Raw genomic sequence first — 72,089 nt, 5'->3', positions numbered from 1 at the left:
TAGCTTTTCAAAGCACTTCATCACGACTGATGTGAGGGCGACAGGGCGGTAGTCATTGAGGTCGGAGGGTCGAGGTTTCTTCGGGACGGGGACGATGGTGGACCGCTTGAAGCTGGACGGGACAATACCGAGCGTCAGGGAGAGATTGAAGATGTCGGTGAATACCGGGGCTAGCTGATCTGCGCAGGCTTTGAGGACCCTCCCGCAGATACCGTCTGGTCCCATCGCCTTCCTGGTATTCACCCTTTTAAACACTCTCCTCACGTCACTCTCCGTGATGATGAGAGGGCGCTGCTCTATGGTGGGCCCCGCGCATGTGCCACCGGCTGCGCCGATAGTGCCACTTGCACCAGCACCGTTAGCATTGGCGCTGTTAGCACTAGCGCCGTTAGCATTTGTGCTGCTAGATGTAGCCTCGAAGCGAGCAAAGAATGTATTCAGCTCGTTCGCCAGAGACTCATCCGCACTCATCAGCCCAGAGGGTGGGCTCCTGTAGTCCGTGATCATCCGTAGTCCCTGCCACAGGGATCTAGAGCCACTCTGCTGGAACTGTGTCTCTAGTTTCTTCCCGTAGCGCCGCTTCGCCTCCCTCACCGCCCTGCGCACTCCGTATGCCGCAGACTTGTACTCGTCCATGTTCCCGCTGATGATCCCCGCATTGTAGGCAGCAGTTCGAGAGTTCAGAGCCTCGCGGATGGTTCTGTCCACCCAGGGCTTCTGGTTGGAAAACTTCTTGATGGTGATTCTTGGGATCGTGTCGTCCACCAGTTTCCCAATAAATCCTACTACTGCCTCCGTAAACTCGCTGACATCATCAGTGCTGCGCTGGAACATGTCCCAGTCCGCGTCATCCAGAGCGTCCTGCAGATCGTCCACCGATTGATCTGTCCAGCGCGCGACCTCCCTCTGAACCGGAGCTTCCCGTTTCAGCCGTTGTTTATATTTTGGTATGAGGGAGATGGCGGCGTGGTCCGACTTACCAAACGGTGGATGAGCTAGTGCCTTGTAGCTGTCCTTGTATGGGGTGTAGCAGTGGTCGAGTATTTCCCCTGGTGGGGAAGGTTACGTGCTGGTAAAGGTTGGGCACTGCACGCTTGAGGTTAGCGCTGTTGAAATCCCCAACCACAATAAGTGCAGCGTCCCGGTGCTGTGCCTGAAACTGTGTGAGAGCCTCATGAAGTTCCCACAGTGCAGTGTCCATGTTAGCCTGAGGTGGGATGTACACGGTGTTGATGATGACCGAAGTGAACTCCCGAGGAAGGTAGAAAGGACGAAGTTTGAGGGCGAGCAGCTCCAGGTTGGGTGAGCAGGAGCGGGTGAGAGTAACAACGTTGGCATTGTTGCACCAGCTGTTGTTTACCATCACACACACTCCGCCGCCTCTCGACTTCCCCGAATCTGCCGTCCTGTCCATGCGGTGAACTGAGAAGAACTCGGCCGGCTGGATAGCGTGGTTTGGTACCGCTGGGTTCAGCCACGACTCGGTGAAGCAGAGGAGATTGCAGTCCCGAATGTCCCTCTGGAACTTTGTCCTGGCCCGGAGGTCGTCTAGCTTGTTGTCCAGAGACTGGACGTTGGCTAGCAGGATGCTGGGTAAGGGAGCTCGGTGTGCGCGAGCCCTCAGCCTGTTCCTGACGCCGGCTCGCTTCCCTCGAGGCCTTTTCCTCGCGCCGCGCCCTTTGTTCTCCCTCAGGATCTCCGTCGGCCATCTTGGGTCCGGGGTTACAGACGGCTTGAGGTGAGTGCTATGTAGATTAAGAGAAATAAGGGCGTCTCTGCTGTACGAGATACGTGCCGTGGTGTGTAGAGAAGGGCTGCGGAGAAGTCAGGGGTAGCGGGAAGAGCGAAAAGAGCGAAAAAAGTGCCAGGTGTGGACGGAGCAGTCGTGACGGCAGCCGACCTCACCGGCGCCATCTGATATTATCAATCGCCATCTGATATTATCAATCGTCTTCAACCTTTTTAACTCACACATGATCTGTTTAAACACTGTTTCTGGTATTATACATTGCTCAATAATCATCTTACATCGTGTTTTCCAAATCTTCGAATTTATCACACAAACAATCATCCAACAGAAGTCCTTCACATTCTCAAATTCTCATTAAACACTCCATACATAATACTTTCCTGTTACGACCCCATTTAAGCCCAATACCAATACCAAACCCAAAACCCAATACTCCTCAAAAGTCCTCACCCTGTCATGCAGTAAAAACGTTCTGACAAAATTTGATAAATAGCCTCTCACCCATCCCACTCCCTCCCATTGTCTGATTCTCTAAGAAGTCACCCCCCCCCCCCCCGGGAATCTCGGGAGAGATTCATGAGCTTTTGATGTATCAACTGGTTTATGCTGCAAAACTATTTCAGCCTGATCGATATGTTATTTAACAAAACATGTTTCAAGTGTTTAAATGATTCTTTAAAAGTGAGGCTCTCTAAGTTTGAAGTGGATATTCGATACCCATGCAAAGAAGGTAGTGTCACGTGTCAAAGGGAAACCGAGCCCGGTGTTGCTGCCGTGAGCAATAACCCCACCCCCACCCCGCCCATCTAATATAAATAGGGGGGGGGGCGGGGCATTACAGCCTGAAACGATGAGTATAGAAACAGGAACGATATTCTGTACTCCAACAATGAACTCATATGATGATGAAGTGGCTCTTGCAGGTGTGAATGACAGTGAGAGTGGACCCTCTGAAACAAGCTTTTGTGAAAACATGAACAACAATAAAACCAATGGGTGCATCAACGCATCGGTGCTGGCGGTCGTTCGAGCTATGATTGGGAATCTGATGTATAGAATTATTGATGAATATATGAGAGAAAACTGGTACGGTTGTGCTATTGACCATCCTAGTCAGCACACATGCCTGTACGATCCGGATGAATCCTATTTCAGCCTCAACGCACCTAAGCTGAGCAAGCCGTGGTTCATACACACTCTAGCCAGAGCTTTGAAGCTGTGCGGCATTCAGATACCTCCATCCTCTAGCAAGATCCAGGCAATCGCTGAGGTAGTGGTAACCGACCTGCAGGAAGAAAAGAATATCAAATCCACTCTCAAAGAGTTCGTAGAAAAAAACGATAGCGTGTGCGAGGAGCAGGTACACGACGACGTCGTGGACTACTGGAAGCTGCACGAAAACCTGAACCCTGGTACTCGGGCCAAATGGGAATCCGCCTGGACACCAGAGCCGGTCCTTCACCCGAGAAAAAAAGAGTGCTGAGGACGGAGTTGATCACGCTGTTCTGTAAAACCCATGAAAACTGAGTCAGAACCGATAAGACCAAATCCTTATTTAATTTGGAAATGCTGATGTGTGTAGTACCTGAGTCTAACAGTCAGTGGAGTTCTCTAGTATCAGAAGCCAATAATACATGTTGTCCTTTATATATATATATATATATATATATATATATATATATATATATATATATATATATATATATATATATATATATATATATATATATATATAATATTTATATATATATATATATATATATATATATATATATATATATATATATTTATATATATATTTATATATATATTTATATATATATATATATATATAAAAGTCTTGTTATTTCTCATATCATTGAAAACCCAAATGAATGTAAAAACAGGCATATATTATGTATATTCACCTATGTAATAGATGTATGTGTTTTGAAACTAAGTAACGATGAAAAGGTTGATGTATATAAAACCTTTGATTGCATGCTTTCATTTTTAATTGAACGTAACGTAAACATAACCTCTTTTGCTGAAAAGATGTTTATAAAACCATAATCCATTCTAGCACTCTCTTCATTGTGTTTCAATCATTTCACCATGACTGAACGTCTGCTGAAAAATATTTATTTCACTCCTTCAAACCCGGGATCCTATGGAGGGGTCGAGAGTCTGCAAAGGTCCGTGGTGGATGAAATCGGTAAAAGGGTTGGTGATGAGGAAATCAAAATGAAGTGAACGAAGCAAATTCCTTCATGGTGTTTAAAACCCTGTATGGGATGTTTCAAACGAAAAAGGTGGAAAAACTAAGATTGAAGTTTAGAGTCGGCGATACCTTCAGAATTTCATGATTAAAAAGACATTTTGAGAAAGGGTACGAGCAGAACTTTACAGATGAGTATTTTACCCTTTCTGAATGTTTGCAATATACAATATATGTATACAAATTACGGGATTCTGATGGGGAAAATATAGATGGGACCTTTTGTGAACAGGAGCTGCAAACGATTTTAGTGGGAAAAGACAAAGCCTTTAAAATAGAAAAAAAAATCTATATGAAAAAACTAGGAACTGAAAAAAGATGTGCTTGATCAAGTGGGTTGGGTGGCACGATAAATTTCACTCCTGGATTCCGTCCGAGGACGTCTTTCAAATTGTGAAAGGTTAAAAGGGTGCTAAATCAAAATGAAATTATAATACGATCACCATGGAAAAGAACGGATTCTACGTGACTCTACCGAGCAACGCCTCCAAAGACATTTACCCCGATAATAAGATTTCGTGCTACACAAACACATTTCTGAAACCTATAGAGTTGGTAGGCGGATGGGAGGACACACTCACCGAGGTGCAATACCCGTACACATGGTACTCGATGAAGGAGCAGGACACTGAAAGTGTCTTTTTTGTTCAACTCTCTGCAGAAGGAGAAAATGGTATGGTATTTACATTTCTTTTGAACCATGGGTATTATAAGAGTATAGAACATCTGGTTAAGGAAATTAATAAGCAGAAAAAAGTTTAGCTCTTGATCTAAAAATAGATTACCAACCCGTGAAAAACAAAATTCGTCTGATGACTAACAAACCCTATTCGCTATGGACTCAAGGAAACCTTTCACACATTCTGGGCTGGATTATAAACCTCTCACACGTGACGAGCTAGAAGCACCGTTCCCCGCCTACATTCAAGCGGGGTTTTAGACCATGTTTATATATACGGATATTATACAATATCAGAGAGTAGGGGACAGTTTTGTTCCTTTGCTGAGATGTGTACATATATCTTATTATCGGGATGGTTGACAATGAGGCTTACAGCGGAGCCTGCCATAAAAATCCTTTTAATTTTATACACTATGACACAGAGTTTATCGCTCTCAATATCGACGGAACGCAGCATCCAGCAAAACCGTATCAACCAAATTTCAGTCCGGGGACGTGGTCTGTGAATATTATTCATTAATTCAAGCTTCATGAAAACAGCTTAAAGATCAGGCTATGTCCATCAATCGGCAAGAATACGCTGCTGTATATAGCCTTATAGCTTTAAATCTATCCCCAGATGATGATTGCGGGCAGCATTTGTCGTTAATAAAGTCGGGTAATATGAGACGGGAACTCAGATTTAAAGACCCGCTCCCGAGGACCATAAATCTCGTTGTCTACCCCAATTTTGACAGTATTTTGGAAAGTAACAATCGCCGCAACACACTCATTGATTATCAATAAAATAAATAACATGGACACCAGAGAGCTCACGAATGTAATGAGAAGCTGTCGTGATCTGGAGAGGATCTTTTGCGATATGGTTCCGTGCGACCAGCTGCCCAGGTTTAAGCTGAGACGATTCCCGGCTTATACATAGTGAACACTCACCCCAGTGACATGCTTGGAGAACCCTGGTTAGCTCTGCATCTCAACGACAAAACCTCAGGAGAATTTTTTGATTCATTAGGAAACTCACCAAGCTACGAACTTTTCCCTCATTTGACTTTAGTCGTGTAGACATTTTAAATTATTTTATTTTATTTTTTTTCAATATTTTAAAGCTTTTTTCTTAGGAATGTACACCGCAGGGGTCACCCAGGAAAACACGCTTGACCTAAGGCGAAGCTCTTCTGGCGTCTGAGCTTTCAAGTCAACAAATAAATACTCGTAAGGTCTAGAGTTGGCGTCTTGAAAACATTCCACAAAATATTTGGCATTTCCCGGATACATCTGAAAAGCCAATACGCTGATCTGTGACTTTTCTCTGGCGTTCTTAAATAAAATCATGTAGTTTAGGTTCCTGTGATGAGTATATTTTGTAAAAGCCTTTTCTACTTCTTCGTTATTACTGGCGTTATTCATCAAATCGTCTAGAATTAGAAGGTTAGTCTTGCTGAAGGGAAACAGTTCATCATCACACAAAGATTCTAGTATTCAAAATTAATGTTTATTTTGTTCATCAGCTCATCATACAGAGGTGCCAACACGTATAACACCATACAATGTTATAAAGAACGTTAGACAATGTCTCATTCAAGTAATGTTTTGATGAAAAAAATATTTTCTGCTATTGCTAGGAATGCAAACGATACATGAAAATAGTACTTGCATTCTAGCATCAAAACAATGAGTTACAGACATTTTACAATTACACACACACACACACACACACACACACACACACACACACACACACACAAAAATCCTATATACAATCAGATTCTTAATACCCGTACAGCAGAGTCCTGAAATCGGGCAACAAAACAAATTTGTCATAAACAATCCTGAATCTTTTCATTTGTGATTTGTTTTTCAAGAGAAAGCCTTTTTTTAAAATCTCTCACGATTTAATTTTGGGTGGACGTAAGCACTCTAGTCTGATGTGTGTTTTTCACACATTTCTCAACCAGATCTGTCAGAGATTTCAGGTTTACGAGTTTGAATAGTTTAAAGTGATACCTTTGGCTTTCATTGTTGTTTTACCTTTGAGTGTGTGTGTGTGTGTGTGTGTGTGTGTGTGTGTGTATATATGTTTGTGTGTGTGTGTGTGCTAATCAGACCTTCTCTCATCACTGTAAGTAGTTACATTGCCATATATGGACACTGTTTGCTTCTGTACTCCAGCACACTAAATGTAAAATGAATCCACCATAACTGTTACCGTGCAGAACCTCGAGCGTATTTGCATCTACACTGAGTGAACCATACAGGAACCACACACCCTGTTTTCTCGAGTTTTTCTAATCAGAATGGTGTGGCTGTCTGGCTGCTTGTACAGTAGTCTACACCATGTACCCGTGTAATATGTGTGTGGAGGACATTAGGAAATAAAATGATCTCTAGACACATTAACTCTTATTTACCATCACCTGTCTTGCTGCTGACAGGACAGACATCTCTCGACTGCAACATAACAGGGTTTTCTAACTCTGCAGGAATTATATAGTGACTGCTGTCCCTTTGAGGAACTTGGACTCAGTAGTGGACCAAAAGTCCATCGCACAGACAACTTCATTTAAAAGCTTTTGATTGGTCACTTGTATTGTTTGTAATCAGGGTAATAAGTGCCAATACTATCAAAGCCACTGCTACATGATGGAATATGATTTCTATATAACAAACATATCTTTTCACAGCATTTAGCAACACACAATTTTAACTGAGTACAGTTAACTGAGTATAAGTTGAGCGTTAAGGGTCTTGCTCAGGGGCCCAACAATGGTAACTTGGCAATGAATGTTGAACCAGCAACCTTCCAATTACAAGTCTACCTTAACCCCTGAGCTAGATTTTCTCTTCCTTTTGTTTGATGTTCCAGAGAGCTGAAGACTGAGCTGAAGTTAAGGGGAAACAGTCAGCCATTTAAAATCTACCACATTAATAAGACTTAGAAAATCTAGCACACATTAACATTAACAACGATTATTATAAGAGAACCGAACACTGAGCGGTAAGCCGTCACTTCAACAGCATTTCGTACTTTTCTTGAGGTAAATCAGGATGTTATTTGGGTCGTGTAGCGCTAAAACGCTGTAAATGACGTTAGAGACGCCTGTTCATCCCCACGAGTTTGACTGAACTGATATAATCTGTATGGCGCACTGTCTCCCTCTAGTGGTAAGAACAGGGTATTACAGGCGAGACGAGACAAGGCGTCAGTGGACAAGAGGGATGTTTTTTTTTTTTTCTTTTTAATAAGCTAAAGCTACTGTGTGTCTACGGTGTGCCAGCGTTACATGCGTATTTAACTAAACAATATTTTCAAAAGATAATGAATAATATTATTAATATTATAATATGATTGCTGGTGCATAACCTGCTGGATGGAACTGGCTGAGAAAGACGCTTTACTGTTAACATTACTGTTAATAAAAGTCCCCATTAAAATTACTGTTAATAAAAGTACCCAATAACTACAATGTTAAGAAAAAAGTCCCCATTACCTTCACCATTAATGAAAGTCCAGATTAATTACTATAATGGTAATATAAAAGCCCCCATTAACCATAATGTTAATAAAAGTCCCCATTACATTTACAAATAAAATACTCCATTATCTAAAAGTCCCCATTAACTATTTACTCTATTATCTTTACTATTAATTAAAAAAACCCATTAACTATACCGTGTCCCCCAATTATCTATTTTGTAAATTAAAGTCTTGATTAACGATACTGTTAATAAAAGTCCCCAATTAACTATAATGTAAATAAAAGTGCCCATAAACATATACTGTTAATAAAAGTCCCCAATTAACTATAATGTAAATAAAAGTCCCCATAAACATATACTGTTAATAAAAGTCCCCATTAACTATATTATTAATAAAAGCCCATTATAAGGAGCTTCTCTTGTGTTTCTATCAGCACTGGATCTGTGTTTGCTGAAGGTTCTCAGACTGTAACAGAGACTGGAGGAGAAGGAGGAAGAACCAGGACCTGTACACATGTTAACTGTTAATAAAAGTCCCCATTAACCTTACTGGTAATAAAAGTCCCTAGTAACCTTACTGGTAATAAAAGTGCACATTAACTTTACTGTTAAAAAAAGACCACATTAACTATACCATTAAAAAAAGTCCTGATTAACTATATCATTAATAAAAGTCAGGGAATCAGGCCCTGTACACACGTCTGCAGACCACTGAGTGAAACACACACCAGCTCTACATCACAGGGAAACAAGACTTGCTCACTCTTACAACACACGTGTAAATGACATGAAAGGATTGGAATGATTTAATTATATAAAAGGCATCAAAATACTAAGACCTGTATGATAGAGTTGTACACCTGTAACATAGAGCTGTACACCTGTATGATAGAGCTGATGATATGTTCTATTCTAAGTTTTGTGAAGGGTAAATAGAAGGATATAAAATGTAGTACCATTGAGAGCCACAAGAGGCATCTCAGCACAGTGAGGTCAAGAGTAAATGGGGCCTCAAACAAGTCTTCAAATATTTATCTACTATCTTTAACATCAACCCTGCAGTTACCATCCATCACTCATCTTTATGTACCTCTGTGTCTCAGAAACAACAACAAAGACTCTACAGAGATTATTAATACCCCAAAACATCCCCTGGACACACACACACTCACACACACACACACACAGTCACACACACACACACACACACTCACACACACACACACACACACACACACACACACACACAAACACACACATGCACATGCACACACAGACACACACACACAGACACACATGCACATGCACACACACACGCACGTGCACGCGCGCGCGCACACACACACACGTGTCACACACACACATGCGCGCGCATGCGCACACACACACACACACATACACGCGCGCACACACACACACACTCACACACACACATGCATGCACAAACACTAATGCAACCAAATACACACCCATACACACACACACACACACATACACAAACAGACATGCACGCACACACACATGCAAGCACAAACACACATGCACCCTAATACACACACGCACACACACATATAGAAATAACATAAATGGAGACATGAGATCAGAGGGAGGTGAGTGTTGTGGTTTCTGTTCTATTTCAGCTGTGTAGCAGAGGGAGGAAGTGCAGGGTGGTGGGTGTTATGGACTGTTAGAGCTGATAAATAGTGACCTGCTCTCTACTTCATGTTACTGATACTCAGTGGTGTTTAATAATATTCATTTAAAGTGTGCAGAATCAGACTTAATTCTCTCTTCTTTCACCTGCACATTCTCTTTTCTACTCTCCACAAACTTTGTGCTGAGTTTGCATGGATCTGGTGTTAAAGTGTTTAAAGTGTGTGTGTGTGTGTGTGTGTGTGTGTGTGTGTGTGTGTGTGTGTGTGTGTGTGTGTGTGTGTGTGTGTGTGTGTGTGTGTGTCTTTGAGATAGAGAAGTAAAATGTAAGATCATTATGGAAAGAGGAAAGAACTGGAACCACACAGTCTGAAAAATTGAAACCATGGCCTCTTCTTTCTCTCTCTCACTCTCTCTCTCTCTCTCTCTCTCTCTCTCTCTCTCTCTCTCTCTCTCTCTGTCTCTCTCTCTAACCACTCGCTCTATGTCTATCTCTCAGTATTTCTCTCTTTCTCAGAAGTGTGCTTTGTCTAGAGAACACAGGAAGTGATGAGTCTTTAACACACACAGTCACTCAGTTTGTCCATCATTATTGGGACAGTATGGAGCTCAGTCCACTCCCTGTGGTGCTCTGTGAGTAAATGTTCTCTTTATGTCTTCATTAGAGTCAGAGGTGCTGTATGAAGTTGATAATGTGCAGTCTGAGGATCCTGACTCATGAGATTATGTGGGTTAGTTGTGTAGTTTCCTCAGAAGGGAGGATCAGAGTTTCACTTCCATGTGCTCAGGTGTTCTCACTGTTTCCAGATGTGTTATGGAAAGGGTTCTGTTTGATGTACTGGGCTGGAGAGCAGGAGGAGAAGTTCTTGTACATGTTTGTACTCAAAATGGGAACAGACCAGTTACCAGTGTAATACTACACATCAGTGTAGCTGATGAAACACAGAGGTCATATTGGATCTTTTAGAGGAGAAATAAACAGATTTAGTGAGGGATCTAACATGAAGTTCAAGTAAAAGTGCGAGGTGAAGAAGAACCCCAAGATTCATAACTACCTGCACAGGGTTGACAGCCATGACATCACTATCACTATAGAAACTTGACAGTCTGTATATTTGGGATTTGGATCATACCAACATAATTTAGGAATTGAGAGGTCCGCAGAGTACAACAAACCCAAAGAATGACCACAGATATGAGTGGGAAAAGCTACATGCTGTGTGGTGTTGAAACAGTTCAGTACAGACTACAAACAAACCCTGTAGAAAATCAGCAGATAACATCCACTGCTTGGACTGTTTTGTGTGTTTGTGTAAATTAATAACTACAACAGTGTGATGGAACACTGTAACCTACTGTGTATATTAAGATTTGAACAGACTAAATGTGCAAAAATACTGTAACGTCAACAAATGTAATGTAAGTAAACAATAAAAGAAGGTGATGATCAGCAGGAAATGACCAAAACATTTTTGTAATATAAACGGACACACTTATATTAAGAGGGGGAAGAATGATCTTGACCAACATAGTCTGGCTGTATGACACAAGAGAGACTCTTCATTTTATAGATATGAAAGGAAACCCTGTGACATGAACCACAACACACACAGCTGAACACTGACCCAGTAACTCAGCTGTAGCACCAACCTCAGTCTCGCTGCTGAACACAAGCTCAATTCACAGACAAAACCTCCCAACAAAGGACCCACTCCTCACACTCACTCAACCAGGAACACCAACACCTACCACCCCTAACAAAGGACCTACTCCTCACACTCACTCAACCAGGAACACCAACACCTACCCCCTAACAAAGGATCCACTACCACACGAATATGTCATATTAGCAGAGAGACGGCACACACACAACTCCACTGGATTCTTTTTCAGTGCTTCATGTTATCAGCAGAAATGGGGAGATGCAAAACAGTTCTACAGTCCTGGAACAGCTCACAAAACCTTTTATTTTCTCCCATTAATATTGCATGACTATTTAATAATTTTAGGCCATACATGAATCTCAGAAACAGATTCACAAATTCAGCAGATTAGCAAATCAGTGTCACGATCCCGAGCATCGCTGCATTCACCTGCTTTCTGTTTCTGTTTCCAGCCTGGATTTCATTTCCATGTGATTCCATGTGATGCCAGCAATAGTGAATCTGCTCATACCACAGCACACACCACTGTCCACAGAAACATAAATCACGGACGCCCCCTTGTGTTCAAAACCTTCAGCACTCTAACATTCTCTAAACATGTTTTATCATGAAAGATTCATTTCTTTCACCTTTTATTGGAAGTCTGTGAAAACATCAGTCAGTTTCCCCACTCCCTTTGAAGCGTAGGTTAGATGAACAATTATATAAAGTGTTAACCAGAATGTTAAGATGGTTTTATTTAAATGAACTATTATAAATACTTTTATTTTAATTGTGTCTGAAATGTTTTGCTCTGATGTGTTTTTTAATAAATTAATTATTTCATTATTCATATTCATATGTTCCCTGTTTTTATGTTCATAGTGCTGATCTCATTTGTTCAAGCTGGACTTGCTCAAGGTGATTTATATTGTTTACTTTTTCTATATTTTATGTACAAGTTTGATTTATATATTAATGTTAATCCACTCTGTGTAATATGATTTTAAAAACAGCTGTGAAGGTAAATAACTAAAGTGGAGTGTGTTATTGTTCTTTCTTCTGACATTGACTGTAATGTCCTTGGATAAAACCCAAACTGCCATTATTAACTCTAGTCAGCTTTTTCATGAAACATGGAATGATGTCGTTAGATATTTTTGGAAAATTTGCTATTTAAAATTTATTCATTTACACCTTTACCATTTTATAATATGTATTTTATAATTAATGGATTTATTTAGTATTAAAAACATGTTCCGGACCAGACAACAGTGACATATGTGATAGATTTAGATTGAGATCTGTGTAATTTATTTGTTTTTAAAGTAACTGCATGAAGAATTCAAATGTTTAATGTTTCTGCAGGTCATGTTAAAGCTGTTGTGAGTGTAAGTCCTGATAATCACGTGTTCAGAGGAGAGACTGTGACTCTCAGATGTGACATACAGGGAGAAGGAGACACTGGGTGGACATACAGCTGGTATAAGGAATGGCAACAAGTCTCTACCCACACACCACATACAATCCATACATGATCAGCTCTGTTACACAGTATGACAGTGGTACATACACCTGCAGCGGGTACAGGGGAAGAGACTCTCAGAGCTCAGAGATCAGTAATACAGTTACATTAACTGTGTCAGGTGAGTTTGGACTATTTCTCTCATAGCGCATGATAAGATCACTGTGATTTAATGAAAATTAAACTTGAACTAAATGTAAACCTTTTATTCAAATAAACTCATTGTAGTCAGTAGCATAATATACACTGAGTCCACATGCATTCAGTCACTTGCTGAGGACAAATCTGAAACTATAACTGTGCTTTTACACTGCTGTTACAAAACTGTTTAAGTGACATAAAAGAGCATCACAGTCCCAATTACAAGTTTCCCATTACTGGACAAAGTGTCCAAGGTGGTACTGGATGGAATAATTAAGTGACTCACACTCATGAGTTCACATTTTACACTCCAATCACAATCAGATCCCACATAATCTCCAGATAATCTCCACAAAACACAGTGATTAACAGATTAGAACGCAGCATCATGTGTCTAACCTGTTTGTTATAATATATGTAAATACAGAGTGACTCCAGGAAGACACTGGGGGTCAGTCAGCTGTAACATGCAGTGTTCTCCATCTCTTTCCACAGATTTACCCACAACTAAACTGACTGTGGAGTCTCAGAGTCCTGTGTTCACTGGAGAGTCAGTCACTCTGAAGTGTGAGGTGCAGGGTTATCTTTGGTGGGCATATCAGTGGTATAAGACAAAAGCACAGAGTCAGTGGACTACAGTGTCTCAGTCTGTGTTTTACACTGTAAACAGAGACACTCTCACCATCAATGGAGATGCTGTAGTTAATGGGGATCAGTACCAGTGTAGAGGAGCACGAAATAACAGACCAACAACATCACAGTACAGTAACACTGTTACCCTCACTGTACATGGTAAGATTACTGTCATTTCATAAATGTAATGTCTATTTTATTAACTTAAATTATTGTTTGTTAAATAATTTACACTATTTGTATTCAGCATCATAATACATGCTCCATGTATTGTGTTTACTAGGCAAAAAGGAAATTATAGATGTACAGTAATTACAGTTACACTACATTGTATTAGAGCTGTACTGTAATTACAGTTTGACTGCATGGTATTACAGTTGTACCGTAATTACTGTTACATTACATGGTATTGGAGTTGTACTGTAATTACAGTTACACTACATGGTATTAGACCTGTACTGTAATTACAGTTACACTACATGATACTGGAACTGAAATGCAAACGTGCTTCTTTTCTTGTTACCTTAGTGTTCCGATGTCATTACAAACTTATAATGGATCTTAAAAGTGATGCACAAATTTATAACAATGAGTGAGCTCTGTTAGAGCAGGTGAAACACTGAACAGGGCTGTACTGTGGTCCTACAGGACTTTTATTTTGACATCCCTACTTTAAAGGTATTTGTTTCCCACCTGCACTACAAGACCTGATCTCACTAATAGCGCCCCCTTCTGTGTTGAAGAAGAGAGTACACAGTGACCTCACATAGTCTGGAGCAGAGAGACGTGTACTTCTCAGTAACCAGCAGCCAGTGTTCAGTTTTTTTTAACAGGTTTATAAGCTTCCAACACATGATCATATTGAGAGGTGAACATAAAAGCAGAATTTAATTACTTCTACAATGGAGCCTGAGCTGGTTCTGAATGTGCAGTATAATTGTACAAAAATATTCAGTAGAGAGACCATCACACTTACATGTGAATGAGTTGGAGTGTAATCATGACCCTACCCCATCTCAAAGTCCAGAGGGGTAACAAAGACTAGGGAACAAGGAGGCTAAGATAACACAAAGGCAAGGAGTGAAAACTTACGGGCTTTGCAAAAACATTAAAACAACCAAACACATTCAAGCCTAATAATGAACAGCAAAAACACCAGGATCAAGACAGGGTTTAAATACAAGAACCAAAAGGTAAAAACAAGGGACACGTGCAAGCAATCAAATGAGGGTAGGAGGAAAATTAAACTAAAGGTATGGAACCAAAACACACAAGACCACGCAAGATAGAACCTGGGAGGGACTAATCATGACATTAACATCTACAGATATGAACTTGGACAATTTAAATTAAGTGAAAACAACTGAATTAATCAGAATATAAACAAATCTGATATAAACAGTTAATTAAAAGTCTGTTGATTAATCTACTGCTTCACTACTGCTACACCATGTTACTGAGATTCTCTTGTTTTTATTTTAAAATATTTAAACTACTAAAGTACTTCATCTATTTTTAATCTGAGAATGTTAGTCATTTCATAGATATCTCTATGCACTCCGCCATTACATGTCCTGAACTGTGTGTTTCATCTCCATCAACAGTTAAACCCACACCTGAACTCACATCAAGCCTTACAGGAGCTGCACTGGTGGGAAACCCAGTGACTCTGCACTGTAAGCTGGACCAGTCTGCTGGATGGAGCTTTTACTGGTCCAGACACACACAGAACCCTGCGAATGAGACCAACACTGCAACAAACTCCTACACCATCAGCTCAGTGGCGCCCTCTGATGGAGGCCAGTACTGGTGCAGAGCTGGTAGAGGAAACCCAGTCTACTACACACACTACAGTGATGCAATCTGGGTAAACCTTACTGGTGAGGACCAGTTTACGGTCTATAACCACCATAGAAATAAAATTTATCAGTGATATTTTCAGCAAAAATATGAAATATCAGTAGATTGTCATTAGAACGTCATTAGAATGTCACTACATGTACTGGGAAGTCTTGGACATGTGCACATATTGGCCACTAGATGGAAGCAGTCAATAACATTTTAGTAGAAACAGGACAAACCAGATCATAAAATGTCTGATTTCCTGAATAACAGGAAGCTGTCAAATCTGCTACATGACATGATTTATGTGCTCCTGAATTAATGGATTTATTCAACATTAAAACATGTACAGGACCAGACAGCAGTGACTTGTGTGGTAGATTTAGGTCTGTTTACTGGTGAGTATCAGTTGACAGACTATATTAATAGAAAACATGGTGTTGGTAATCTGTGAGAGCGGAGTTGATATAATTATGCCTGACTAGATATTTTACTATATGAATCATTATTATTTAGACAAGAAAGTGCTAAGCGTCCATTGTTGTTGTGTGATTCCCTTTTGTAGAAAACCTGCTCCTACAAACTCTTTGGATTTGCTGCTCAGTTTAGTTTTAACTGTAGCAGAGCAAATATCCAGCAGCACATAAATAACTCCTCTCACTCACACACAGCCTTTTATTATTACCCAGTTAAAATAAACAATGCAACAGGTTCTGTGTAGTGTTGATATTACAATTTTTGTAAAGTGGTTGTGTGGTTACATGAATAAATGAATGAATTAAGTTATACAGCTTGTTTGCAGTGAGTCAGTTTTCTTTGGTTTGTATTTTTATTTTGTTTAATTTTATTTTTTATCATTCCATTCCATTATGATCACTTCCATGTTTCGTCATGTGGCTTCTCATTTGTAGCTGTTCGTGTTTTTCATCTGTTTAAAATAAACGTCTTTGTTCACACGGCTCACGTCGGTATCCCATCCCTCACCCTCAATGCTCCCCAGAGTCACAGAAGCACTGTAGCTCTTCAGCTGTGATTAATTGTGTGTGTGTGTGTGTGTGTGTGTGTGTGTGTGTGTGTGTGTGTGTGTGTGTGTGTGTGTGTGTGTGTGTGTGTGAGATCAGCTCTGTCCCATTCAGAAGCTCCACTCTCCATCCTCAGTCTGCTCAGTAGTCTACTGGCAGTCTCTCCATATCTGCTAGTGTCCATCGTGCTGGGGGTCAAATGCTACAGAGCTCACAGTAAGAACTCCTCCTCTTAGACACACATTACACACACTGGAAGAACCAAACTTACATTTGTTTGAATCTGAAAACGCATCATAGGGTTTGTCTTTCTTTTCTGTTTGTTTATGAGTTTCTCCATTGTCATGACTCTTAATACTGCTAAGACAAGCAGGACACATGACAGTAAAGTGTCTGTTATTTGTAATCCATAAAAATCATGGTTTATAAAAGCAGCACATGGTCATGAAACCAGTAGTTAAAAACAAGAGAGAATAGAACAGTGACTGGAACCAGAAAATGTTACTTTAGGCAAGACAGCAAATACTAAAAGAAACATGAGTGTAAATACACACACTAACTAGAGCCAAACAACACACAGTCACGACAGAGCAGAGAGATGAATGAAAACAAAACAGTACAGGTTACCATGGGAACCACAACCACCAACAACTTAAAGGTTTTATATAGTTTATACTTTTGTAAACAGACATTTAAAACTATTTTATATGCTGGTTTAATAAAATACTGATTTTCTCCCCACAATCATTGACAATGTCGACATGTTGCTTGCGTTGGAGACGAGACACGCTTTTTTTCCTTCTCTGAACTACAAGACCAAGACTGCAATAAACATTTATTAAATGATAATCCAATAACACCAGGGGGAGTTTTCTAACACTTACACTTTGCTTTCTGTGTTTAATGTTTTTCTACAGCTCTGACTGAAACCAGAAGCCAGAATGCAGTCTCAGAGGAGTGAGAGTCTAAAGGAAAATACTGAAGATGGAAGGACATTGTTCTGTTCGCTTGAAGTCATTTCACATGTGAGATTGAATGTTTGAACTCTGCTAACTTACTGCCAGCTGATAACCAGTTTATATGAAGCATCGTGCAGCAATGTTTACACTTTTAAGCACATGTTACTATTGTGTGTCATTTATTCCAATGTTAGAATATTCTCATTTATTTTAATGATCTTTTACTTTGTTGGACTAGTTTACTTTTTTATGTTCTAGTTAAATAAATAACAACCAAATAAATTGTGTTCATTATCATTACACTGATGTCAGATGAGATATTCAGCAGCCAAAGAAACACTATCTCAGTGTATTTCATAACAGACTTTAGATTTTAAGTAATCAACAACTAGACAACAGATTAATGTTTTACACATTACTTCACACTGACTCTCCTCAGCTTTAATGTGAAACTGGTATAGTTCACTGGGTAGTGAAGTCTACCCCTGCTGTAAGATGGAGTGGCACTGATGATCAGATACATCATCCCAGTAAGGAAATTCAGGAGGAACTGGGGTGGGTATATTAGACATCCAGTGAACAGGCAGGGCTTTATTTCCATGTGTTGGAAGCAGGAAAAATTAGCAAGTGTAAGGATCTGAGAGACTTGAACAAGGACCAAACTGTGATGACTAGACAGCTGGGTAGAGGGAACATCTCCAGAACGGGAGGTTCCAACACACCTCCTTCAGTCTTTACATTTATGGCATTTAGCTGACACTTTTATCCAAAGCAACTTACAACTATGACTGAGTACAACTTGAGCAACTGAGGATTACAGGCCATCTTCAAGAGCCCAACACTGGGAACCTGGCAGTGGTGGGGCTTGAACCAGCAGCTTTCTAACTACAACTCAAGCACATTAACCACTGAGCTCCCACTGCCCCAATATGTTATTTTTATTATGTTGTCATCTCCTGACATCACCCCTCTACAAAATAAACATCTCCTTATCTAGCGTATCTAGCACCTACCTTCCTGAATCCCAGGGTGCTTTAGAAAGATTTCACCAAACCTTAAAGTCCAAGCTGAGAACGTTTTGTTTGCCGCACGAGAAAGACTGGGACGTGGACCTCCTCCTCTTTCTGTATCACTGCATCACTACCTGGTATGGGAACTGCACCGTCTTTGACCGCAAGACCCTTCAGAGAATAGTGAGAACAGCTGAGAAGATCATTGGGGTCTCTCTGTCCTCCATCACGGTCACCTACACAACACATTGCATTCGAAAAGCCACCAGCATTGTGGAAGACCCCTCACACAAACGGTTCACCCTTTTACCATCTGGAAAAAGGTTATGCAGCATCCGGTCCCTCACCTCTACACTGTGCAATAGCTCCTTCCCAGAAGCCATCAGAATCCTGAACTCTGGTTAATTCCAGTTCCAATTCCAAGCAAATGGACACTTCTATACACACACACACGCTTATACGCAGTCGCGCACACACATGCGCTTATACACAGTCGCACACACAGGTTTTGTATCGGAGAAGATGCTGAAGTCAAACTTCACACACATATATGCACTTCTTTTGCAGTCTTGCACAGAGTAATGTACTAAATCAGCACAGTACTCTGAACTGTTCTGGCTGCTAACAGTGACTGCTATGTTCAGTATAGCATGTCACTGACTCCTATGCACAACCCACTTTACATATTCCCAGTACTGTGTACTGGTCAAAATAAAGGCACTGTCTGTTCATTGCGTATTGTTCCTGTCCTGTGCTTATTGTATGACATTATTTCACTGTATTGTATTGTTTGCACTCATGTAGTGTGTTGTCTGTTGCACTTGCTTTATGTTAGATCCATGGTCCTGGAGAAACATTGTTTCGTTTTTGCTGTGTACTTGTATATAGCTGAAATTACATTTACATTTATCGTTACATTTACGACATTTAGCAGACACTCTTATCTAGAGCGATTTACAAAAGTGCTTTGTCATTTACTCATAGAATATCCTATTACAGTACAGTAGGCTAAAATTCAACATACCAATGAACTAGAATATTGTAGAATACAGGAATCAATGCTGATACCTAGAAGTACAAAATACATAAGGTCTATCATAAGGTCTATCTAACCTATTTGTTAATTCCAATAATATGGAGGCTTATGTCTGAAAGTTATTAGACTATCCAGTGATTCTGGTTGGTACAATATCTTGAGCTGTCCTACTTCAGAAAAGCGTTGACAGGAACGCCGACGTCTCTATAACCGTTACCAATCTGTGCACGAGGACAGTCCGCGTGAGACTCTACACGTTTGCTCGATCTAAATCAGAACACTTTTTAAAGTTCAGCGGGAAATTAAAGCCTCTGCTATGAACCATGTGACATGACATCAATGGCAATCTGACTTTATGCTCAACTGGTATCAAGAAATAAAATCCATTGTCATGTCTGTGATGAAACTGATCATGAAGTAAACATAACTGAAACCACAAGGTGGGTGATTATACAACTACAGAAATCAGTGGAAAATAATGAGTTTGATGACTGAATTTGCACTGTGCTAAAGTAGGAGACTAACACTTGTCTAAATGGTGGCTGATATGCTCTCCTACTTTGGAGAATTACCTATCACTGTAAGTTCAAATGACATTATTTCTTTACTATTTGAACAAAATCCACCATCATACATGTTATACATGTATATGTCTTAAATATTTATGTGAAATGGAACATGAAAGAATACACTGTATATGAAAGGGGACATAAGTATAAATGTTTTATAACAATTTTATCAAGTTTAGGTTTATAGAACTTTTGCATTTGGTCAAGGGACATAGAGCACATCTCTGCCTTTTGTATTCACAGTAAATAATCATAAAAGGAAAAAAAACACCAATAAGATTCTTTATTTGAAATATAACCTCTAGAGGCTTGTATTACCAAAACGTCAATAAAATGATCCAACCAATTAAAAGGGTTACAGATGCTGTGTTTTGAGACTTGGTGCCCTCACACACATACTGAGAAAACCACACCAAAGAGGAAAGTGACATGCATGTCACACACGAGACCAGACAACATATGAGGAAGCAAATTTTAACCCGATTGAGAATGAAATGCAGGGTGGATAAATCCTAAACACACATCAGCAGAAACACCATGATGCTTTTAGCCAAAGAGACTTACAATTATGACAGAACACAACTTGAGGGTTAAGGGCCTTGCTCAGGGATCCAACAACGGCAGGGCTTGAACCCACAAGCTTCCAATTACAAGTCAAGTACCTTAACCACTGAGTTACCATTGCCACATGAACTAACAAAATATCTGGGGAGACAAAGCAACAGAAACAGACAACAGTAAGATCAAAAACCTGTCAGACTCTCCAACTAAACTACACAACAAGAGAAGCTTAATCACACTAATACTAATCACCAAACAAGGGTGCAACACGATGGAGTGATTCACAAGGGGGAGGAGTTCAGTACTGTAGTGGGGCTGATCTGTGGTGACCAGAGGTAGTGTCCTCCTGAACCAGTGGAACAGTCCAGTTCTGTCATACTGACACTATTATAAAGTAATAGTAGTGGTTCTGGTGTCATTAGTAATGGTGGCACAGTCCAGTTCTGTGATACTGACTGTGATATGTACTTCATATCCTTCAGTCTGTAGTGTTGAGTCTCACTGGGGATGCCCACTAGAGAACATCATTGTCATGATTAGTCCCTTCCATCTTCTGTGTTCCCTCGTTGTCCAGTAGTTGTAGCAGTCCAGGGTCATATTATCTACACAGAGAGCACGGGGATACATGATTAAACAAACAAAACACGAAGGCAAACAGGGGAAGCAGGCTATAAGAAAGAGTAGGAAACATGAAGGCACAGAGTACAAAGAAACACAACTACTCAGATAAACATGCAATGAACAGCATTGATACCGGGAACACAACAGGGTTTAAATACATGCATTTAAGAAGGTAGAAACGAGGGAAAGGCGTAAGCAATCAAACGAGGGGCGGAGAAAAAGAAACGGCATGTAACTAAAGTAACACAAGACAAGGAAAACACGAAACACGGAAGCTGGGTGGGACTGATCATGACAATCATCAGTATTAGGATTAAGATTAGGATTAGGATTAGAAATTCAGTCATGAAGAGTCAGGAGCTTGTACTGATCCTCAGAGTCCTGATGTTTATTTGTGCACATATAAAAACTTCAGATCAGATTTTTCTTCATCAAAAAGAAGGGTGCTAATATAACAATGAGTAGTTAATACAACAACACCGAAGTGAGATCAGGAGGAGATGAAGACGTAGGATAGAGAGAGAGAGAGAGAGAGAGAGAGAGAGAGAGAGAGAGAGAGATGGGAGGAGGAGAGAGGAGGATAAGAGATAGAGAGAGAGAGACAGGAGGAGGAGAGAGGAGGATGATAGAGAGAGAGACAGGTATGGATGAGTCCTGAAAGTCATCACCTCCTGAGAGTCATCACCTCCTGACCTTGATACCTCACAGACAGACACCAGGGCACAGAAGACGTACAGACATTTAGAAAAGTGCAGAAATACAAACATAATATAAAACTTAATCAAAAATAATTACAAAATAAAACAAATACATATTGATTCCTTCACCCTAGTGAGGCTCATTACAGAAGATCACCAGGATTAGGATTAGGGTTAAACCCTAGTGAGGCTCACTACAGAAGATCACCAGGATTAGGGTTAGGGTTAAACCCTTGTGAGGCTCACTACAGAAGATCACCAGGATTAGGATTAGGATTAGGGTTAAACCCTAGTGAGGGTCACTACAGAAGATCACCAGGAATGTCCAGGTCTTTAATTTACAAAGTGCTGCAGTTACATAACACTGCAAAAAATAAAAATCTTGGCTCAAAGGTTAAAAGTGGATCTTAATGTGTCTCTCTGAGTGACTCTAGTAACAAACACACAAAGATAAACAGTCACTCAATCACAAGCTTCAGAACAGCTGAAAAGACAGAAGGTCTGTTGGCTGTGAAGCCCCACAGAACTCATACACTCATCACCTCTACAGAGAAGGAACTCCAACACCACTGAATCTGATTCTTCTGGAATGTTTATGCTACAACCAGCACACTTCATATTTAGATTCACATGATAAAACACACAAACAAAACAATTCTAATGTTATCAAGCATTTCTACACTAAGAGTGAAACTAGTATGTTCCTTATGGTAAAACCACACTTTCACTGTAAGATATTTTACCTCCAACCTGTTACATCTCCATCTGTTATAAAACACCTTCCTGTTGTAGACATGAGTATCTGACATGATCATTTAAAATGTGTTTAAACCAAATAAATTAATGAACACTTGGATAAGAGGGTTTAAACTCCTGGTCTTGTAGAATCTTGAGGGAGTAACACAGGAGAATGAACTCTGTTTCCCAGCAGTCTCTGCTGTTCCTCAACAACCTTGACAAAGATGATTTGAAAACATTCATTAGGATCAGTCATTATTTCTGTTTAATGTACATATAATCACTGTCAGTTCAGCTCCACTCTACCTGTCTTCTATTTAACAAAGCTGGCAGGTTCAGTTCTGTGCACATAAACAGTGAAGGGCTCTTACATGTTTCATGATTGTTTATTAATTAATATAAACCTGAGCAGAAGTCACTTTGCATTGATATTCAGTTTCACTTGAAACAAGGTTTAAAATGAACACTGGCTTCTTTTTCACCGAGTCATGTTAATTAAAAATCCTCCAACCACAGCAGCTGCTACTGACAGTAATGAATGGAGTGGAGATCACTGAGCAATCTATGGAGTGATATCTGCTGACTGGCTTCAGCTCTGTTTCCTTTAATGTTAGCTGGTTTTGAATGACTGGTTTAAGCTCTTCTTATGGCCAGTTATAGTGTTCCTTTAGGTCTTTGGGTCCAGTAGGGGCTCGGTACAGCCTGGTACCTCTGAAATGATGCCATAGCTCTTGGAGCTCTGACCTTTGTGTGAGTCCTGCCTCAGCTCTGAGTACACAGTGTCTGCCCCCACACTGGTCTTTTCTAGTAGAGACAGAAGAGCTGGCATTAGACCACAGGAAGAACACCAACCCTCCAAATGATTAAACACAACATGACCTGTATAACCTACAGTGGGTAACTAAGCACACAATGTTACTAAGCAGTGATATCAAAATGTACAATCTTAAGAATTCTTCAGGTCAGCTGTATCTTGGTGTGTCACTGCTGTAGGTGACTAAAGTTTCTCCTTTTCATGTACCTTCTTTTTTCTTTGCTTTCTGTTTTGGTTTCAGTTCTACCTCAGCATAAGTGACTTCACTGAGTCCAGCACCAGTGTCTGCAGTAACAGAGAACAAAACCAAAGCAAACGCAGGCGTGACCTCTCACTGACCTTTAGTGTTCTAACCCACCAGCCAATAACATCTCATCATACACACTTCTTTCCCACAATGCACTGCTGCTGCTTTTGGAGACCAGCATGTGTTTCCTTTGTCTCATGTGATGATTATATAGTAGCTATATATAGTAGTATATATACAGTAGAGTGATCTAGATCAGACTGTATTCTCCAGTGTGTAGTTATATAATACCTGTTATTTATATATATATAATAGAGTGATGTAGATCAGACTGTATTCTCCAGTGTGTAATTATACAGAACCTGTTACGTATGTATAATAGAGGGATGTTGTGTGTGTGAGGTGTGTATTAAATCCCAGTGTGAAGGTGATGTGGATGTACCTTTATTCCTGCTTTTCTTGTTGTGTTTCATGACCTGAGCATAAGTGACATCACTGAAGTCATCTGCAGGTTCATCTGACACAGAGTGCAGTGTGTTTATCACAGAGTACAGTGTGTTTATCACAGAGTACAGTGTGTTCATAACAGAGTACAGTGTTTTTATCACAGAGTACAGTGTGTTTATTACAGAGTGCAGTGTGTTTATCACAGAGTACAGTGTGTTCATAACAAAGTACAGTGTGTTTATCACAGAGTGCAGTGTGTTTATCACAGAGTGCAGTGTGTTTATTACTACAAGAGGTTTCTGGGCTTTACTGTTTAGATGCATTCTGACCAAGTCTTTCACTACTATACTCAGTGGGAAATGAAATCGTTACCTGTGCTGCTCCTGTCTGCTGGCTTAGCTGTGTCATATATGTGTGCAGCTTCTGGGCTTAAAGGAAAAGACCATTTAATAAATGCTAAACTGAAAGATTACTGGACACAGTAGAGAATGAATCACAAGTGATGAAGGATTATTTAAATTGTCTTAGAGAAGATAAAGCTTTAAGTTAATTGTTAATAAGGAAAGTTGTTGTTGTCTCATGGTCTGAGCAGTGTGCAGTGGTGTGACTGACAACCCTCACCTCCTGACTCTCTCTGGGTCTGATCTGATGTCTGATTGATGTCTGACTGACTCCCAGTACAGCGACACAGAGATTCTGCACCAGGCAACATGGAAATAAAATAAAAGTGTTTAATACTGTAAACAGGTTTCATGATTTGTATCATAAAAACATATAATATTTAAACTATTCATAAATGACCTGCAGCTGATCTCAGACCTTTGTTGGCTTTGTAGCACCACAGCAGGGTCAGTAAGATGAAGAACACGACCAAACTCAGTCCCACAGCCAAACCAACCAGGCCAAGAGAGGAGGAATCACCAGCTGAACTCATAGGAACCGAAACATCACATGAATCAAAATGATTTGTCACACGTCTCTGCTCCAGACTATGTGAGGTCACTGTGTACTCTCTTCTTCAACACATAAACTCTGCTTCAAATGGAGTGGGGAAAATGACTGCTGTTTTCACAAGCACCCTAATTAAACAAAAGTGAAAGACATGACTCTGTCACGATAAACCATCATTAGAGTGCTTTAGAGTGCTGAAAGTTGTGAACACAAGGGGGCGTCAGTGATTTATGTTTCGCTGGACAGTGGTGTGTGCCGTGGTATGAGCAGATTCACTACTGCTGTTTTACAGTTCCACAGTGTCTGTTACTTATGGACATCCTATCCAGCATTCTCTAAGTGTTTAGAGGGTTTATGAAGAATGAACACACACTGTGTAACGTGGAGCGATAGAGAGCTGGACGCAGACACTGAGAAGAGCGAGATTTATTAAGGGCCAATCCAGAATCTGGGTCATTAAGACAGTCCAGGGTCATAGCACTGATACGAACAGATCCAGGAAATATATTAAACAGAAAGCAAAACACGAAAATTGGAAAATAAATCAACAGGCAAACGGAGAGAAAACAGGGTACAGATACACAGACAACAAGGCAGAACCCAGAACACTGACTGAATAAACGTGAAACAAGACAAGAGCTCAGACAACAGCTTAGTACAAACACAACGAGGAGATAACAGCTAGAACAATGACCAGCAAGACACTGAGGAAAACACTGGGTATAAAAACACGACCTAACAAGGTAGAAACGAGGAACAGGGGAAACTAATAAAGGACAGAGAACTAAACGAGGGGCTGAACTAACGAAACCAAAACAAGGAATCACCTGGAAACAAAAACCAGGACGGAAACAGAAACAGAAAGCACATGAATGCATCGCTGTGGGAACCGCACCGTCCGGTAGGGGACGATCGTGACACAGATTCACTAATTTGTTGAATTTGTGAATCTGTTTCTGAGATTAGTGTATGGGATTAATTTTTAAATAGTCATGCAGTATTAATGGGAGAAGATAAAAGTGTTTGTGAGCTGTTCCAGGACTGTAGAACTGTTGTTCTCCATCTCTCCATTTCTGCTGATAACATGAAGCTCTGAAAAAGAATCCAGTTGAGTAGTTTTTCAAAATAGCCAGTGGAATAGTATATGCTCAGGATGTAGTATGAAGAGTTACATTATTGCACTGTATTGGAACACCTGTTCAGAGGATTTTCTCGAACCTACCAGGAGCGAAAGGTACTTATATGCAAACAGTGAACATACTAAAGGGATATTTTACACCTTCAAAGAACATGGTGTTGGAACGACATAAGTTCAGACAGAGAATGCAAGCCCCAGATGAGACTGTTGATGCCTATGTAAATGCACTGAGAGTTAGCCAAATCATGTGAGTTTGGAACACTTGAATCAGACATGTTGAGGGACCAGCTTGTGGAAAAGTGTATGCATAAAAGACTACGTAACAGATTTTTACAAGAAGAGGGATTAACATTAGTCAGGGCTCTAACAAGTGCTAGAATTTTCAAGTCAGCTCAGATGGAATCAAAACTGGTCTTACCATTATCAGACAGCAAAGATATTTATGTGAATTACACTTGAAGTGCAAGAAACGTACGCCATCTGAATCCGAACCTGCAAGACAAAGCGTGAACTGGAGCCTACGACTCCGTAAAGGAAGAGTGCAATGGCGCTAATAAGTGTCATAGTCATAGACTTGCCACACATACAGCAACTAAATGTGGAGCGAAAATGGTGAAATGCCTTTTTTGTAAAAAAACTGGACATTATGCATGTGTATGTGGGAAAAAAAAAACAAAACAATACACAAGGGAAGTACAAAGGTAGTCGACCGAAACTCAAGACAAAAACTAGCGAGAAACCAGTAAGGGCCTTGAACGAGTCATCAGCGGATTCAGAGGAATTTGTCTATTCTATAAATCCAGAGGGCAAAGAAACCATTAAAGTGAATGGACAGAAACTGAAAATGGTCCTACATACTGGAAGTGGAAGAAACTTTGTATCACAAAAAGAAAAATTGCCCAAGACAAACTAAACTACTTTTCAGTGCACAGGTTACTTTGAGGCACATTTATTGTGGCAAAACAATGAGTCAAAAGTTGAAATCTGTGTGTAACTGCCACAGGCAGTGGCTGGAGCGAGTTTAAGAGAGGTTTACAGAGAGATTTAAATGCTGAGCTCACCTGTAAAGGAGTATCTACAGACAATTCAAGTTTCATTCAGTTGGCTATTACCATCGATAATCTGCAACACACCCACCCTCCTGGCCCTGACATTCAATTAGCGCATGAGAGAGACCATCGCAGGCATTCCTGAACCACAGGCACGCAGAGGAGGCACCGCACATGCAAGTCCCAATTATAAAAAGCGTCTCTTGTGTTTCTATCAGCACTGAAGCCATGTTTGCTGGAGGTTCTCTGTATCATAGACTGGAGGTGGAGCATCAGGAGGAACCAGTACCTTTATACATGTTAATTATTAATAAAAGTCCTCATTAACCATACTGGAAATAAAAGACCACATTACCTATACCAATAATAAAAGTCCCATATAACTATACTGTTAATAAAAGTCCCCAATTAACTATACTCTTAATAAAAGCCAATATTAATTATGCGGTTAATAAAGGATCTCAATTATTACACTGTTAAAAAAAAAAAAAGTTAATAAAAGTCTCCATTAACTTATCTGTTAATAAAAAAAGATCCTATTAATCATACTGATAATAAAAGTCCTCCATTAACTTTATTGTTAATAAAGGTCCCCATAAACATATACTGTTAATAAAATTCCCCATTAACTATACTGTTAATAAAAGTCCATTATAAGGAGCTTCTCTTGTGTTTCTATCAGCACTGGATCTGTGTTTGCTGACACAGGACCTGTACACATGTTAACTGTTAATAAAAGTCCCCATTAACCTTATTAGTAATAAAAGTCTCCATTAAGCTTACTGGTAATAAAAGACCACATTACCTATACCATTAATAAAAGTTCAGGTCAAATATATCGTTAATAAAATGTCCCATTAACTATATTGTTAAAAATACCCTATTAAATATACTGTTGATAAAAGTCCACATTAACTATACTGTTAATAAAAGTCCCCATTCAGTACAAAAAAACAGGAAGTGTCTGAATTAATATTGTTTTAATACAGTGCTCACATACTTGGACACTGTTTATTTTAGACACTTCCATTTCTGTCTCCTGTGTCTTCTCTTTTCTTAGCAGTGACATTAGTAGTAGCAGTAGACATTAGTAGGATTTTAGTAGTGATGTTGGGGCCTTAGGTGACAATATCCCCAAGACACTGTATCCCCAGTGCAGTTGTCAGAGATTGAATTCTACATAGTCACATGACCCTGAGGGACTGTGGGACTGGCTTCTTCCAGTGTGAGCCAATCAGCTGAGAGAAGTGATGACACAACACTTTCAGTTTTATTACACATCTATACAGTGTCCAGGTCATGGAAGGTTTCATGTGTTTGCCCCTTAACAAAGATGACAGGGGCTGGAGAATTAAAGGACTTTGGTCCTGTAGCCCTCACATCAGTACTGGCTACATGCATGGAGATGTGGTGGAGTGTACCAGAGTATTTGTGGTTAGAGTGTGTACTCAATAAAAATGGCTGACCCAGAGTGCCTCTCCTCTCTGCATACACACACAAACACACACACACACACACACACACACATTTTAGAATTTATTTTTTTACAAAAAAAAAAACTATTTGAATAATAAAAAAAAAAATTCGGTTTGTACAGAATAACGCTCATAGCTCTGCTGGGAATCAAAATATTAAGGTCTGTATGATAGAGCTGTACACCTGTAACATAGAACTGTACTCCTGTATGATAGAGCTGTACACCTGTAACATAGAACTGTACTCCTGTATGATAGAGTTGTATGTTATGTTGTATTCTAAGTTCTGTGAAAGGTAAATAGAAGGCTATAAAATGTAGTACCACTGAGAGTCACAAGATGCATCTCAGCACAATCAGTTCAAGAGTAAATGGGGCCTCAAACAAGTGTCCATATACTTACTCAAATATCTTTAACATCAAAGTTACCATCTATCACTCATCTTTATGTACCCCTGTGTCTCAAAAACACACACACCTGTACATACAAACACATAAGCATACACACACATACAGAGTGTTGTGGTTTCTGTTCTATTTCAGCTGTGTAGCAGAGGGAGGAAGTGCAGGGTGGTGGGTGTTATGGACTCTTAGAGGTGTTAAATAGTGACCTGCTCTCTACTTCATGTTACTGATACTCAGTGGTGTTTAATAATATTCATTTAAAGTGTGCAGAATCAGACTTAATTCTCTCTTCTTTCACCTGCACATTCTCTTTTCCACTCTCCACAAACTTTGTGTTGGGTTTGCATGGATCTGGTGTTAAAGTGTTTAGAGTGTGATCATCTTACTGTGGTGTCTGAGTGATGAGGGCTTGATACTAGAACACGTGTGTCTGTCCCTGTGTGACACCCTGAGGAATTCTCTAGTGCTCTTCCTCTGACTGCTACCCTTGTGTGCTGGAGCAGGACAAACTGCTCCAGGGGAGAGAAGTGGATCAGCGCTGCCTCCTGTTCCCTCCCCCAGCATGGAGGTCCTGCAAATGTGTATTCAACACATTTACATTAAATAAATAATATTCTTTATAATAATTATGATGAATAATTATGACCTCACTGTGTCGAACATACACACCACACAGTGGAGGCACTTAATATAAAATGCAAACCATGGCCTGTTCTCTCTCTCTCTCTCTCTCTCTCTCTCTCTCTCTCCCCCTCTCTCTCTCTCTCTACCCCCCTTCTCTCTGTCTATGAATATTTCCGTCTATTTCTCTCTTTCTCAGAATTGTGCTCTGACTAGAGAATACAGGACTTGGCCTCACTATATCGAGCACACACACAACAGACAGTCAAGACACTTAAAAATAACCTCATTATAATAACACACTTTAATTCTCAGAATACAGGAAGTGATGTGTCTTTAACACACACAGTCACTCAGTCAGTCCATCATTACTGGGACAGTATGGAGCTCAGTCCACTCCCTGTGGTGCTCTGTGAGTAAATGTTCTCTTTATGTCTTCATTAGAGTCAGAGGTGCTGTATGAAGTTGGTAATGTGCAGTCTGAGGATCCTGACTGATGAGATTATGTGTGTTAGTTGTGTAGTTCCCTCAGAAGGGAGGATCAGAGTTTCTCTTCCATGTGCTCAGGTGTTCTCACTGTATCCAGATGTGTTATGGAAAGGGTTCTGTTTGATGTACTAGCCTGGAGAGCAGGAGGAGAAGTTGTTGTACATATTTGTACTCAATATGGGAACAGACCAGTTACCAGTGTACTTCTACACATCAGTGTAGCTGATGAAACACGGAAGTGATATGGACGCTTACGACTCTAGCATATGTGTTTGTCAGAGTTTTCACAGTAAGACCAGTGAAGAGATGATTACAATGCTCAACACAAGAGCTATTGAAACCATGGAGTAGAGTTTTGGAGGAGAAATAAACAGATTTAGTGAGGGCTCTAATATGAAGTTCAAGTGAAAGTGTGGGGTAAAGAAGAACCCCAAGATTCATAACTACCTGGACGGGGTTGACAGCCATGACATCACTATCACTATAGAAACTGGACAATCTGTATATTTGAGATTTGGATCATACCAACATAATTTAGGAATTGAGAAGTCAGTAGAATACAACAAATCCAAAGAATGACCACAGATATGAGTGGGAAAACCTACATGCTGTGTGGTGTTGAAACAGTCAAGTAGAGCCTACAAACAAACCCTACAGAAAATCAGCAGATAACATCCACTGCTTGGGCTGTTTTGTGTGTTGGGGTAAATTAATAAGTATAACGGTGTGATAGAATGTAACATACTGTGTATATTAACATTTTAACAGACAAACTGGGTAAAAATACGGCAATCTCAAAAAAATGTAACAGAAGTAAACAATAAAGGAAGGTGACGATCAACAGGAAATGACCAAGACATACATTATTACCCTTAAGACCAACGCCTACCCCCCTAACAAAAGGCCCATTACCACATGAATCTGTTGTAGTAGCAGAGAGAACGTGCATACACAACTCCACTATATTCTTTTTTAGCACTTCATGTTATCAGCAGAAATGGGGAGATGGAGAAAAACAGTTCATCCTGGTTTTGGTTTCGTTAGTTTAGCTCCTCGTTTAGTTCTCTGTCCTTCATTACTTTCCCCTGTTCCTTGTTTCTACCTTGTTAGGTCGTGTTTTTAAACCCAGTGTTTTCCTCAGTGTATTGCTGGTCGTTGTTCTAGCCGTTATCTGCTCATTGTGTTTGTACTAAGCCGTTGTCTATGGAAAGCCAAACATTTTGTATGGAAAAATATGGTGCTAATTTTCACTATGCTGTAAAATACACTACAAAAACCAGATCAGTTCACTACAGATTTTAATCGGCTGATGAACCAGTGTTCAAGTTTGTTTATTTTGGGGATTTACATATGTGTTCATTCGTAAAAATACTAACCAGACACAACTAGCTAACTGATAAATGGCTGCAAAATAAAGCTCACCCAAAGATAGCTGTAGTTGGTCAGTCATGAGTTGCTTCTAGCACTAGACTGAAAGCCAGTCGAGCTTGTTGCCTAGCTAGCTATCAGAGGTGCGGGTAGTGTCGTTATAGCAACTGCTGACTTCAGACTTTTGTTCTGGTTAAAACTGAATGGAAGGGGTTATCCCCAGGTTAGAAGATGGCTAGTAAGAAATAGCCTTGTTCTTTAAAAACTATATAGATTTTAAGAGGAATAAAATCTGAATTGTAATTATCTATATGACAATGATCATCTTAATATTTAATTATTGGCACAGGCTTTGAGACGTTTGTTGAGAGAATCTATATACAATGTCCTTTCCCCATTCATTCTAGTCCATTTGGCTTGTCTGTTCTTTTTTCTGAGTTATAAAACATTACACTGGATTTTTTTTAAGATTGTTTGGTGTGCGCTCATTTGTTTTTCTGTTTGTCTCCCATTCTATGTGCTGTTCATGTGTGTTCTTGGTCAGGTTAGTCCCTACCACAGTGGAGTCACCTGCAAGTCAGAGACACTCCTGCTGTGCTTGAAAACAAAGACCTCACCTGTATGATCCCTCACCCTCCTGAAGAGACCGAAAGACTGGGCTGGAGATTTTACTAATTAGACTGTCAGCAGCAGCTTTATTGTGTCTGGTTTGTTGACTGTGTGTCCTGTGCAGTCCAACTACAGCAGTTTCATCCTCTGACATAGCTGTGATGGACTTAATTCTCATTGTCACTCTTTTTAGGTGATCTTACATTACTAGATGCTCACACATTACTCAATGAGCACTGGTTCAGCAGCCGATTAAGATCTGTAGTGAACTGGTCTGGTATGACCTTGTTCGTGAGTGAATGCGTTCGTCTATTGGCTGTCGAACCCAATAGGCAGAGCTCATCATACAATAAAATGGTGTTTTAAATGCCGTTGTAAGCACGCCAAAACGTTTAGAGCCCTTAAAGCGACGCTTTTTACGGCTTTTCAACTGACATATAAACGGTGTAAAATGCGGCGTTTTTAGATGGTTTTTGGAGCAGATTTTACAGCGTAGTGAAAAATGTTTTGTGGTGCAAAAGCGTCCAAAACAAATTTTACAAATAAAACGCGTTTCATTTGAGGATAATTTTGACCACTTTGCCTTGTTGTCTGTGTATCTGTACCCTGTTTTCTCTCCGTTTGCCTGTTGATTTATTTTCCGATTTTCATGTTTTCCTTTTTGTTTAATATATTTCCTGGATCTGTTCGTATTGGTGCTGTGACCCTGGACTGTCTTACTGACCCAGATTCTGGATTTGCCCTTAATAAATCTCGCTCTTCTCATCGTCTGCGTCCAGCTCTCTATCGCTCCACGTTACACAGTGTGTTTCTTCATATAACCTTGTAAACACTTAGAGAATGCTGGATAGGATGTCCATAAATAACACTGTGGAACTGTTACGCTTCCAACAAGAACAAGGCGAGAGGTAGAATGCAAAATGCAGGAGGCGGTTTATTAAATGAGGAAACACGAACGGTAAAATAAACAGAGGCTAAGGGGTGCTGAGAGTAATATAACACACGGCTGGAGTACACAGAAAAGCAGTGACAACAGCGGCAAACCTGACAGAGAGATGTAACTTACCATAGACCAACAAGCAGAAGACCAAACTACAGAGCTTAAATAAGCAAGACAATCAGACACTAAACAGATACGCGGGAACAGCTAAAACAAGGAGTGGAATAGAGGAACAGACAGGGGCGGAGAAAACGAAACTAAGGCATGGCACCAGGGAGAGCTGGAAGGCAGGGAAACCGTGACATCAGGGACGGGAGGAGAGTGGCCATTCGTGACAGGAACTGTGACACAGCAGTAGTGGATCTGCTCATACCACAGCACACGCCACTCTCCTCAGAAACAAATCACTGTCGCCCCCTTGTGTTCAAAAACTTCAGCGCTCTAAAGCTCTCTAAACATGTTTTATCACGACAGTTTAATTTCTTTCACTTTTGTTTAATCAGCATGTTTGTAAAAACGGCAGTTTCCCCACTCCATTTGAAGCAGAGTTTAGACTTTATACTTGTTAAAGTAATAAACAGGATGTTATGATGTTTGTGGTTAAATGAACAGTTATACATACTTTTTTTTAACTGTCTGCAATGTTTTGCTATCATATTTTCTTTAAGAAATTAATTATTTCATTGCTCATATTCATATGTTCCTCTTTTTATGTTTATAGCGCTGATGTCATTTGTTCAAGCTGGACTTGCTCAAGGTGATTTATTTCATATATTTGTAAAGCTGAAGGGGTGGAGAGTGAACACACTTGCGAAGTGCCGACGCGTTGGATGTTATGCGAAACTGAACTAACCAGCGAAGCCATAATATAAGGGACGGAGGGGATAGAAAAACTAAATGTGTTTATTAACAGACACAGACTAACAATACTGACTAGAACAAAGAATAAACACACAAACATAAGAGGAACAGGCTAACAGAACAATAACAGACTAATACGGTGAGGGCAAGACTAAGTTAGACAAAATAACGTTAACTAAAGTTCTAAAAGTTCAAAATATTACAGATGAGGGAACAGCAGAGAACTAAACAAGGAAAACAACAGACAGAGAGGGAAACTAAACATGAACGCAGGGCGAGGATGCGAGATTAAACAGGAATATACAAACTACATACGAGCAGGAACAAATGAGATCTAATGAGAGACAAACAGGGGCTAGAACAAACGACATATAACTAAACCCAGAGGCGCTAGAACAAACGACATATAACTAAACACACAGGAGCCAGAACAAACGACATATAACTAAACACACAGGAGCCAGAACAAACAACATATAACTAAACACACAGGGGCCAGAACAAACGACATATAACTAAACACACAGGAGCCAGAACAAACGACATATAACTAAACCCACAGGCGCCAGAACAAACGACATATAACTAAACACACAGGCGCCAGAACAAACGACATATAACTAAACCCACAGGCGCCAGAACAAACGACATATAACTAAACACACAGGGGCTAGAACAAACGACATATAACTAAACACACAGGAGCCAGAACAAACGACATATAACTAAACAAAAGTAGGAACGGGCTTCACACAGGAATGTAATCAGAGACAAACTCGGAACAGCTGGACACAAAGGGGAGGAGACACGGAACCATGGAGACCAACAACAACCTGGAAGTGACTCGGTTGCTAGGGAAACGGGGAACGCTCAGGTCTGCGGACGTGACAAATTTAAACTCTTTTGTTCAAATAAACTCTTGGTAGTCAGTAACATAATACACACTGAGTCCACATGTATTCTGTTTCTTGTGGAGGGCAAAATGGAAACTATAACTGTGCTTTTACTCTGCTGTTACAAAAGTGTTTAAGTGACATAAAAGAGCATCTCAGTCCTAATTACAAATGTCACATTACTGGACAAAGTGTCCAAGGTGGTACTAGATGGAATAATTAAGTGACTCACAGTCATGGGTTCACGTTTTACCTTCCAAATCATAATCAGATCCCACATAATCTCCAGATATTCTCCACAAAACACAGTGATTAACAGATTAGAATGCAGCATCGTGGGTCTAACCTGTTTGTTATAATATATGTAAATACAGAGTGACTCCAGGAAGACACTGGGGGTCAGTCAGCTGTAACATGCAGTGTTCTCCATCTCTTTCCACAGATTTACCCACAACTACACTGACTGTGGAGCCTCAGAGTCCTGTGTTCACTGGAGAGTCAGTCACTCTGAAGTGTGGGGTTCAGGTTTATTATTGGTGGAAATATCAGTGGTATAAGAAGAAAACACAGAGTCAGTGGACTACAGTGTCTCAGTCTGTGTTTGACACTGTAAACAGAGACACTCTCACCATCAGTGGAGATGCTGTAGTTAATGGGGATGAGTACCGGTGTAGAGGAGAACGATATTACAGATCAAGAACATCACAGTACAGTAACATTGTTACCCTCACTGTATACAGTAAGATTACTGTCATTTCATGAATGTAATGTCTATTTTATTAACTTAAATTATTGTTTGTTAAATAATTTACACTATTTGTATTCAGTAGCATAATACACACTCCATGTGTTGTGTTTACTAGGCAATAATGAAATTGAAGATGTACAGTAATTACAGTTACACTACATGGTATTAGAGCTGTACTGTAATTACAGTTACACTGCATAGTATTAGACCTGTACTGTAATTACAGTTACACTACATGGTAATGGAACTGAAATGCAAACTTACTTTTTTTTTCGTTATCTTAGTGTTACTATGTCATTACAAACATATAATGGATCTTAAAAGTGATACTCAAAATTGCTAACAACAAATCAGCTCTGTTAGAGCAGGTGAAACACTGAACAGGGCTGTACTGTGGTCCTACAGGACCTTTATTTTGACAGCCCTACTTTAAAGGAAACATTTGTTTCCCCCCTGCACTACAAGACCTGATCTCACTAATAGCGCCCCCTTCTGTGTTGAAGAAGAGAGTACACAGTGACCTCACATAGTCTGGAGCAGAGAGACGTGTACTTCTCAGTAACCAGCAGCCAGTGTTCAGTTTTAGTAGGTTTTATAAGATTCCAACACATGATCTTACTGAGAGGTGAACATAAAAGCAGAATTTAAGTACTGTGTGATTTCTACAATGGAGAATGAGCTGGTTCAGACTGTGCAGTCAAGTTTGAAGTTTCAAGTTTGGTTTATTAGCTATCAGAGGTGCGGGTAGTGTCGTTATAGCAACTGCTGACTTCAGACTTTTGTTCTGGTTAAAACTGAATGGAAGGGGTTATCCCCAGGTTAGAAGATGGCTAGTAAGAAATAGCCTTGTTCTTTAAAAACTATATAGATTTTAAGAGGAATAAAATCTGAATTGTAATTATCTATATGACAATGATCATACACAGTATAACTCGCAGTGAAATGGTTTGAGAGTGCCCTGTCCAAACTGAAGAAAAAAAGGGGTGCATAAGGGGAAAAAAACAAAATTAAAATAAATAAATAAATACATGCATAAATTATATATATATATATATATATATATACACACACAAAATATATATAACAATGTATGTACAATATATGTATATATACACAATGTACAATGTAGATATAGATATATGTATATGTACACAATGTACAATTCCATCTTACAAATTTACAGATTTACAGTCACATGGTAGTGGTGGTCCCCACAGTTTATCAGTTTCCCTGATTCAGGGCCCGAATGGCCTGTGGGAAGAAGCTCCTCTTCAGTCTCTCTGTCTTGGTCTTCAGGGAGCGAAAGCGTTTCCCTGACCTCAACAGAGAGAAGAGCCTATTGTTGGGATGGCTGGGGTCCTTCACAGTCCTCCTGGCCTTGGTCTGGCACCGCTTTTAATAGATGGTCTGCAGGTCAGGAAGTTCTGTATGAGTGATGCGCTCTGCTGAACGCACTACCCTTTGGAGTGCTTATCTGTCCTGCTTGGTGCTGTTCCCAAACCAGACTGTGATGTTCCCTGTGAGGATGCTCTCGATAGTGCAGGTGTAGAAGTTCCGCAGTACCTTGGAGGGCAGTCTGAAGTCTTTTAGGCGTCTGAGGTGGTAAAGACGCTGACGAGCCTTCTTTGCCAGGGAGTTGGTGTGGCGGGACCAGGACAGGTCCTGCGAGATGTGAACTCCAAGGTACCTGAAACTATCTACTCTCTCCACCGTGGTTCCATTGATCCTCACAGGTTGGTAGTGCTGCTCCTGCTTCTTGCTGCAGTCCACAATCAGCTCCTTTGTCTTGCTGACGTTTAGGAGGAGATTATTTCCCTGGCACCAGTTTTCAAGGTGTTTAATCTCCTCCAGGTAGGCCCTCTCGTCGTTGTCCGAGATCACACCCATGACAACGGTGTTGTCAGCAAACTTGACAATGATGGTGGTGCTGGAAGTGGCTGTGCAGTCGTAGGTGTGCAGTGAGTAGAGCAGGGGGCTTAGGACACAACCCTGAGGAGCTCCAGTGCTGAGGGTGAGGGTGGATGAGGCGCAGTTGCCCACCCGTACTGATTGTGGTCTGTCAGTTAGGAAGTTGGAGATCCAGTCGCACAGGGATGTATGCAGTCCTAGATCCTCCAACTTAGTAGTGAGTAGGGAGGGGATGATAGTGTTAAATGCTGAACTGTAGTCGACAAACAGCATAATGTAGTCAACAAACAGTCTAACTGGACACAAATATTAATTAGAGAAACTATCACACTCACATTTGAATGAGCAGGAGAGAGTGTAACTGCCTGGACATACTACTGACACAGGGGGGCAGTAGAGTTCACTCCTCTTATCAAAACCGTTATAAGTGACATAAAAGAGCATCACAGTCCTAATTACAAGTGTCACATTACTGGACAAAGTGTCCAAGGTGGTACTGCATGGAATAATTAAGTGACTCACAGTCATGCGTTCACGTTTTTCCCTCCAATCACAATCAGATTCCACATAATCTCCAGATAATCTCCACAAAACATAGTGATTAACAGATTAGAATTAGTATGCAGCATCATGGGTCTAACCTGTTTGTTATAATATATGTAAATACAGAGTGACTCCAGGAAGACACTGGGGTCAGTCAGCTGTGACATGCAGTGTTCTCCATCTCTTTCCACAGATTTACCCACAACTACACTGACTGTGGTGTCTCAGAGTCCTGTGTTCACTGGAGAGTCAGTCACTCTGAAGTGTGAGGTTCAGGGTTATGATGGGTGGACATATCAGTGGTATAAGAAGAAAGCTCAGAGTCAGTGGACTACAGTGTCTCAGTCTGTGTTTGACACTGTAAACAGAGACACTCTCACCATCAGTGGAGATGCTGTAGTTAATGGGGATCAGTACCAGTGTAGAGGAGAGACAATATTACAGACCAACAGCATCACAGTACAGTAACACTGTTACCCTCACTGTACATGGTAAGATTACTCTCATTTCATAAATGTAATGTCTATTTTATTAACTTAAATTATTGTTTGTTAAATAATTTACACTATTTGTATTCAGCATCATAATACATGCTCCATGTATTGTGTTTACTAGGCAAAAAGGAAATTACAGTTGTACCGTAATTACTGTTACATTACATGGTATTGGAGTTGTACTGTAATTACAGTTACACTACATGGTATTAGACCTGTACTGTAATTACAGTTACACTACATGATACTGGAACTGAAATGCAAACGTGCTTCTTTTCTTGTTACCTTAGTGTTCCGATCTCATTACAAACTTATAATGGATCTTAAAAGTGATGCACAAATTTATTACAATGAGTGAGCTCTGTTAGAGCAGGTGAAACACTGAACAGGGCTGTACTGTGGTCCTACAGGACTTTTATTTTGACACCCCTACTTTAAAGGCGTTTGTTTCCCACCTGCACTACAAGACCTGATCTCACTAATAGCGCCCCCTTCTGTGTTGAAGAAGAGAGTACACAGTGACCTCACATAGTCTGGAGCAGAGAGACGTGTACTTCTCAGTAACCAGCAGCCAGTGTTCAGTTTTAGTAGGTTTTATAAGATTCCAACACATGATCTTATTGAGAGGTGAACATAAAAGCAGAATTTAATTACTTCTACAATGGAGCCTGAGCTGGTTCTGAATGTGCAGTATAATTGTACAAAAATATTCAGTAGAGAGACCATCACACTTACATGTGAATGAGTTGGAGTGTAATCAACCCCATCTCAAAGTCCAGAGGGGTAACAAAGACTAGGGAACAAGGAGGCTAAGATAACACAAAGGCAAGGAGTGAAAACTTACGGGCTTTGCAAAAACATCAAAACACATTCAAGCCTAACAATGAACACCGGGATCAAGACAGGGTTTAAATACAAGAACCAAAAGGTAGAAACAAGGGACACGTGCAAGCAATCAAATGAGGGTAGGAGGAAAATTAAACTAAAGGTATGGAACCAAAACACACAAGACAGGGAAACCACGCTAGATAGAACCTGGGAGGGACTAATCATGACATTAACATCTACAGATATGAACTTGGACAATTTAAATAAAGTGAAAACAACTGAATTAATCAGAATATAAACAAATCTGACAAACAGTTAATTAAAAGTCTGTTGATTAATCTACTGCTTCATTACTGCTACACCATGTTACTGAGAATCTATTGTTTTTATTTTAAAATGTTTAAAATACTGAAATACTTCATCTATTTTTAATATGAGAATGTTAGTCATTTCATAGATATCTCTATGCACTCTGTCATTGCTTATTCTGAACTGTGTGTTTAATCTCCATCAATAGTTAAACCCACACCTGAACTCACATCAAGCCTTACAGGAGCTGCACTGGTGGGAAACCCAGTGACTCTGCACTGTAAGATGGACCAGCCTGCTGGATGGAGCTTTTACTGGTCCAGACACACACAGAACCCTGAGAATGAGACCAACACTGCAACAAACTCCTACAACATCAGTTCAGTGGCACCCTCTGATGGAGGCCACTACTGGTGCAGAGCAGGTAGAGGAAACCCAGTCTACTACACAAACTACAGTGATGCAATCTGGGTAAACGTTACTGGTGAGGACCAATTTACGGTCTATAACCACGATAGAAATAAAATTTATCAGTTAGATATTAAACAATATCAGTACTTGTCAACCCTCAGTAAAAGTTGGCACAATATTAGATTACAAGTGTCACTACATGTACTGTGGCGTCTTGGACATGTGCACAGATTGGCCACTAGAGGGCAGCAGTCAATTACATTTTAGTAGAAATATGATGAAGCAGCTCGCAAAATGTTTGATTTCCTGAATAACAGGAAGCTGTCATATCTGCTACAGGACATGATTTATTTGTTCCTGAATTAATGGATTTATTCAACATTAAAACATGTACAGGACCAGACCGCAGTGACTTGTGTGAAAGATTTAGATTTGGTTATGTATACTAGTGAGTAACAGTCTACAGTGTATAATTATAGAAAACATTGTGTTGGTTATCTGTGTGATAGATTTAGGTCTGTACAGTAACTCTGGCTGTACATGGTAAGATCACAGTCATTTCATGAGTTTAACATCTATTTTACTCATTTAAACTCTTTATAGAGAGTAGCAGAACACACTCAGTCCACATGTATTGTGTTTACTTGTTAAGGGTAAAAAATATACTGTGACTGTACTTTTATTCCAGTAATACTGCATGGTATTATAGCTGTGAAGTGCAAACTTACTACATTTCTTGTTAATATCATTATCAACTTATAATGGATCTTAAAAAATAATACACAATGTTTTGGCACCCCTGATTTAAAAGCATTTGTTTCCCCCCTGCACTACAAGACCCGATCTCACTAATAGCGCCCCCTACTGTGTTGAAGAAGAGAGTACACAGTGACCTCACATAGTCTGGAGCAGAGAGACGTGTACTTCTCAGTAACCAGCAGCCAGTGTTCAGTTTTAGTAGGTTTTATAAGATTCCAACACACGATCTTATTGAGAGGTGAACATAAAAGCAGAATTTAAATACTGTGTGATTTCTACAATGGAGCCTGAGCTGGTTCTGACTGTGCAGTCTAAATGGACACAAATATTGAGTAGAGAAACCATCACACTCACAAGTGAATGAGCAGGACTGTAATCCTGACCCCAACCCCATCTCAAAGTCCAGTTAAAATCCAGTTACAGAATGTTAACAGCATGTCTATAAGAACTTGTTTAGTATGCTAAGATGGTATGTATTATACCTGTTACATGTTCAGTGACTTCTCAGGTTAGCATCTACAGATATGAACTTGGACACCCAAATAAAGTGAAAAACAACTGAATTCATCAGATTATAAACAAATCTGATATTAACAGTTAATTAAAAGTCTGTTGATTAATCTATTGCTTCACTACTGCTACACCATGTTACGGAAAGTCTATTGTTTTTATTTTAAAATATTTAAAATACTTAAATACTTCATCTATTTTTAATTTGAGAATGTTAGTCATTTCTAACAGATATCTCTATGCACTCTGCTATTGCATGTCCTGAGCTGTGTGTTTCATCTCCATCTGAGTTGATATAATTATGCCTGACTGGATATTTTACTATATGAATCGATATTATTCAGTCATGAAAGTGTTAAGCTCCCATCGTTGTTGTGTGATTCCCTTTTCTAGAAAACCTGCTCCTACAAACTCTTTGGATTTGCTGCTCAGTTTAGTTTTAACTGTAGCAGAGCACATATCCAGCACCACATAAATAACTCCTCTCACTCACACACAGCCTTTTATTATTACCCAGTTAAAATAAACAATGCAACAGGTTCTGTGTAGTGTTGATATTACAATTTTTGTAAAGTGGTTGGGTGGCTACCACATGAATAAATGAATTAATTAAGTTATACGGCTTGTTTGCAATGAGTGTCACTTTTCTTTGGTTTATATTTTTATTTTAGTTTAATTGTATTTTTTTATCATTCCATTCCATTATGATCACTTCCATGTTTCGTCATGTGGCTTCTCATTTGTAGCTGTTCATGTTTTCATGTGTTTAAAATAAACGTCTTTGTTCACACGGCTCACGTCGGTATCCCATCCCTCACCCTCAATGCTCCCCAGAGTCACAGAAGCACTGTAGCTCTTCACCTGTGATTAATTGTGTGTGTGTGTGTGTGTGTGTGTGTGTGTGTGTGTGTGTGTGTGTGTGATCAGCTCTGTCCCATTCAGAAGCTCCATTCTCCATCCTCAGTCTGCTCAGTAGTCTACTGGCAGTCTCTCCATATCTGCTAGTGTCCATCGTGCTGGGGGTCAAATGCTACAGAGCTCACGGTAAGAACTCTTCCACTTAGACACACATTACACACACTGGAAGAACCAATCTTACATTTGTTTGAATCTGAAAGCGCATCGTAAGGTTGGTCTTTCTTCTCTGTGTTTTTATGACTTTCACCACTCTGTCATGACTCTTAATACTGCTTAATAAAAGACAAGCAGGACACATGACAGTAAAGTGTCTGTTATATGTAATCTATAAAAATCATGGTTTATAAAAGCAGCACATGGTCATGAAACCAGTAGTTAAAAACAAGAGTGAAGAGAACAATGACTGGAACCAGAAAATGTTACTTTAGGCAAGACAGCAAATACTAAAAGAAACATGAGTGTAAATACACACACTAACTAGAGCCAAACAACACACAGTCAGAGCAGAGAGATGAATGAAAACAAAACAGGTTACCATGGGAACCGCAACCACCACCAACTTAGGTTTTATATATAGTTTATACTTTTGGAAACAGACATTTAAAACTATTTTAGATGCTGGTTTAATAAAATCCTGATTTTCTCCCCACAATCATTGAAACTGTTGACATGTTGCTTGCATTAGAGACAAGACACACTTTTTCCCCTTCTCTGATCAAGACCAAAACAGCAATAAAAGTTTATAAAATGATAATCCAATAACACCAGGGGGAGTTTTCTAACACCTACACTTTGAATCCTGTGTTTAATGTTTTTTTTTCTACATCTCTGACTGAAACTAGAAGCCAGAATGCAGTCTCAGAGGAGTGAGAGTCTAAATTAAAATACTGAAGATGGAAGGACATTGTTCTGTTTGCTTGAAGTCATTTCACATGTGAGATTGAATGTTTGAACTCTGCTAACTTACTGCCAGCTGACAAACAATTTTATAAAGTATCAGGCAGCAATGTCTTCACTTTTATGCACATGTTACTATTGTGTGTGTCATTTGTAGGGATCTGAGAGACTTGAACAAGGACTAAACTGATGACTCGACAGCTGGGTAGAGGGAACATCTCCAGAACGAGAGGTTCCAACACACCTCCTTCAGTCTTTACATTTATGGCATTTAGCTGACACTTTGGATAAAAGCAACTTACAATTATGACTGAGTACAACTTGAAGGCCCTTAATCCTCAGTTGCTCAAGAGCCCAACAGTAGCAACCTGGCAGTGGTGGGGCTTGAACCAGCAGCTTTCTAACTACAACTCAAGTACATTAACCACTGAGCTCCCACTGCCCCAATATGTTATTTTTATTATGTTGTCATCTCCTGACATCACCCCTCTACAAAATAAACATCTCCTTATCTAGCGTATCTAGCACCTACCATCCTGAATCCCAGGGTGCTTTAAAAAGATTTCACCAAACCTTAAAGTCCAAGCTGAGAACGTTTTGTTTGCTGCACGAGAAAGACTGGGACGTGGACCTCCCCCTGTTTCTGCATCACTATCTGGTTTAGGAACTGCACCGTCTTTGACCGCAAGACCCGCAAGTGATTAGAGAATAACGAGAACAGCTGAGAAGATCATTGGGGTCTCTCTGTCCTCCATCACGGTCACCTACACAACACGTTGCATCCGAAAAGCCACCAGCATTGTGGAAGACCCCATGCACCCCTCACACAAACGGGTCACCCTTTTACCATCTGGAAAAAGGTAACGCAGCATCCGGTCCCTCACCTCTACACTGTGCAATAGCTCCTTCCCAGAAGCCATCAGACTCCTGAACTCTGGTTAATTCCAGTTCCAATTCCAAGCAAATGGAGACTTCTATATACACACACACACACACACACACACACACACACACACACACAAGCGCTTATACACAGTCGCGCACACACAGGTTTTGTATCGGAGAAGATGCTGAAGTCAAACTTCACACACATATATGCACTTCTTTTGCAGTCTTGCACAGAGTAATGTACTAAATCAGCACAGTACTCTGAACTGTTCTGGCTGCTACCGGTGACTGCTATGTTCAGTATAGCATGTCACTGAATCCTATGCACAACCCACTTTACATATTCCCAGTACTGTGTACTGGTCAAAATAAAGGCACTGTCTGTTCATTGTGTATTGGTCCTGTCCTGCATTTATTGTATGACATTATTGCACTGTATTGTATTGTTTGCACTCATGTGTGTTGGCTCTTGCACTTGTTTTATGTTAGATCCATGGTCCTGGAGGAACAGTGTTTCGTTTTTGCTGTGTACTTGTATATAGCTGAAATGACATTTACATTTACGGCATTTAGCAGACACCCTTATCTAGAGCAACTTACAAAAGTGCTTTGTCATTTACTCATAGAATATTCTATTACAGTACAGTAGGGTAGAATTCAACATACCAATGAACTAGAATATTGTAGAATACAGGAATCAATGCTGATACCTAGAAGTACAAAATACATAAGGTCTAATATTTGTTAATTCCAATAATATTGAGGCTTATGTCTGAAATTTATTAGAATATCCAGTGATTCTGGTCGGTACGATATCCTGAGTTGTCCTACTTCAGAAAAGCGTTGACAGGAACGCCGACGTCTCTATAACCGTTACCAATCTGTGCACGAGGACAGTCCGCGTGAGACTCTACCCGTTTGCTCGTTCTAAATCAGAACACTTTTTAAATTCCGCGGGAAATTAAAGCCTCTGCTGTGAACCACGTGACATGACACCAATGGCAATTTGACTTTATGTTCGACTGGTATCAAGAAATAAAACCATTGTCATGTCTGTGATGAAACTGATCATGAAGTAAACATAACCGAAACCACAAGGTGGTTGATTATACAGCTACAAAAATCAGTGGAAAATAATGAGCTTGATGACTGAATTTGCACTGTGCTAAAGTAGGAGACTAACACTTGTCTAAATGGTGGCTGATGGGTAATTCTCCATAAGTAGGAGAGCATATCTATGTAAGTTCAAATGAGATTTACATATTTGACCAAGAACCACCGTCATACATGTTATACAGTATAAGAACTGTGTTAAATATTTATGTGAAATGGCACATGAAATATTACATTGTATATGAAAGGGGCCATAAAATTGTTATAAAACATTTATAACTTTACTTATCAAATTCATGAATGTTACTTTACAGAAGATTTGCATCTGGTCAAGGTACATGAAGCACATCTTTGCCTTTTGCATTAACAGTAAATAATAATAATAATAATAAAATTGGTGTTTTCTTTTGTTTTATTATTTTAAATATAATCTCTAGAGGCTTGTATTACTAAAACATCAATAAAATGATCCAACCAGTTAAAAGGGTTTCAGATGTTGTGTTTTGAGTCTCAGTGCCCTCACACACATACTGAGAAAACCAGACCTGACAACAAAGAGGAAAGTGACGTCCACACACGAGACCAGAAAACATGTGAGGAACCAAAGTTTAACCCGAGTGAGTAATGTGTGGTGGATAAATCCTAAACACACATCCAGTACCACAATCTGAAACAGCAGGCATAGGTCAAAAATACCATGATGCTTTTATCCAAAGCAACTTACAATTATGACAGAACACAACTTGAGGGTTAAGAGCCTTGCTCAGGGATTCAACAGTAGCAATTTAGCAGTGGTGGGGCTCAAACACACAACCCTCAAATTAGAAATCAAGTACCTTAACCACTGAGCTACCACTGTCTGAAGAAATAAAATATCAAGGGAGCCAAAGCAACAAGTAACAGACAAAGGTAAGATCAAAAACCTGTTAGACTGATAAAGACTTAAAGAACGTTTCAGCATTGTAGACTACAAAGCATCAGTAAGACTCCCCAAATAAACTACACAGCAAGAGAAGCTTATTCACACTAACACTAATTACCAAACAAGGGTGCAACACAATGGAGTGATTGACAAGGGGGAGGAGCTCAGTACTGTAGTGGGGCTGATCTGTGGTGACCAGAGGTAGTGTCCTCCTGAACCAGTGGAGTAATAGTAATCGTGGTGGTTCTGGTGTCATTAGTAATGGTGGGACAGTCCAGTTCTGTGATACTGACCGTGATACGTATTTCATATCCTTCAGTCTGTAGTGTTGAGTCTCACTGGGGTTGCCCACTAGAGAACATCATTGTCATGATTAGTCCTTCCCAGCTTCTGTGATCCCTCGGTGTTGAGTCGTAGTAGCAGTCCAGGGACATATTACCAACACAGAGATACACGATTAAACAAACAAAACACACGAAGGCAAACAGGGGAAGCAGGCTATAACAAAGACTAGGAAACATGAAGGCACAGAGCACAAAGAAACACAACCATTCAGATAAACATGCAATGAACAGCATCGATACCAGGAACACAACAGGGTTTAAATACATGAATTTAACAAGGTAGAAATGAGAAACAGGTGTAAGCAATCAAACAAGGGGTGGAGAAAACGAAACTATGACATGGAACTAAAATACACAAGACAAGGAAAACATGGAACGAGGAAGATGGGAGGGACTAATCATGACAATTATCAGTATTAGGATTAAGATTAGGATTAGGATTAGAAATTCAGCAATAAAGAGTCAGGATCTTGTGCTGATCCTCAGAGTCTGATGTTTATTTGTGCACATATAAAAACTTCAGATCAGATTTTTCTTCATCAAAAAGTAGGGTGCTAATCTAACAATGAGTAGTTAATACAACAACACAGAAGTGAGATCAGGAGGAGATGAAGAAGTAGGATAGACAGAGAGAGAGAGAGGAGGAGGAGAGAGGAGGATGATAGATAGAGAGACAGGAGGAAAAGTGAGGGGAGGATGATAGATAGAGAGAGAGAGACAGGAGGAGGAGAGAGGAGGATGATGGAGAGAGAGAGAAAGAGGAGAGAGGGAGGATGATGGATAGAGAGACAAGAAGAGAGAGGGAGGATGACAGAGAGAGAGAGGTATGGATGAGGCCTGAGAGTCATCACCTCCTGAGAGTCATCACCTCCTGACCTTGATACCTCACAGACAGACACCACGGCACTGAAGACTTACAGAGACATTTAGAAAGTACAGAAATACAAACAAAATATAAAACTTAATAAAAAATAATCTCAAAATAAAACAAATACATACTGATTCCTTCACCCTAGTGAGGCTCACTACAAAAGATCACCAGGATTAGGGTTAGGCATAAACCCTAGTGAGGCTCACTACAGAAGATCACCAGGATTAGGGTTAGGGTTAAACCCTAGTGAGGCTCACTACAGAAGATCACCAGGAATCTCCAGGTCTTTAATTTACAAGGTGCTGCAGTTACATAACACTGCAAAAAAAATCTTGGATCAAAGTTAAAAAGTGGATCTTAATGTGTCTCTCTAAGTGACTCTAGTAACAAACACACAAACATAAGCAGTCACTCAATCACAAGCTTTAGAACAGCTGAAAAGACTGTTGGCTGTGAAGCCCCACAGAACTCATACACTCATCTCCTCTACAGAGAAGGAACTCCAACACCACTGAATCTGATTCTCCTGGAATGTTTATGCTACAACCAGCACACTTCATATTTAGATTCACATGATAAAACACACAAACAAAACAATTATAATCTTATCAAGCATTTCTACACTAAGAGTGAATCTAGTATGTTCCTTATGGTAAAACCACACTTTCACTGTAAGAGATTTTACCTCCAACCTGTTACATCTCCATCTGTTATAAAACACCTTCCTGTTGTAGACATGAGTATCTGACATGATCATTTAAAAAGTGTTTAAACTAAATAAATTAATGAACACTTGGATAAGAGGGTTTAAACTCCTGGTCTTGTAGAAACTTGAGGGAGTAACACAGGAGAATGAACTCTGTTTCCCAGCAGTCTCTGCTGTTCCTCAACAACCTTGACAAAGATGATTTGAAAACATTCATTAGGATCAGTCATTATTTCTGTTTAATGTACATAGAATCACTGTCAGTTCAGCTCCACTCTACCTGTCTTCTATTTAACAAAGCTGGTAGGTTCAGTTCTGTGCACATAAACAGTAAAGGGCTCTTACATGTTTCATGATTGTTTATTAATTAATATAAACCTGAGCAGAAGTCACTTTGCATTGATATTCAGTTTCACTTGAAATAAGGTTTAAAATGAACACTGGCTCCTTTTTCACTGAGTCATGTTTATTACAAATCTTCCAACCACAGCAGCTGGTACTGACAGTAATGAATGGAGTGGAGATCAGTGAGCACTCTATGGAGTGATATCTGCTGACTGGCTTCATCTCTGTTTCCTTCACTGTTAGCTGGTTTCGAAGGACTGGTTTAAGGTCTTCTTATGACCAGTTATAGTGTTCCTTTAGGTCTTTGGGTGCAGTAGTGGCTCGGTACAGCCTGGTACCTCTGAAATGATACCATAGATCTTGGAGCTCTGACCTTTGTGTGAGTCCTGCCTCAGCTCTGAGTATACAGTGTCTGCCCCCACACTGCTCTTCTCTAGTAGGGACAAAAGAGCCTGAAGTACACCACAGGAAGAAGTCCAACCCTCCAAATGATTAAACACAACATGACCTGAATAACCTACAGTGGGTAACTAAGCACACGGTTACTAAGCAGTGAATCAAAACGTAGAATCTTAAGAGTTCTTCAGGTCAGCTGTATCTTGGTGTGTCACTGCTGTAGGTGACTAAAGTTTCTCCTTTTCATGTACCTTCTTTTTTCTTTACTTTCTGTTTTGGTTTCAGTTTGATCTCAGCATAAGTGACTTCACTGGGTCCAGCACCAGTGTCTGCAGTAACAGAGAACAAAACCAAAGCAAACACAGGCGTGACCTCTCACTGACCTTTAGTGTTCTAACCAATCAACCAATAACATCTCATCATACACACTTCTTTCCCACAATGCACTGCTGCTGCTTTTGGAGACCAGCATGTGTTTCCTTTGTCTCATGTGATGATTATATAGTAGATATATATAGTAGTATATATACAGTAGTGATATAGATCAGACTGTATTCTCCAGTGTGTAGTTATACAGACCCTGATACTTATATATACAATAGTGATGTAGATCAGACTGTATTCTCCTGTGTGTAGTTATACAGAACCTGATTCTTATATGTATAATAGAGTGATGTTGTGTGTGAGTTGTGAATTAAATCCCAGTGTGAAGGTGATGTGGCTGTACCTTTATTCCTGCTTTTCTTGTTGTGTTTCATGACCTGAGCATAAGTGACATCACTGAAGTCATCTGCAGGTTCATCTGACACAGAGTGCAGTGTGTTTATCACAGAGTACAGTGTGTTTATCACAGAGTACAGTGTGTTCATAACAGAGTACAGTGTTTTTATCACAGAGTACAGTGTGTTTATTACAGAGTGCAGTGTGTTTATCACAGAGTACAGTGTGTTCATAACAGACTACAGTGTGTTTATCACAGAGTGCAGTGTGTTTATCACAGAGTGCAGTGTGTTTATTAGATGCATTCTGACCAAGTCTTTCACTACTATACTCAGTGGGAAATGAAATCGTTACCTGTGCTGCTCCGGTCTGCTGGCTTAGCTGTGTCATATATGTGGGCAGCTTCTGGGGTTAAAGGAAAAGACCATTTAATAAATGCTAAACTGAAAGATTACTGGACACAGTAGAGAATGAATCACAAGTGATGAAGGATTATTTAAATTGTCTTAGAGAAGATAAAGCTTTAAGTTAATTGTTAATAAGGAAAGTTGTTGTTGTCTCATGGTCTGAGCAGTGTGCAGTCGTGTGACTGACAACCCTGACCTCCTGACTCTCTCTGGGTCTGATCTGATGTCTGATTGATGTCTGACTGACTCCCAGTACAGCGACACAGAGATTCTGCACCAGGCAACATGGAAATAAAATAAAAGTGTTTAATACTGTAAACAGGTTTCATGATTTGTATCATAAAAACATATAATATTTAAACTATTCATAAATGACCTGCAGCTGATCTCAGACCTTTGTTGGTTTTGTAGCACCACAGCAAGGTCAGTAAGATGAAGAACATGACCAAACTCAGTCCCACAGCCAAACCAACCAGGCCAAGAGAGGAGGAATCACCAGCTGAACTCATAGGAACCGAAACATCACATGAATCAAAATGATTTGTCACACGTCTCTGCTCCAGACTATGTGAGGTCACTGTGTACTCTCTTCTTCAACACAGTAGGGGGCGCTATTAGTGAGATCGGGTCTTGTAGTGTATGGTGGAAACACATGCTTTTAAATCAGGGGGGCCAAAACAACAGTCCCGTGTATCATTTTTAAGATCCATTATAAGTTGGTAATGATAGTAACAAGAAATGAAGTAAGATTGCATTTCACAGTTATAATACCATGCAGTATTACTGGAATAAAAGTACAGTTACAGTATTTTTTTTACCCTTAATAAGTAAACACAATACATGTGGACTGAGTGTGCTCTGCTACTGACTACAAAGAGTTTAAATGAGTAAAATAGATGTTAAACTCATGAAATGACTGTGATCTTATCATGTACAGTCAGGTAAACAGAGTTACTGTACAGACCTAAATCTATCACACAGATAACCAACACAATGTTTTCTATAATTATACACTGTAAACTGTTACTCACTAGTACACAGAACTAAATCTAAATCTATCACACAAGTCACTGCTGTCTGGTCCTCCAGATGTTTTAATACTGAATAAACCCATTAATTCAGAAGCACATAAATCATGTCCTGTAGCAGACATGACAGCTTCCTGTTATTCAGGAAATCAAACATTTTCTGATCTGCTTTGTCATTTTTCTACTAAAATGTCATTGACTTCTCCTCTCTAGTGCCCAATGTATGCACATGTCCAAGACTCCCCAGTACATGTAGTGACACTTTAATATTGTGCCAACTTTTACTAAGGGTTGAAAAGTACTGATATTTCATATTTTTGCTGCATATGTATCTGATAAATTTAATTTCTATTTTTTTAGTTATAGAATGCAAACGGTTCCTCACCTGTAACGATTACCCAGATTGCATCACTGTAGTTTGTGTAGTAGACTGGGTTTCCTCTACCAGCTCTGCACCAGTACTGGCCTCCATCAGAGGGCGCCACTGAGCTGATGTTGTAGGAGTTTGTTGCAGTGTTGGTCTCAGTCTCAGGGTTCTGTGTGTGTCTGGACCAGTAAAAGCTCCATCCAGCAGGCTGGTCCAGCTTACAGTGCAGAGTCACTGGGTTTCCCACCAGTGCAGCTCCTTTAAGGCTTGATGTGAGTTTAGGTGTAGGTTTAACTGCTGATGGAGATGAAACACACAGTTCAAGATATGCAATGGCAGAGTGCATAGAGATATCTATGAAATGAGTAACATTCTCAGATTAAAATCAGATGAAGTATTTCAGTATTTTAAACATTTTAAAATAAAAACAATAGACTCTCAGTAACATGGTGTAGCAGTAGTGAAGCAGTAGATTAGTGAACAGATTTTTAATTAACTGTTTATATCAGATTTGTTTATAATCTGATGAATTCAGTTGTTTTTCACTTTATTTGGGTGTCCAAGTTCTTATCTGTAGATGTTAACCTGAGAAGTCACTGAACATGTAACAGGTATTATACATACCATCTTAGCATACTCAACAAGCTGTTATAGACATGCTGTTAACATTCTGTAACTGGATTTTAACTGGACTTTGAGATGGGGTTGGGGTCAGGATTACACTCCTACTCATTCACATGTGAGTGTGATGGTCTCTACTCAATATTTGTGTCCATTTAGACTGCACAGTCAGAACCAGCTCAGGCTCCATTGTAGAAATCACACAGTACTTAAATTCTGCTTTTATGTTCACCGCTTTATAAGATCATGTGTTGGAAGCTTATTAAACCTTTGAAAGCTTTTTGAAAGCATCTAATAGTTTTGATACGAGAAGTGAACTTGAAGGAATAAATAAATGGAATGTATTACTTCACATGCAGCTCAGCTGAACCACATCTGGTAGGAGTAATGGTAGTGTTGATACAGTAGGAGTAACGGTGGTGAAGGTACAGTAGGAGTAATGTGGTGACAGTACAGTAGGAGTAATGGTGGTGAAGGTACAGTAGGAGTAATGGTGGTGATGGTACAGTAGGAGTAACGGTGGTGACGGTACAGTAGGAGTAACGGTGGTGACGGTACAGGTGGTTCTTAAAGTCAACAGAAATGAACACAAAAGTTTTTATTGTCCAAAACATTCCCTGACAGTCCTAGTATTGAAATGGCCCCTAGTTTACAAATAGGTTCTACGCCATTGGGACCAGTTATCTACTTGAACACAGTTTAATGTACCAATATATCCAGCAATGTAACAGCATTTTATTTTTCTATAATAAATGAGTGTATTACATGTAGATTTAAGCCTTAATTAAAGTAACTGGATTCCATGTGAACGCTTTGTTACATTTATGTAAATACTGATTCACACCACAAGATGGGGATGTTTGATTTCCTATTTCTGCTGTGGATAGAATATATAGAAAACATCTATTCTGTCTCTTAGAAAATGATGGGTAACAGTAACTTTACATGGCTTGAATGACTAAATGTAAGTAATGTATATCCATAGTCTCAAATACTCAAATACATATGAAAATACAAATATATAAACTGAAGAGAGTTCAGTCAGGGACAGGACATGGTGTTCATGGTGTTCACAGTAAACTCAGTACAAGCGTAAGTTCACTACATGGAGTCTCACCCTGCACTGTGGTGTTGACAGGATTACTGCTCCAAGATTCAGAATTATAAAATGATTTTCTTGCCAATATAAATTTGAGGCTCTGGTTAAATTGGTGTAATAATAAACATGTGAAATCTTTAAATTCTGACCTCTGACTGAGACCCAGCTGTGTGGTGACTCTCCTCTCTCTGGGTGTTTACAGTAGTAGACACCCTCATCTGACTTTGAGACAGTATGGATGGTGATTTCTCCTGCAGTCTGGGTCTGGATGAGTGATCCATCTTTGTATAAATCAGCTCTGAGGTGTGATGTGATATTGAGGTGAAGTAAACAGTGTAGAGTCAGAGGATCTCCCTCAGTCACAGGATGGACAGAACTCTCCAGAATCACATCACCATCTAGAACAGAGAAAACACTTTACTCATCTTTTACAGAGAGAAGGATTCCAGCATGAATACTGAGTAATACATAACAGGGACACAGAACATTAACACAATAAAGTAGAAAGTAGAATGTCACACACACACACACACACACACACACACACACACACAGTTCACCCTGAATATGTTAAATTAACAGCTTTTCTTATTAACTCTAGTTAACAGTTTTCTTAGTCAGTAACTGATAGTTCTATATATTGTGAACTATAATATAGTTATCAAACATTTCCTTTTCTCTTTAACTAGTGAGTGCATACATGCAGACTCACTGTGCACTGTGATGTTAACAGGATTGCTGCTCCCTCCAGATTCATACTGACACCAGTACACTCCAGTGTGTATTGTGTAGAGGTATCTGATGGTGCGTCTAGATCCTGTAACTGATCCCCAGAGTGATGAACAATCTGACACATTCCCACTGTGTGTGTATCCTCTCACTCTCCATCCAGGAGAGTCACTCTGTCCCTCACAGCTCAGTGAGAGAGAGTCACCACTAAAGTGTTGAGTTCTGCTGGGACTGATGATCAGAGAGACTGGAGGAGACAGACCTTAGATACAGAAATTATACATCACGTGTTATTATTATTGTCTTATCATAGCAGGAGTGTAGTGAACACGTTTAACATGGAAATATTACAACCAGTTTGATGCCTCCTTTCATGATTGAAAACCACTAATGCAATCTAATTAATAACATATAACTAAGCTCTTGATTGTGTGTGTGTGTATGACAGTGATTGATGTTTCACAAACACACACACACACACACACACACACACACACACACACACACACACACACACACACACACACACACACACACACACACACACACACACACACACAGCTGTTGTATGTCCTCACCAGTGATCCATAGTGGCTGTGTGTTGCTGTACTGTATCTGATAGGCTGGTTCTCCTCTCTCTGCTCTGCACACATAAACTCCTGTGTGATGTAGAGCAGCAGGACTGAGAGTGTAGGAGCCTCCAGCTCCTCTGCTGCTGTCTGAGAGGAGCTCAACACAATACCTCACATAGCTATGATTGTGTATTACTGGAGTTAAACATTCTCTGTAGGGAACAGCTCTGTACCAGCTGAATGTCCAGCCTGTAGAGGAGTCTCTGACCTCACAGCTTAGACTCATTGAGACTCCTTCAGTCAGCCAGATCTGTGGAGATACACTCAGTAATGCCTGGGGTCTCACTGTAACACAGCAAATATAAAATGCTCTGTGTTTAAAATCACACACACACAATAACAACCTTGCTATGAATGTCTATTGGCTGAATTCAGAGTCCAAACTCACCTGACACAGTTAATGTAATAGCATTACTGATCTCTGAGCTCTGAGAGTCTCTTCCCCTGTACCCTCTGCAGGTGTATGTACCACTGTCATACTGTACAACAAAGTTGAATGTGTATGTATTGGATGTGACATATGGGTAGATACTGTTGCCATACTTATACCAGCTGTATATCCACCCAGTGTCTCCTTCTCCCTGTATGTCACATCTGAGAGTCACAGTCTCTCCTCTGAACACGTGATTATCAGGACTTACACTCACAACAGCTTTAACATGACCTGCAGAAACATTAAACATTTGAATTCTTCATTCAGTTACTTTGAAAACAAATAAATTACACAGATCTAAATCTAAATCTACCACACCAGTCAGTGCTGTCTGGTCCTGCACGTTTTAATACTAAATAAATTCATTAATTATAAAATACATACACTAAAATGCTAAATGTGTAAATTAATACATTTAAAATAGCAAATTTTCATAAATGTCTAATGACATCATTCCAACATTTCATGTTTCATCTAATAGTTGAATAGAGTTAGTAATGGCAGTTTGGGTTTTAAATAATATATAAACAGAATATAAATCACCTTGAGCAAGTCCAGGTTGAACAAATGAAATCAGCACTATAAACATAAAAGAGGGAACATATGAATATGAACAATGAAATCATTAATTTATTAAAGAAAACACCTGACAGCAAAACATTTCAGACACAATTAAAATAAAAGTATCATTGTTAATTTAACCATGAACACCTTAACATGCTGGTTACCACTATGTATAATTGTTCATTTAATAAAAACACCTTAACATGCTAGATAACACTTTGAATAAATGTTCATCTAAATTCTGCTTCAAAGTGAGTGGGGAAAATGACTGCTGTTTTCACAAACTCCCTGATTAAACAAAAGTGAAAGAAATGAATCCTACACGATAAAACATCTTTAGAGAACTTTAGCGCGCTGAAGGTTTTGAACACAAGGGGGCGTCAGTGATTTATGTTTCTGTGGACAGTGGTGTGTGCTGTGGTATGAGCAGATTCACTACTGCTGTTTCACAGTTCCACAGTGTCTGTTACTTATGAACATCCTATCCAGCATTCTCTAAGTGTTTAGAGGGTTTATGAAGAATAAACACACTGTGTAACGTGGAGCGATAGAGAGCTGGACGCAGACACTGAGAAGAGCGAAATTTATTAAGGGCAAATCCAGAATCTGGGTCATTAAGACAAGTCACAGCACCAATATGAACAGATCCAGGAAATATATTAAACAGAAAGCAAAACACGAAAATCGGGAAAATAAATCAACAGACAAACCGAGAGAAAACAGGGTACAGATACACAGACAACAAGGCAGAACCCAGAACACTGACTGAATAAATGTGAAACAAGACAAGAGCTCAGACAATGGCTTAGTACAAACACAATGATCAGATAATGGCTAGAACAACCACCAGCAAGACACTGAGGAAAACACTGCGTTTAAAAACACGACCTAACACGGTAGAAACGAGGAACAGGGGAAACTAATGAAGGCCAGAGAACTAAACGAGGGGCTGAACTAATGAAACCAAAACAAGGAATCACATGGAAATGAAAACTAGGATGGAAACAGAAACTGAAAGCAGGTGAATACAGCAATGGGATCATGACACTGATTCACTAATCTCCTGAATTTGTGAACCTGTTTCTGAGATTTGTGTATGGGATTAATTTTTAAATAGTCATGCAGTATTAATAGGAGAAAATAAAAGTTTGTGAGCTGTTCCAGGACTGTAGACCTGTTGTGTACACGCCGTCTCTCTGCTACTATGACAGATTCATGTGGTAGTGGGTCCTTTGCTAGGGAGGTAGGTGTTGGTCTTGGTTGCGTGAGTGTGAGTGGGTCCTTTGTTGAGGAGGTTTTGTCTGTGAAAGGTTTTGTGCTCAGCAGAGAGCTCAGCTGAGTCACTGTGTCAGTGTTCAATTGTGTGTGTTGAGGCTCTTGTCAAAGGGTTTCTTTTCATATCTATAAAATGAAGAGTGTCTCTTTCCTCAGGCTGAAAACTACCAGTCTGTGTTGGTCATGATCATTCTTCCCCCTCTTAATATAAGTGTCTTCTTGTATATACTTTGAACCTCAAATACGGTTTGGCTTGAAACGCAATGGAAGACAAGCATAGAGACTAACCCCATGCTGATAGTTAGGTGTGATGGCCGAGTGCCACAGGGCCAGGAGCAGGATGCTCAGATCTGTCTCGATGTGGACAGACATTTATTAATCAAGAACAAAGAATAAACACTGTGGTACTCACATTAAACACGCAATGTAGTGTGATACAAACGAAGAACTCTAAACATGCACAGAAACAAAAGCACAAACGAAAACATTAACATGTGCTAACAACTTCAAGTACATCTAACAATGACTGACAATGACCCCCCCCCCACACACACACAGGGAATAAAATACATACATAAATGAAACAAAGAACTGGATGCAGGTGTGGTTACAAACAAGACACAAGACACTGAACACAGTCAACAGTGAACTCTCCCTGCACATGACAGGACGCATCACATGACCAATGGAAGGGGAGTGAACCGAGATATTAGGAATCTAGGGGTCTTCTTCACCCCACACTTTGTAGATTATTGAAATCCACTCTTCACTGGTCTTACTGCTAAAACTCTGACAAACTCATCTGCTAGAGTCGTAAGCATCCATATCACTTCCGTGATTCATCAGCTACACTGATGTGTAGAAGTACACTGGTAACTGGTCTGTTCCCATATTCAGTACAGATATGTACAAAGAACTTCTCCTCCTGCTCTCCAGCCCAGTACATCAAACAGAACCCTTTCCATAACACATCTGGATACAGTGAGAACACCTGAGCACATGGAAGTGAAACTCTGATCTTCCCTTCTGAAGGAACTACACAACTAACACACATAATCAGTCAGGATCCTCAGCCTGCACATTACCAACTTCATACAGCACCTCTGACTCTAATGAAGACATAAAGAGAACATTTACTCACAGAGCACCACAGGGAGTGAACTGAGCTTCATACTGTCCCAGTAATGATAGACTGACTGAGTGACTGTGTGTGTTAAAGTCTCAACACTTCCTGTGTTCTCAGAATGAATGCTAGTTATTATAATGAGGTTATTTTAAGTGTCTTTACTATATGTGGTGTGTGTGCAAGCACATTTCTGAGAAAGAGAGAGAGCGAAAGGGAGGAGAGTGAGAGGAAGAGAATGGGTGAGAGAGAGAGAGAGAGAGAGAGGGAGAGAGAGAGAGAGAGAGAGAGAGAGAGAGAGAGAGAGGAGGCCATGGTTTCTATTTTATATTAAGTGCCTCCACTGTGTGGTGTGTATGTAGGACACAGTGAGGTCATAATTATTCATCATAATTATTATAAAGAATATTATTTATTGGAACTCATTTATTTATTGTAAATGTGTTGAATACACATTTCCAGGACCTCCATGCTGGGGGAGGGAACAGGAGGCAGCGCTGATCCACTTCTCTCCCCTGGAGCAGTTTGTCCTGCTCCAGCACACAAGGGTAGCAGTCAGAGGAAGAGCACTAGAGAATTCCTCAGGGTGTCACACAGGGACAGACACACGTGTTCTAGTATCAAGCCCTCATCACTCAGACACCACAGTAAGATGATCACACTCTAAACACTTTAACACCAGATCCATGCAAACCCAACACAAAGTTTGTGGAGAGTAGAAAAGAGAATGTGCAGGTGAAAGAAGAGAGAATTAATTCTGATTCTGCACACTTTAAATGAATATTATTAAACACCACTGAGTATCAGTAACATGAAGTAGAGAGCAGGTCACTATTTATCAGCTCTAACAGTCCATAACACCCACCACCCTGCACTTCCTCCCTCTGCTACACAGCTGAAATAGAACAGAAACCACATCACTCACCTCCCTCTGAACTCATGCCTCCATTTATGTTATTTCTGTGTGTGTGTGTGTGTGTGTGTGTGTGTGTGTGTGTGTGTGTGTGTATGTGTGTATGTGTGTGTGTGTGTGTGTGTTTGTGAGTGTGTGTGTGTGTGTTTGTGAGTGTGTGTGTGTGTGTGTGAGTGTGTGTCTATCCAGGGGATGTTGTGGGGTATTAATAATCTATTGTTTCTACAGAGTCTTTGTTGTTGTTTTTGAGACACAGAGGTACATAAAGATGAGTGATGGATGGTAACTGCAGGGTTGATGTTAAAGATAGTAGATAAGTATTTGGACACTTATTTGAGGCCACGTTTACTCTTGAACTCACTGTGCTGAGATGCCTCTTGTGGCTCTCAGTGGTACTACATTTTATATCCTTCTATTTACCCTTCACAAAACTTAGAATAGAACATATCATTCAGCTCTATCATACAGGTGTACAGCTCTATCATACAGGTGTACAGCTCTATCATATAGGCGTACAGTGGAACTTTTAATAATGGTATAGGTAATGGGGAATTTTATTAACAATAAAGTTAATGGGGGCCTTTATTAACAGTATTGCTAATCATGAATTTTATTTACAATATATTTAATGGGGACTTTTATTAATGGTATAGGTAATTTGGACTTTTATTAATAGTATAGATAATGGGGCATTTATTAATGGTATAGGTAATTTGGACTTTTATTAACAGTATAGATAATGGGGCATTTATTAATGGTATAGGTAATTTGGACTTTTATTAACAGTACAGTTAATGGGGACTTTTATTAAAACTATAGTTAATGTGGTGTTTAATTAACAGTATAGTTAATGGGTACTTTTATTAATAGTATAGGTAATGGAGACTTTTATTAAAACTATAATTAATGGGGCCTTTTGTTAACAGTAGTGTTAATACTAGCATAGCATCTTAATGGTCTAGAGCCTGCGTGCAACCATCCAGCAAATTGTGCACACTACTGCCCCCCTGTGGTCTGATGAAGACATTAATGGAGCTGGGACATGTTCTGGTGGAGCTCCTACCTGCATGGTGTCCTCACTACTGTGGAGCAGTTCATTTAGAGACTGCAGCTCAGACTCTTCCTCCTGCAGGGGTCAGAGTTCAGGCAGGGGTCAGGAGTTAAATGAGGACCAAAGCCGCAGACATTTTGTAAAAAGAAGAGTGTCTGGTACAGGTATCGTTCCAGTTCAGACTGGTGAGCTCTGTGAGCGCACTGACCCCTGTGATTTTTTTCGTTGACCTCTCTGTGGATGATGAGGGTGGGGGTGTAGGTGTGGGCAGGGCTGGTGAGGTAATAAAATGATATTGTAAGCAGAAAAATGTGGGTGGTACACAAATGTGGGTGGTGTGTAGAAAAGGCCTCTGTAAGCTTCATTAAGGCCTCAGATGGTCTCTGTGTCAGGCCTCTACAGGCCTCAGTCAAAGGCCTCGGTCTAAGGCCGGGACATCTCAGCTCAATTAATCATTGAGTCTGCATCTTTATTTTCTATTTAAAGTATAATTAATAGCACAACTGGGACTTGGGGAAATATTAAGGTACCACACTGGGCTGCTCTCCTCTGTCCTGACTGGTGCTACTGTACCTCATTTGTTTGATCACAGTGTCCTGAGTCTTGAGCGCCCCCTGCAGCTGCTCTATGTGTCTGACAGCCATCACACACACTCAGTGAGGCCACATTTCATTCCACATGTTCATGTAAAGCTATGAGATGGTTCTGTGCACACAGAGTAAGTCTAATCTCTGATCTACATTACAATTACATGGAGAAACTCTGACTTTAGAACAGTGTACCAGCTCAGGACTAGGTACTATAACAGAACTGTGTCTTATGATGAGACAGCAAACCCTTCCTATGGATCATGTGTCCTGTGATTAAAAAGTGTTCTGATTTAGAATGAGCAAATGTGTAGAGTCTCACGCGAACTTTCCTCGTGCACAGATTGGTAACGGTTATAGAGACGTCAGCATTCCTGTTAATGCTTTTCTGAAGTAGGACAACTCAAGATATTGTACCGACCAGAATCACTGGATATTCTAATAACTATCAGACATAAGCCTCAGTATTATTGGAATTAACAAATGTTATTGCATTTAGTGAGTAATGTTTAAAAATACTTTAAAATATTTCATATATTAACCCATCCTCTGGATTCAGGAACAATTGTGAAATGCCACATTAAATATATCTGGAGATACGATGAGTTTCCTCAACAAGGGGAACTGTTAACTAAGGAAAATTTGGACGATAAAATAAAATACTTTTGAAATTATTTCCGTCCCAGGTCGAAAATGTAATATCTTTGTCTGTCTCCTGTCTGATCTGTTTGCTTCCTATTTATCCAGACGATATCCAAACTGCAGAAGGACGGCTTTCTGCGCATGCGTATCTACTTCTCCAGTATGAGGGTGGCTCATTAACATTAAAACATTAACAAAAAGCCATGTTGACATTGTCAACTGTTAATTAACCCTTCAGAAGCATGAACTGTTTTTTTATTTTACAGTGTGGGACAGGTTGGTCAAGGCCTGTATTTATTTCTGACACACAGCATCGTATAATTTCCCAGGTGGAAACTTGTGCTGTTTCAACCAGAACCACCACCACACCAAAACACAATTCTTTGAATTAAAATTTTAAATTAAAGTCTGACCACTTCAAAGGTTCAAAAGGCTTTATCATAATTTCAGCTATATACATGTGCACAGCAGAAACGAAACAGTCTTCCTCCAGGACCATGGTGCAACACAAAACAAGTGCAACAGACAACACACTACACCAGTGAAAACAATACAATACAGTGCAATAATGTCATACAATAAATGCAGGACAGGACCAGTACACAATGAACAGACAGTGCCTTTATTTTTACCAATACACAGTATTGGGAATATGTAAAGTGGATTATGCATAGGAGTCAGTGACATGCTACCCTGAAAATAGCACTCACCGGTAGCAGCCAGAATAGTTCAGAGTACAGTGCTGATTTAGTACAGTATTCTAGCAGCAAGTAGGAATAATGTGCAAAAGTGCAAAAGGTGTGCATATTGTGTGTGTGTGTGTGTGTGTGTGTGTGTGTGTATAAGCATGTATATCACTCAGTGTAGAAATGCTTGATAACATTATAATTGTTTTGTTTTGTTTGTTTTATCATGTGAATCTAAATATGAAGTGTACTGGGAATGCCCATTGTGTCTTGGTCCTGGGGAAAGGAATCGGACTTCATCAATAAATTAATTTTTCTATAATCGGTACAAAAGCGATTTGGTTTAGTTACCAACAAACAAGGCAAACAACATGGGCTAGAGCTAGGAGTAGCAAGACCATTTTTAAGGAGGTATTCAGCTTCATTTTTCATAAGTGTATGTTTGGCTGGATTCACATGATTAGCAATTCTTTCACTGAGTGACTATCACGACATCCTCATCGTGTTTAAAAACCATAGTGCGAGAGGGAGTATCCGAAAACAAAAACAGGTGATGGTGGATTAATCGTATAACATTGAGTTGGGCTGACTCAGGACGACATCCTACATTAGAGGGGATGTCTTTAAAGGATTCGGAGTTGGGTAGGCGAGCAGAAGGACAACAATTTTCAAGCTTAAACTATCCACTTAAGGGAAATACTCAGATAAAGGGGCAGGGATGGGGCTACAACTAGGGGTAGAACAGGTGCACTAATACTACCATTATCATCTGTGGAAGCATAGCATGAAACAGCATTTCAGCATGTTGATGTGACATACACTTTTTCTTACGATCGGGTGTGTGTATCACATAATCCATATCACGTAATTGTGATTCAGCCATATATGGACCAGCAAATCTGGTGTGAAGTGCAGAACCTGGCAAAGGCAATAAAGATAACTGTGACTTTTTTCGTCGACCTCTCTCTGGGTGATGAGGGTGGGGTGTAGGTGTGGGCAGGGCTGGTGAGGTAATAAAATGATATTGTAAGCAGAAAAATGTGGATGGTTTAAAATAAACTGTGTTTATGTAGAAAAAAGGCCTCTATAGGCTTCAGTAAGGCCTCAGATGGTCTCTGTGTCAGGCCTGTACAGGCCTCAGGCAAAGGCCTCGGTCTAAGGCCGGGACATCTCATTCTGGCACCGGAATAAACAATATTATCACCATGGGCAGCAGGTGGTTTAAATGAGATCACTTTTTTTTTTTAATTAAATAGTTTATGGTTAGATATAATAGTACCAAACTCTAACTGGTAGTATTAAATATCAATTTGCATATGTTAAATAATGTATGATTTGGAAATAATGGTGGAAACCTGAAAGGTACTATGTAAAAAAGAAAAGTGGTTGTGTAACTGTTTATGAAGAGAGTGTATAAAGATCATGCCCTCTTGGGACTGTTAGACATTCTCTGGAATATGATTATTGAACTGGAAATAAACATGGGACCTGCTATTCTCTTCAATTAATCATTGATTCTGCATCTTTATTTTCTATTTAAAATGTAATTAATAACACAACTGGAATTTGGGGAAATATTAACTACACTGTTAATAAAAGTCCCCCTTACCTATAACATTAATAAAAGTCCCGATTAACCAAGTTTTAAGTTTTCAAGTTTCAAAGTTTGCCACATACACACAACCAAACACATTCACAAATTCAATCAGTCATTCAAACAATGAACTACCATGACCAAGGCACACAACAGGGTTTAAATACATGAACTTCACAAAACTAGAAACAAGGGACAGGTGTAAGCAATCAAACAAGGTGAGGACAAAACGAAACTATGGAACAGGACTAAACACAAGACAGGGAAAACATGGAAGGAACTGATCAAGACAGTTACAACAGTCACCAATCAGTAGGAAATGTACAGGCCATTGCTTTGAATGACTTCAGCATATCTGCAGCCAAAGGGCATCACTAGTCTCTCATGCTGCTCTGGTGTAATTTTGCTCCAGTCTTGTAGTCTCTTCCACAGTTTGTGGGTTTCTTGGCCATAACTTTGTCAACAAGGATTTTCCAGAGGTTTTCTACTGGGTTTAGATCAGGACTCTGGGCTGGTCATTTCATTATTTCAATATTTTAAGTTTCAAGGAACTGCTTTACCCGTTTTGCTGTGTGACAGGGGGCACTGTCCTGCATGAAAATTGCTGGCTGAGTGATGAATGCAAGGAAGGAACCACATGTTGTTGAAGAAGGTTCTGATACACACTTGCATTCACTCAGCCATGTAGCTGTATGAGAGGTCCAACTCCTGCTGCCGAACACATTCCCGAAACCATGACACTTCCTCCTCCATCTTTCACTGACTTCTTTACACACTTTGGGTTCAGTCTTTCCCAAGTTTGTCAACAAACACAATGTTTCCCATCAGACCCAAATAAATGAAACTTGCTTTCATCACTAAAGTGAACTCTGGACCACTTCTCCTTTGTCCACACAACATGTTCCTCAGCAAAGGTTAGTCTAGCCTTTTGATTATTGCTGCTATTGAGAGGTTTGGTCACTGCAGAGTGGGCTTTCAGTACCAATGCTCTTAAACGTCGAGACACTGTATGATAAGACAGATGCTTACCCTGTTCAGTGCTGAACTGGCGAGCAATTCCAGCTGTAGTGTTGAACCGATAACCCCTGGAGATTCTCCACATTATCCTATCCTCTCTTGCATTTGTCTTTTGTGGGCGACCAGCCTTCTTGGGGGACTTGAATGAGTTTGTGATGTTGTAAAGATGCAATATTCTAGAAATCACAGACTGCTCTTGTTATGGCTGAGAGGGTCACCCCTGGACAACCTGCTGCCCGAGGGTTTCAGTCACTTTGGAATGGCTCACCATCTAGCAATGTCAGTGAAAAGGGGAAAGTTAGGCTGCCAGTTAAATAGGGTTTGTCAGATAATTAAGGAAATTAGCACCAGGTTCCAGATTAACATCAATAACTTGCAGGTATCTGAAAGTCTGATCTAAATTTGATCAGTTATCAGCAGCAACTGACGGATGACCTAAGAGCTGCATTGTTCTGTGTGTGAGGGTTGAAAGTTCCAAAGTCTGCATTTTGAAGGTAAGCAGACACCTTTTAAAAGTTCTGCATAGTTGGAAATTTCAGATCTTGGTTTATAGAGTTTTGTAGTGGTTGGGCCTAGGGGTTATAGAAAATGTAGACTGAGTGTTGGTGAATGAGAATAGACTGTTAAACATTATAAAAAGTTTATTAAAAGGAGTAATAGAAAAATGGCTTGTGTCAAAAATGAAAATAATGTGAGAAAAACTTATAAAAATGAAAATAATTGTGTGAAAAACCCATGCTATAAAAATGAAAGATAAGTGATGGAAAAAACCGGCTCATTAAAAAAAATAAATAACTATGAGGTGAAAAAGCGCTCAGAGAGATAAATGAAAGAGCTCAGAATAAAAAGAAAAATGCACATAGAGATTAATGATTAATGAGATTAATAAAGGCTCAGAGTGAAAAGGAAAAGCACCCAGAGGGATAAATGTTAAATGTAGTTTGTTGTGTTAAAGTCTTCTAAAGTCTTCGTCTGTTGTTGTGTTTGTCTAAAAGTGAAGTCAATGGCGTATTAGGTAATCTAAATGTCTTAGAATGGTTTTGTTTTGAAGAACACATAAAATAACCTTATGGATAGTAATTATTGATTGAAACAGAGGCAAGTAGAACTGATTACTGGTTTGAGAGACTTCCGTAGATATAAACTGCTGAATGCCAAACTGGCTATTGACTGAGTGGCACAACTTAAATAACATGGAATCTGTTTTTCCTCACTTGTGATTAAGAGAGCGAATGTGCTAAAACATTACCATGTTTTACTTGTCATTGTTTAGCCAGCTATCATTTAAAGAAAAATGAAAAAGGAAGTGATGTGTGAAAGAAGACTAGCTCTATTATTACTGCTAGTCAGAATTAATTAACTGAGCCCAGGACATTGCCGGGAATTGCCTAAGATGAGAGACGTGATGGTGAAGAAAACAGTGGCGGTTTTAAATGGGAATGTGACGGCTGTTTTTAACCCTAGACACTGCAGAGATAATCAGCTTCAGGAATATCGAGATTGGGAATAATAGGATAAAGTTGATTGGCAAACCAGAGACTTTGGTTAATAGTGTATAAGAGTGTTAGTGTGTATAGACAAAGGTCTGTAATACACGTTTTTGGTAAAGAGGAAAATTGTGGATACAAGGGAAAGTAATTGCTTGGGGGTGAATGTTGTTTGGTAAATGAGTTAAGATAGTAAGGGGTGATCAGCTATATGAAATTCTATCATTAGATGTAAACTATTAAGCAGCTGTATTGTGTAGTTTTACAGACGGAAGTTCCAAGTTGTACATTTTAAGATTATTGTAAATATGTCCTCTAAATTAGCGATATACATTGTGATATTAAAAAGTAGAAAATGTACAATACTGTCCCTGGTATGAAAGATATAAAGTTGCAATTTCTTACACAAGAATAGCTTAGTATCTGATATCCTTGGGCAATGGCTACTAATTTAGGATAGTTGAATAGTTAAGGAAATGATTTAAATGGGCTACGTTTAATGCTTGTTTGAAAGAGGAAGTAAGAAATATGTGACCGTTGCCCTTGTCTTGACCAGTCTGCAAGAAAGGCGAATAGAGAAGTGATGGAGTATGACAGTTATCACTTAGCTGTTGCTGGGCAGGGGTGTACCAGCAGGGAGTAACAACTTGTTCTTTAGCAGGAAAGAATGTTCAAGAACGGTTGAGATGCCTGGCACTGTAATCAACCGTAGAGTGAACGGAGGAGGGTAAGGCAGATCCGGCGGCTGTTGTAGGGAGGTCTGGGACCCGGCGCAGTGTGACCACACTGGGGCAAAAAGTGTAAACTCCAAAAGCTGGACTGTAAGGAAACAGTGGCACCGGAGTCCCTTCCTGTTGATGGATGAGAGCGGTAAAGAGTCGACTCTGACGAGCTGCAGATCAGGGCCACTCGGGAAAGTTTATTTTAGTATGGAGGACGACAGTGTCAGCGTTGTGTAGATGAACGAAGCCAACTGATAATGGAAAGTTATTGATTAATTACTCTAGTAAGTAGTAAATAACTTTCCAATATTGGTATGAAATTGATTGTTTGATGCCTCTGATTGTGTAGAAAAAAAAAGAGTGAGAATAATATTATTCTGTAACACCAATGGGTTAATAACGCATTTTATTGATCTCTTGATTTTGATTTTATTATTGATGCAGTGATGGGTAACAATAAAAGTAAGACACAAAAAGCTGAAACAGCTGCACCATCAGGGTGGCAGCCTCGAAAATGGAAGTCGCAGTTATGTACAGACATGAGAATAAATATGGGCCAGACATAACGGCTCAAATAGCATTATGGAGTAAATGCGGATTTCCACCGGGAGGTTGTATGGGGATAAATAAACTACAATATATACATTATACAGTATAATTTGAGGGAGGCAGAAAAGAAAAGACTGATTACAGTCATTTGGGGAGCATGGGAGAGTTGGATGGAGGAGGCAGAAGAGAGAGAGAAGAAAAAGATGGAGTGGGATGCTAACCGCATGTTTCAGATGCTTCAGTCTGTGCAGGTTTCCAAGGTTGACCCCGATACCGACTCCTGCCCACTAATGCCTCACTCTCCACCAGTAGCAGCGGCCCCTGCAGTGCCCACCCCACCAGTTCAACCACCAGCCGAAGAGGAACAAGGGGCTGTGGGAGGAGCTGCAGCACCGGGACCGTGCCAAGGGCCGAGGCAACTCAGGCCGAGGCCAAAGCAAGAAACTCCAGCGATGGTGGTGCAAGCCTATTCCGAAGTCTCTCACCCAGCCTACACAGGATGACCCGGCCCTTACCTTGATGCCATCGCAGCCATGCATGCAGTGGCTCTCGATAGTCAGCCATGGACAGAGGAAGAAGGGGCTATGAGCAGGACGACAGCAAGAGATGACTGATGCTACACATGTGGAAAGAAAGGACACTTCTGAAGAGACTGTAAAACACAGAAGGAGAGGCGCTATGATGAGGAAGCAGACTGATGGGCAGACTCGGGGACGGGTCAACCGCAGCTACAGATAAGAGCACACACACATCTTGCACACCACACCCTCCCAGCACACATGCACCACACTCTCTTTCCCTCATATCTGAAGTATACCGCACCTCCTTACTCTTGCTTGCCACAACTGTCCCTAACAGTGCAGGGTATACGTATGTCATTCCTGGTGGATTCAGGCACTGCTAAATCTGTAATTCAGGCTAGGGAATTAGATGTCCCGTTATCTGGGAAAACATTGACTATGGTAGGGGCCACTGCAAACACTAACTTAGCATTACTCACACCCTCTCCCTTGCCAAAGTGAAGGGGGTCCAAATTTCACCCACACATTCTTAATGTCCACAGTGTGTCCAGTAAATCTGTTGGGATGAGATTTGACGCACAGGCTGTGCATCGTAATCGAGTCCAAACCAGATGGCCTAAAGGTAATTGAGCCAACAGCACAACAGATGTACTCTGATAAAATTGAACCACTGTACTCACACCAGTAGCTGATTGCACAGGAACCCACCAGAACTAAATATGTGCAGATGTCAGATATCCTCAAACAAAGTGAACAAAAAGGGGTAGAAGTAATGAAATTGGAAAACCTGCACTGTACAGCATATGTGTCCGTAGGGCCTGATCATGAGAATGAAAAGGAATGGTTGGGCAAGGAGCTCCCAGGAGAGGTAATTTGCCTTGATTATGTGTACTGGAGAAAGGGGAAGTGCGCAGCGTCAGTGATCTATCTGAAGGCCCGCCTACTCACCAAAAGGAGCGTTTTGCCGTGGCGATCACAAAACCGCAAATGGGAACATTTGGGGCCTTGGGTAAGAGTAGAACAGGAAGGTACATGGGAAATTAATGAGCAGGGAGAAGAGGTAAATAGCTGCATGGGAACAAGAAGACAAAAGGTGCAATTTATCCTCAAGGTTGCAAGACATGTAGAGGTGGTAGAAGAACACTGGGGATGGCAGGAACAAGCTTCCATTCCTCTTCCTGAGTCCCCCCCCTAAAAAAAGGTTCCCAATGTGTTGTGGGCACGAGGGAAGAATGATGTAGGGTGGATTAAAGGGGTATCACCAGTAAAAATCACACCTAAGTCAGATTACAGGATCAAGCAATGTCAGTATGCCCTGAAACCAGAAGCCATAGAAGGCATTAAACCAGTGTTCAAAGACCTCCTGGATACTGGAGTGATAGTGCCATGCCCGGATTTGCCTGTAAGAACACCAATTTTCCCTGTTAAAAAAACGGGTCATAATGAATGGAGGTTTGTACCAGACCTACAAGCAGTCAATGCAGCAGTTAGACAAGGCGCCCAAATGTACCAAACTCACACACAATCCTCTCATCCATACCAGACCTAGCAAATACCTTTTTCAGTGTTCCAGTGCATGAGGATAGCCAGTATTGGTTTGCTTTCCAATTAAAGGGAAAGCTTTATACATTCACACGCTTGTGTCAGGGGTATTGTGAAACTCCCACTATTTATAATAACGCCCTCAGAGACAGCCTAGCACCACTCCAGTTATCGGAAGACAGTGTGCTATTGCAGTATGTCGATGATTTACTTCTGGCCGCACCCACCCAGGAACAGTGTGGAAGAGATGCCTTGTGCTTACTCATGCACTTGGCCGAGACTGGGCACTGAGCCAGTAGGTCGAAGGAAAGGCATTGGCCACTGACCTTTCATCAGCCATTGCTTTCATCAGCCATTGGCCCACCACCAAAGGCCAGCTGTTTTAATTCCTAGGATCGTGCTCATACTGCCGCACCTTCATTCCTAATTATGCACAATTGGAAGCCCCATTGCGAGCTATAGTCCCAACAGGGGGATCTCAAACCAAGGTGGAGTGGACTCCAGAGGCAGAGGAAGCATTCATGGGGTTAAAACAGTCCCTCCAAACCACACCCACCTTAGGTATACCAAATCCAGACAAGCCATTCACCCAGACAGTTGATGAACAAAATGGGTATATGACATCAGTTCTCCTGCAGAAGCATGGAGACAGAAATAGGCCCGTTGCTTACTATTCCTGCAAACTAGAGCCGGTGGCTGCAGGCCTGCCACTGTGCCTAAGGGCAGTAGTGGCAGCTGAAAAGGCCTTGGCTGCATCACAAGACATCGTGGGGTAGAGCCCACTAACCCTGTTGGTTCGACATGCTGTAGATGCACTTTTTAACAACCACAAGATACAGCGATGGCTAAAATATCAAACTGCGTTGCTAGAAATGCCTAATCTAGCGATGTACAATGCTGAACCCAGCATCCCTCCTACCTATGCTGGAGGATGGGGAGCCGCATGATTGTGTGACACTAACAAATCATCTCTGTTCCCCTAGGGTTGACCTCCAGGATGAGCCCCTCGAGAATCCTGATTTAGTGCAGTGGGTAGATAGGAGTGCATGCAGAGACTCAGAGACAGGGAAGCTGCAGGTCGGGTATGCAGTAGTCACTGCACATAGTACTGTTAAGGGAGAACCACTCCCCTCACATTATTCAGCCCAGGCAGCTGAACTGATTGCACTAACAGAGGCCTGTAAAATTGCTAAAGATAAAACCGTCACTATTTATACAGACAGTCTCTACACCTTTGGTGTAGTGCATGATTTTGGCATGATTTGGAAACAGCGAAAATTCCTCACTAGTTCTGCGCAACATATCAGGCACCATCACCTTGTTGTGGCCCTGCTAGATACGATCATCTTACCAACTGCTATAGCTGTGTGTAAGTGCACAGCTCATACTAAAGGCACAGACAAAGTGTCAAAAGGGAATCACCACGCTGACTTCCACTGCAAGCAGTGTCAGTTCCCAATACTCCCACTATTAAAATATCCCGAATACAGCAGAGTGCCTCAGCAGAAGAAAAGGCCACCTGGAAAAGGGCTGGATGCACTCTCAGTGATAACATTTGGCGTGGACCCGAAGGCAAACCTTACCTACCACTTTACATGTTTCCTTATATGGCTACCATTGTTCACAGGTGTACGCACATGAGCAAAGGGGGGCTGACACAACAAATAATGAAACATTAGTATACGAAGGGGTTTACAACTTACTCTAAAAATGTTTGTAGTCGCTGTATTATATATGCACAGAACAATATAGGACGAGGACAATCAGTGCTTCAGGTGGCACACCCTCCACCACAAGAACCATTCCAAGACCTACAAATGGACTTCATAGAATTAACATAGAGTGAAGGGAAAAAATACTGCCTTGTTATCATGTGTATGTTTTCTAAATGGGTGGAAAACAGGAAGCAGGATGCTGAGGTAGTGGCAAAAGCTTTGTTGAACAAAATTATTCCCAGGTGAGGAATTCCCAACAGAATCTCCAGTAATATCCCATTCATGAATCAGGTTGTAAAGGAAATACTATGTGCTTCAGTGATTCACATACATTCAGCACTATCCTGTTCCCTTTAAGAAGAATGTTTATGTAAGCAAAGAACTTTAAGGGAGTGAGACCGTAGATTAGATAAGCAGGAAGATGTCTCTCGTTTTATTGCCTGCAATCGCTTTATTGCCTGCAATTAAGGGATGACAGTCAAGCAAGATTCTTACCAGCCGGCCTGAAAGAGATAAGCAACGCTTAAAGCTGAATGGTATATGAGCCATAGCAACAAGAGGCAGGAAGTCTGTGATTGGTCAAGGCATACAGTTAGAATTGTATATCAAGCAATGCTCTGTATGACTCGGGGCTTCTCTTGGTAGTGAGCCCCACACTCTGTGGAATCTTTCTTTTCTATTAAAACCTTTTTTACTTATTATCCACATCTGACTCCCCGTTTCATTGAATTTCTACCACAGAATTTGGCGTTGTCGGCAGGATCAGCGAGAGGCACCATGCGGAGCAGCGGTGACTAAACTTCGAGGACGCTCCTCAGAGAGAACTGAGCTGGAGAAAAAGGGAAACCCACAAGAATATGGGAAAGTACCTAACCAGGGAGTGACGTCCCGCTTGACTCCGGTGGTGTGCTCCGCCTGATCTAACGAACAGAAAGTAAGTGGTGAAGTTCAGTAACTTAATCCTAGAAGAAAGTGACATAGTGATCCGCCTGAGTCTACCCTGGGGTGGGTCTGTAAAGTAGCATAGTACAT

At 40.3% G+C, this 72,089-nt stretch overlaps 2 protein-coding genes and 3 long non-coding RNA genes across 5 annotated transcripts; 2 read left to right on the top strand and 3 right to left on the bottom strand.

Moving 5' to 3' along the window:
- Window positions 1–3,593: 3,593 nt before the first annotated feature.
- Window positions 3,594–4,841, bottom strand: LOC113569063. The gene is made up of 3 exons (XR_003409689.2): window positions 4,797–4,841; window positions 4,589–4,662; window positions 3,594–4,014 (listed from the first exon to the last, which is right to left on the bottom strand). It is a non-coding gene; the product is annotated as an uncharacterized LOC113569063 (long non-coding RNA).
- Window positions 4,842–12,954: 8,113 nt separating this feature from the next.
- LOC113568810 (Fc receptor-like protein 5) lies at window positions 12,955–43,688 on the top strand. Its single transcript, XM_035523456.1, has 5 exons — window positions 12,955–13,081; window positions 13,624–13,920; window positions 40,162–40,437; window positions 42,561–42,677; window positions 43,606–43,688. Exons 1-5 carry the CDS (start codon window positions 12,955–12,957, stop codon window positions 43,611–43,613), a joined length of 825 nt encoding a protein of 274 aa, XP_035379349.1. The 3' UTR covers window positions 43,614–43,688.
- Window positions 15,859–17,866, top strand: LOC118240905. Its single transcript, XR_004775695.1, has 3 exons — window positions 15,859–16,001; window positions 16,725–16,841; window positions 17,543–17,866. It is a non-coding gene; the product is annotated as an uncharacterized LOC118240905 (long non-coding RNA).
- LOC118240906 lies at window positions 22,936–23,891 on the bottom strand. The gene is made up of 3 exons (XR_004775696.1): window positions 23,839–23,891; window positions 23,562–23,621; window positions 22,936–23,031 (listed from the first exon to the last, which is right to left on the bottom strand). It is a non-coding gene; the product is annotated as an uncharacterized LOC118240906 (long non-coding RNA).
- Window positions 43,689–48,391: 4,703 nt separating the features above from the next.
- On the bottom strand, window positions 48,392–54,344 carry LOC113569291 (Fc receptor-like protein 2). The gene is made up of 11 exons (XM_035523455.1): window positions 54,334–54,344; window positions 53,988–54,205; window positions 53,425–53,673; window positions 51,574–51,852; window positions 50,555–50,659; window positions 50,357–50,431; window positions 50,108–50,158; window positions 49,761–49,835; window positions 49,285–49,362; window positions 49,011–49,070; window positions 48,392–48,480 (listed from the first exon to the last, which is right to left on the bottom strand). The coding sequence occupies exons 1-11, from the start codon at window positions 54,342–54,344 to the stop codon at window positions 48,473–48,475; spliced, it is 1,209 nt and encodes a 402-aa protein (XP_035379348.1). The 3' UTR covers window positions 48,392–48,472.
- Between the last annotated feature and the right edge of the window lie 17,745 nt (window positions 54,345–72,089).

This window comes from Electrophorus electricus, unplaced genomic scaffold, assembly GCF_013358815.1.
Source record: "Electrophorus electricus isolate fEleEle1 unplaced genomic scaffold, fEleEle1.pri S51, whole genome shotgun sequence".
Lineage (NCBI taxonomy): Eukaryota > Metazoa > Chordata > Actinopteri > Gymnotiformes > Gymnotidae > Electrophorus > Electrophorus electricus.
The sequence above is the reverse complement of the archived record's forward strand: the minus strand, read 5'-3'. Positions and strand labels throughout refer to the sequence as shown.

Bases quoted from the DNA above. Each gene is read 5' to 3' on its own strand.
- LOC113568810 (XM_035523456.1), top strand. From the start codon at position 12,955: ATGGCAACAAGTCTCTACCCACACACCACATACAATCCATACATGATC. The intron at 13,921-40,161 runs GTAAGATTACTG...CTCCATCAATAG, and splicing joins TGTTACCCTCACTGTACATG to TTAAACCCACACCTGAACTC. The intron at 40,438-42,560 runs GTGAGGACCAAT...GTGTGTGATCAG, and splicing joins AATCTGGGTAAACGTTACTG to CTCTGTCCCATTCAGAAGCT.
- LOC113569291 (XM_035523455.1), bottom strand. The intron at 49,836-50,107 runs GTAACGATTTCA...ACTCTGTGTCAG, and splicing joins AGCAGACCGGAGCAGCACAG to ATGAACCTGCAGATGACTTC. The intron at 49,363-49,760 runs GTACAGCCACAT...CTGTTACTGCAG, and splicing joins CAAGAAAAGCAGGAATAAAG to ACACTGGTGCTGGACCCAGT.